Source organism: Tripterygium wilfordii, chromosome 5, assembly GCF_013401445.1.
Source record: "Tripterygium wilfordii isolate XIE 37 chromosome 5, ASM1340144v1, whole genome shotgun sequence".
In the NCBI taxonomy this organism is placed as follows: domain Eukaryota; kingdom Viridiplantae; phylum Streptophyta; class Magnoliopsida; order Celastrales; family Celastraceae; genus Tripterygium; species Tripterygium wilfordii.
Window position 1 is genome coordinate 4,722,928 of NC_052236.1, and position 72,089 is coordinate 4,795,016.

The 72,089-nt window shown below is 37.2% G+C and overlaps 2 protein-coding genes, 1 non-coding gene and 1 pseudogene across 3 annotated transcripts; all 4 read left to right on the forward strand.

The window, feature by feature from the left end:
• Positions 1-4,319: 4,319 nt before the first annotated feature.
• LOC119998554 (protein FAR-RED ELONGATED HYPOCOTYL 3-like) lies at positions 4,320-6,691 on the forward strand. Its single transcript, XM_038845903.1, has 5 exons — positions 4,320-4,369; positions 4,720-4,948; positions 5,024-5,120; positions 5,410-5,840; positions 5,933-6,691. The coding sequence occupies exons 1-5, from the start codon at positions 4,320-4,322 to the stop codon at positions 6,689-6,691; spliced, it is 1,566 nt and encodes a 521-aa protein (XP_038701831.1).
• An 8,645-nt stretch (positions 6,692-15,336) lies between these two features.
• LOC119999176 lies at positions 15,337-15,436 on the forward strand (annotated as a pseudogene).
• A 14,388-nt stretch (positions 15,437-29,824) lies between these two features.
• On the forward strand, positions 29,825-29,930 carry LOC119999179. The gene has a single exon (XR_005468354.1). It is a non-coding gene; the product is annotated as a small nucleolar RNA R71 (small nucleolar RNA).
• Positions 29,931-54,723: 24,793 nt separating this feature from the next.
• LOC119998983 lies at positions 54,724-58,205 on the forward strand. The gene is made up of 7 exons (XM_038846470.1): positions 54,724-54,751; positions 55,527-55,621; positions 56,447-56,755; positions 56,836-57,042; positions 57,132-57,221; positions 57,522-57,851; positions 57,958-58,205. Exons 4-6 carry the CDS (start codon positions 56,893-56,895, stop codon positions 57,825-57,827), a joined length of 546 nt encoding a protein of 181 aa, XP_038702398.1. The 5' UTR covers positions 54,724-54,751; positions 55,527-55,621; positions 56,447-56,755; positions 56,836-56,892; the 3' UTR covers positions 57,828-57,851; positions 57,958-58,205.
• Positions 58,206-72,089: the final 13,884 nt, after the last annotated feature.

A 72,089-nucleotide genomic window follows, 5' to 3' on the forward strand; every position in this document is an offset into this window, starting at 1 on the left:
TTGTTTTCTTTTAAGGCCCCCAGTGCCCCCAACAATTGCTCAGCGGTCAGCTAACTTCGCATCGCATATCACCTCTTCAAAACTTCAATCCAGCATTGACTTGTTATTAATTTATAGCCTAACTTGGCAGTCCATCCCACAATTATAAAGTTACAAACTATCAAACTCAATTCAACTCATATAATTTGATTTATGTTGATAGAACTTACATAAAAAAAGAGAGTGGTGATGATTTATGTTCAATGACTCAATGTTCTCATACATCATTTTAATTTTCACCTTGTTTGCATAGCAATACTAAGACGGAAAATAGATATAGAAACTCTCCAAAAAGGCTCTCTCTCTAGAGAAGGATTAGTATGCATTTGATCTTGGAAAGTTGTTAACTTTGGATTTTGTTCATATTTGATGCTTAGATCATCTTACAAAAAGAAAATTTCAAGAAGAAATCAAAAGTGGTGGAAGTAACAATAATCCTCAAGAATGCCGTCATATAAACAATCAAATAAAAATTTTTGGGGAGTTCGAATCCTGAATCTGCGTACGAAAATAAAGTATTTCTTGTCTGCATCAATAAAATTATAAGGATCTACTTATCCATTAATATATGACCATGTTTTTGGGATTTTGTTGATTCTAATGAATTAAAAGGAGATGAAAAATATAAAAAATTCTACACTAGGGAAAAAAAATTCTTTACTCGAGAAACTTCATGCACCGAATTTACTATAGAGACAGTATTTGTTAGGTGACTAACATTTGCTTACTTCCTCAACAATGAACTAATAGTTTACTACTAATAGTGACCTAAAATTCATAATTGGGGAAGGCAGTCAGTTGTTGGGAATTAGACAAGCCAAAACTGAACTCATAAAGGCTGCCGACTTATGGTTTGGATGTAGTTATAAGGAATACAAAGAGTGTGTCGGAGTAAACAAACTAATTACAAAGAACACCCAAAGAATCTCGTTCTTTAATCTTTGTGGCATTCAAACCACCGCATATAATGCAATTTGGTTTAGTGTTCAAGGCACCATTGTTAACAGGCAAAGTTGCAGTAATAACTGGTGGTACAAGAGGAATTGGAGCAGCCACAGCAAAACCTTTTGCGCAAAATGGGGCTCATGTTGTCATTGCTGACATACTCGACGATCTAGGGGTGAACCTCGCTGAGTCCATAAGAGGCCGATACATACACTGCGATGTTATGAATGAAGCAGATGTTGAAGCAGCGGTGCAGCTAGCATTAGAATGGAAAGACAGACTAGACATCATGTTCAACAATGCAGGAATTCCTGGCTATGGAGGGAGCATCACCAATATAGACATCGAGAAATTCAAGCATCTCTTCTCAGTCAATGTGAATGGGATTGTACATGGAATCAAGCGCGCAGCGAGGGCTATGATTCAATATGAGCAATCATAATCAATCTGGTATCGATGCTTTATTTAATTAATCAAAATAAATATTGATGATACCCAAAAGAACCTCCAATGAGAGCATCACATGTGTCCATACATGTAGCGTCAACCGAGCACCTATGCTTGGTACGAAGAGAACGCCCACGTTCATGGGCTCAGAAAGAGGTCAGTTACGAGTGGAGTAAATGCTAGGTCCATCAACCCTCGTTCTCATCCACGATCTCAACATTTAATGTGCAGAGATCCATGATCTCCCCATAACCAACGTCTTCAAACTACTATAAAAGGGGACCCTTAACATTTTTTATTAATTTTACTTAAAAAATATATATTATTATTTTACTTAACAAATTTTTAACATAACATTTCTTTATTAATTGTACTTAAAAAAATTTATATTAGTATTCTACTTAACATTTTTATCTCATATTACATAATAAATTATAATTTTAAAATATTATATTTATAATTCAAATTATTTTCAATAACAAAATCATTAAATAATGATTGTAATATTTTAAAAGTTTAAATTGAAATATGAGCATTTTTATTTATTAATGTTAAGAAAATATTGAAAATCAATCCATCCGCTCTACCAAACAAATCTATATATTTTTCTCTGAAGAATATATGACTGATTTGATCGTCGAAACTTCATTGACTAAAACCCCTTTAGTCAGGGAACTTCTAACAACTCATGTGGGTTTTGTAGAATTATTGGTGGCCCCCCTATCCTGAATTATTAATTGTGGGAATTTTCCCCCATAGGGGCATAATTACATAATCAATAATGTATAATCCCACTAACAATCCTAGAAAACTCACAAAAGATGTTAGAGGTTCATTGGCTAGAGTGGTTCCGACTATAAGGAAGCTCTGACGATCAAGTCAATTATGTGTTTCTCTCTAGTAATCTTGTGAATGTTTAGGCAGTAAGTTTTTCTTCCTCGCCTTATCCAGTTTGGGGGGTCGCCTTAGACAATGGGGATGATTCGTCTCTTTCCTGAGATACGGATCTCAGAATTGATTGGCTTTAGAGAATTTTAGGCATGTATCAGAGATAATCCCTAAGACATTGTCTTTTCCCAAAGAGATGTGAAATGTTTCAAATTTGTTGTCATAAATGGGTATGTGTCTCGAGGAGATTACGAAATGATTGATGGGATGTATACTACAAAGAGTATTGACCAAGGATTCCTATGACGATGGATTGCATGAGATACAAATAAAGTTGAGGTCGGAGTTCAGATATAAGTGCTTAGACGGCTATATCCGAGTAGGAGTGGGTCCGACATTTTAGGTCATTGGTTCAATGTCATAGACACGATGGGTTGATGTCGTCGATATGAGGTAATTATGTCGACAAAATGGGATCGTCTTTGTTTATGGTTGGTTGAATTGATATTGGGATGACTTAGAATTATGGATCGACGTCTCTGAGGAGGTGTATTTTATGACAATGTTTAGTCATTACACTATATTTTATTAAAATGGATACATTGTTGGACCATGATGGTTTGGTTATCTTGGAGAGTAATTTATGTTAAGAAAAAAGTTAGTCATTTAGAAGAGAGCCATCGTAGGAGTCTGGTAGTTGGAATTGACATCAGCTTAAAGAAAACCTTGATAGCATGTGGAAGCTAAATTTGACATTAACTTTAAGATAGTGAGTCACAAAGGCGTATGAAAGTTAGAATTGACATCAGATTTAAGGAGAGCCATGAAAGCATATGGAAGTTAAAATTGACATCAGCTTAAAGGAGCCTTAAAGGGGTATGAAAGCCAGAATTGACATCAATTTTAAGAGAGAAGGTCGTAAAGACATATGGAAGTTGGAATTAACATCAGCTTTAAAGGGAGTCCTGAAGACATATGCAAGTTGGAATTGACATCAACTTAAAGGATCCTTCAAGGCATATAGAAGCTTGAATTGACATCAACTTTAAGAGAGATGGTTGTAAAGGCGTATGGAAGCTGGAATTTGCATCAGCTTTAAAAGAGCCCTAAAGACGTGTGAAAGCTAGAATTGACATCAGCTTTTAGAGAGCTTTGAAGACGTATGGAAGCTGAAATTGACATCAACTTTTTTAAATGAGCCCCGAAGACATGTGGAAACTGGAATTGACATAAGCTTTTAGAGAGCTTTGTAGGCTTGTGGAAAACTAGGGACTGTAATGCGTTCAATTAATTGTAATAGTAGAGATATTCCTATCTACAAAAGACATAATGCTAGGAAACTATTATTCAATGCAAAAATGAGAAGGATATATTTTTTAATATCAAGGTACTTTGGTGAATTTTAAAGGCGACCAAAGAAAAATATTTTTTTACATACCGTCTGTTTGGCAAGGTGGGTGGCACAGCATTTCCGCTGTGCAAATGCTCGGCATCCACCGGCTTGCCAAACAGTAAGGCATTTGCAGCGGAACCACTATGTAAATGACAACAGTTCTGCTAGCTTTTCAGAAGCTCTAGATTGAAGCTTCTCAAAAGGGGAGAAGCCTTTTTTTTTAAATACGAAAATGTTAATCTTCCATAGAAAATTTTGTCCATAAAGATCCATAATCTACCTGGCTGTACACATCAACTGCCAAGTAGATATTTTGTCAAAGAAAACCCTAGATGCTTCTTTTATCTCCCGTTTGTTCCTCCCGCATGTTCCGTTCATCCCGCTTCTTTTGTGAGACTTTTTCGTTTTCCTTTTCTCTATTTTATTCTACTTTCTCTCTCTTATGTAGAGGAGTAGACTGCTATAGATAACTTTGGGTTTCCCACATCAGAGCAGCAAGTCGCGCGACATCGTAGTTTACACAAAGTCGATTGACGCCACTTTCGTTATCGCATCGTCCTCAACTTGTTCTGGAAGGGCAGTTCAAGAAGATCTGGGTTCTGTCTCGATGTTGAGTGATTTCGAGGTTGCAATGCAGAGCTCAAGTGATTCATCTAGGTGGGTTACTTCATATATAATTGCAAGCTGATTTCCTTTCACCATCCTTTATGCAGTTATTACATATTGATATCTTTGTGTGTATTTATTCCTTTAGAATGTCTATTTGAATGGTTGGAGAATTAGGTATTGATATGTGTTGAAGATATTTGTTTAGGGTGATATATTATTTATTACTTGAAAGGTGTTATAATTACACTTATTCTTCAGCGTTTCACACTATTTCTGAAATAAACATTTGATATAGGGCACACTACATTATGTTTAATTACTTGAAATAATCGATAATTACACTTTGTTGGTCATGTTTCACAGTAGACTAGTAATGTGCATTTCTTATTGTTTTGCAGTCATAATATGGTGGCCGCCACTGAAGTGGAATATGAGAATAATCCACTTAACTTTGATGATATAAAGTTCGGTACAAAGTCTGATACATCTAATGTGCCTATGGTGGGAATGTTGTTTAATTCTCCAAATGACATTTTCGAGTTTTACAAGGCCTATGGACAAGTAAAAGGTTTTTCTATTAAGAGGAGATCTATATCAAAGGACAATGATGGACAAACCAGATATTTGGTATATACTTGAGGACGTTTTGACAAATATATTAGTCGATCAAATACTCTCATTCATCGTCGTGGTCATTCTAAGAACGAGTGCAAAGCTAGGATTTTTGGTCGTATATCTATAGATGGAAAGTGGGAGATAACTATGTTTGAAGAAAAGAATAACCATGAGCTGATCCCCGGTCATTCAAGATTCTTTACTTGCAATAGGCAATTTAATCCAAATGTGAAGCGATAGTTGGAGATCAATGATATTGTGGGAATTAGGCCAAACAAGAGTACAATGCTTTTGTCATTGGAGCTGGTGGACATGATAACTTAACTTTTTTGGAGAGAGATGCTCGCAATCATATTTCCAAGGTAAGGCGTATGCGACTTGGTGTTGGTGATGCAGATGTGGTGCAAAATTATTTTTTAAAAATGCAAGCTAATAATCAAGGGTTTCTTGGTTGATTAATTGGGATGATAAAGGTCGTTTGAGGAATCTTTTTTGGACTGATCCACGAACTAGTGCAGCATATGAAGAATTCGATGATGTTGTTACGTTTGATACTACTTATCTCACGAACAAGTACGATATGCCATTTGCTCCTTTTGTTGGGGTCAATCACCATGGTCATTCTATCCTACTAGGTTGTGGTTTAATTTCTAGTGAAGATACAAAAACTTTTGTATGGTTGTTTAAAATATGGCTTGCTTGTATGGGTGGTGTGGCTCCTCAAGGTATTATAACTGACCAAGATAGGGCGATGAAGAATGCTATACAAGTTGTCTTTCCAAATACGAGGCATCGATGGTATTTGTGGCATATAATGAAAAAGGTTCCTGAAAAACTAGGTTCTTACAGAGATTACAACGACATAAAGAAATTGTCGACAAAAGCAGTTTATGATTCTCGAAGTGTAGATGAGTTCGAAGGTATGTAATTGCGTCCTTCACAGTGTAATTATATATTATAAGTGTGTAATTAAGTTGTTTGTTTACATTATTAAAGTCTACTTTTTTTGATGGTTATGTGCACTCAAAGACAACCTTGAAGCAGTTTGTTGAACAGTATGAGAATGCATTACGTAAGAAAGTGGAGAAGGAGAGACAAGCTGATTTCGAATCATTTAACAAGCAATTGGCATGTTCCACCTTTTATGATGTGAAAAAACAAATGCGTGATTTGTACACAGCACAAAAGTTCTTTGAGTTCCAAAAAGAGATGACTGGAATGATGTATTGTAGAATCAAATCAATTTCTAGAGATGAGTTTTCGACCCAATATATTATATATGAAGATATTGTGTATGGAGAAGGTGCCAAGAAGAAAGTTACATTCTCGGTTACATATAATGAAGTTGCTGTTAGTTGTTCTTGTTTGAGGTTCGAGTTCAGGGGTATTATGTGCAGGCATGCTCTGAGTGTGCTCATATATAATGATCATTCTTCACTCCCCAATCACTATGTTTTTAGGAGGTGGAGGAAGGATGTTAGAAGAAGTCATTCATGTGTCAAACTCAATTTTGATGGTTGTGCAGTTTCAACCGAACAACATAGGTACGATGAAATGTGCAAATCATTTACAAGCTTGGCAGAATTGGCTTCTGAGAATGAGGTTTACTATCCCAATGTGATGCAATGGATTGATGTATCATTGAAAAATACTACAGTGACGCCAACTACATCTTTGCTGATAGGTTGTTCCAATTCAAATGATCCAATAGCCAAAAGAGGAAAGGGACGCCCACCAAGTGTCATGAAGAAGTGAGTTTTCAAGAAAAAACGCAATGTAGGTGCCAGCACCTCCGATGGTGCATCGCATTCAGAAGAAGATGATTTACTTTCTCAAGGGATTTGAGCTTATGTTCAATTTAAATTAAGACATTATCTATGTTTTTGTTTTATGATTTAAACTGTGCGATATTTTATATTTGTGCTCTTACTAATAATACAATTTGTCTGTCGATGATGGACAAATTGTATATAAGTAAGTCACGATTAGGGTTTACGGTTTTTAGGGTTTTTAGGGTTTGGGGTTTTAGGGTTTAGGGTTACTCGGGAAAAAGTGTTATTCCATATAGATATTGTGTAATTATGAGCTTATTGAATGTAATTGTGTGGTCAATGTCTATGGTTTAGGGTACTAGCTTAGTGAATGTAATTGTTTTCTATCATAGTCATGAAAAAAAGCTTTTAGACAACCAATATCGTAGTAACAGCACTGAAACATGTAATAACAGGGTTTAGACGTGTAATTACCACCAAAATATGCGTTTTTATCTACAGGCCAAACTATCATGACTGTTTAGATATTACATTAGCAACTTAGTATCTTGACCAAAATATACATATGTTGCGCATGACAAAAATGACTAATTTCTAACAAGTTGGAATGCTCTGTACAAATTGATGTCCCATGAGTTGTTTTTGTCAGTCAGAAATTGATTAACCATACTAGCCTAGTACATGAATATGTCATCTTTGGTGAGTGATTTTGCAATGCTCCTGTGGTTGATAATCTGCTCAATGATGTACATACAAATCATGCCACAATCAACCCTGCATAATAAACAGTAAATGTAAATTTGTGAAAGATACACATGTAGTATACATGAAATATTTTAGTGTATCTTACGAATGATCTGCTTGTTGTGTGGTTTCCCATATTGTTTCAATCTTTAGTGGGTCATTGTCGCTTGAATTTGGTAGTAGAGCATTGTAGTAATTTATCTGTCAAATACACAATTGCTTTAAATTTATGAATATGAAAACATTAATGGCAAATAAGACGCAAACTATATAAAGTTTTACCAATTGTTCAACATCCTTGAGGTAAGGGTCCTTCAGTTTCTATTCTATCTTAAATACGAAATTACGAATCCTCTTCGTAGTCTCGTATCATCTTGGTATCGAAGCTGCTCAGGTTGTTTATGTGGAGACGAGAAGCTAATAGTAAGAGAATTGTTCGCATAGAACTAAAAACCATGGCCGAAGACAAGAAGGATGATCCAGCTGCTAATCGAAGGAATGTTAGTACCCGAGGCACAAGGCAATAACGAAGCCGCCTTGAGAGTTGAGATTGAAGAATTACGGAGCGAGTTGGCTGCATTAAGAACAGCCTGCGAGTCGGCTCCAAACCAATGGGACGAGTGAACCAACAACCCCAATTTGAGGAGGAGCGACTGGCTAGGTTTAGGCCTAGGGGGCCACGAAGGGGGTTTGAAAATTCTTCTACTGAAGAAGAGGATTTTGACGAACCCGATCTTGATTTTGAGTATGACCGTAGGCGGAAGGATTTTGCTAACGTAAAAATTGAGCTTCCCGAATTTGGTGGAAGGCTTGACTGTGATTCCTTCCTTCATTGGTTGCATACGGTAGAGCGCATATTTGACTATAAAGAATATGTCGAAGAGAAGAAAGTAAAAATTATGGCCATCCGATTGAAAGGTTATGTGTCATATCCTGACCTGATTTTTACACTATTCATAGTTTTTTTTGACGCGTTGATCGAGGTAGAGTGAACCTCGATTATCACGAACCGGGATTTGGGGAGAATAAAAATTAAATTAAGATAAAAATCTGGAAATATTTTTCATAAGTGGGGGATTTAAAAAGAAAATTTTTGGGACAAGAATCACCTTAATTGGAGTTAAATGGAATTAGTTATGATTTTTTCAAGTTTAATACGTGTATATGTCTTATAAAGGTACAATGGCATTTCGGTAAAAAACTATAGGGACTACAGTGAAAAGATTAATTAATTAATTAAATACCAAAACTTTTTAAATTTTTCAAAAACACCCTCTTGTTTTCACGATTTTCACTCTCTCTCTCTCCTCTTTCTCTCTCATAAACGGGTTTGATAGTGATTTTGTGATTCCAGCGACAATGACGGTCAGGGCTGGTACCAAAAGAAGCGTAGGAGTGAGACGAGTATAACCCAAGTGGAACCACGTCGATCGGAGCTGTGGTTAGGGAGATATCGGAGTTTGAAGTTTCCGGCCATCGTGGGTTTCTTTGGTCGATCCGGCCGATTCCGGCGACGGTTTGGCTTGATTCAGGTACCTATGAGTTCATCTCTTCGAGCTCTTCAATTTAGTGTGTGGTTTGGTCGGTTTTGGTGGCCGTATCGCTGGTGGTAGTGTTGAATGGGTTTCGGTCGAGTTGACCGAGTCAGGCCGAGTTGACTCGGTTGATTGGTGTGTTGACCGGTCTGACCCGGTTTCACACTGTTTGACCCGGTTCGATATTGTTTGAATGTTGACTTTGATAGTTGACCGAACGTATTTTCACTGGATTTTCGTATTTTATGTTTTCCGGTGTAGACGGTGACCCCGATTGAGATTCGGAGCGAGTTGACTTTCGGAGTCAGGGGTTAATCAGTGACGCGTGCGTGGTATTTGCTTTCCGATTTCCAGGTAGGGGTTTCCTTACTCTTACTTGTGATTCTGGAGTTCGGGTTTCACGGACTCTTATTATATGGTGGTTTCGTCGGTTTCTGGGGGTGGAAATACGGCTTGTTATGTTTATTTATATTCCTAGTTGATTATGATTATTGGATTGTTTTTAGGAGTGGGGTGGTTGACCGACACCAAAGTGTGTGTGTGTACTTACCCCAAGTGTAGGGTATCGTCAAGTAATAAACCGGTGAGTCCAGTATCGATCCACGAGGAAGCAATGCAAATTTGAAGTGAATGATATGCAAATGACTAGCTAACACTAATAAACACAATGAATATCAAATAAAAGCAAGTAAAAGAAATGGGCCGAATGACTCGGTAGCATGAGCGATTTTGGAATCAAAGTAAGCACAAAGTGGATTTAAAACAATTAATTAAAAAAACCTAGTCTCTAGTCCGTCCCGGTGGCTACTCGGTTCTCATACTCAAGGTATCATTGCAAACACACACAACCATACACAATGCATTGTGTGATACTATCAATCATGCATATGCAAAGAGAATTGGGATATAAGACTTCAATTCATACATGTAGGCCATCGGGTCTCTTAATCTACAATGAACGCAAAGGGATAAGCACCTAATATTATGGATTAATGTTCCCCCTTGGGGCTCGGCTTGGCTAACACCCTAGTTTCACACTCAAAGATCAATTAACCATAACTCTCCCATGCACATTCCTAAATTAACCCAAAACCCCATCATCAATACACATAATTAATAGCTATGCAATGAAAAACTCAATTAATTAAGGAAATCATGCAATGGGTTTAACAATTCTCAATCGAACACATTAGATGCAATCCCTAGACTAGACAATCCAAGAATACAATCAAATTTGTCATTCCCATAGATCCAATCACACAACTATCACGAAATTAAAAGAGAGAAATCGAAGCTACGATTCTTTGAGCATACCTTGAGTAATCGAAACCTTGTACCCACCGTTCGGGACTAGAAACTAGAGAGGGAACTTAGCCACTCATTATAATGAGAATAAACATCAATTTTATAGATAAAAACCAATGTTTACAATCAAGATCACAAGAACTAAGTAAAACCCTAGAGGGAGAAAGAGAGAGAAAAAACAATGGAGGCAAGAAGTTGGAGGAGATGAATTATGTGAAGGAAGACTCAATCTTAGGGTTTTCTCCTCTTTTTGCAATAGAAATTACCTATCTACCCTTATAAAGTCGTTCCCCATTGGTTACAAGCATGAGTTACCCCAAATACCCTTAAAATTCTAGTGCAGAAAATTGCAGATCCGCGGTAGGTGTCCGGACGGCTTCGGAAGGTGTCCGGACACCTGGGCTTCATCAAGTCTTCGTTATAGGCTCTGTCTCATTTTTCAAAGGAAGTGTCCGGACACCTAATGTGGGTGTCCGGACATTAAGTGTCCGGACACCTTGAGAGGTGTCCCGACACCTCACAGCAAAAAGTGCCCAAAACGTGCTCCAACTTGCCCGAACAAGGTCCGATTCCTACAAAACCAAGGGGAAACATTCGTAAGTGTAAAACTAAGCTAAAATGCAATCAAATACATTAGCTAAGTGCTAGAACATCCTAATTAAAAGACATTGGAACCTCAAAATAGAGGTCCAATCACACCCTCCAACTTAGACGTTGCTAGTCCCTAGCAATGCAATCACTACATAAAACTAAAATCTACTAAATAAAATCCTAACTCACTGACGTAGGCATCACGGTTGCATTTAGCGCATGCAACAAGCCTTTAAACCCCTAGGTCACCCTAGTGGACGAGTTGTAGTCTCGTGAGGGCTTATCAGAGCGATACCCACAAACACTTGCCAAGGGATCCACTATTACTTTGAAAGTGCCATAATGATTCTTAAATTCTCACATGCAAGAAATAGAGCTAATCCCCTAATTCCCCCGCTAGTCGAAAACATGCAAAATCTTTGGACAACCAATCTCAATCTCCTCAAAGATGACTAAGAACATTTTATACTATGTAAAATATATGTGCAATCACGCAAGACAACTCAACACATTCACACAAATAAAACCTTGTTATGGAACCTTTTGGTGTTCATAAATCCCCAATCCCGAATGTACACAAAAACATAAAAGCATTGTGCTAAGTGAATGACTTACACAATTGAATTAAATGTATGTGCTTATAAAAGATAATTTGGATGGGCATAGCTTTGAGAAAGAAATCACCTACAAGAGCAATTAATGCATTCACCAACTCACTTGCTTACCTTGGATCAAATTCATCAAAAGGTTAAATGGGTTGTAATGTGGTCATGGGACAAGGTAGGAAGAATTTGGATCTAGGTAACAAGTTGCAAGGTTAAGTTCAACATGTGAGCTAAACTCTCATTTTTGTCACCCCTTCCATTGTACCACAATTTCAAACACTTCTCATCCTTTACACACAAAGGATTAACTTTATTGCATACACCTTCTTTTTCTTTTTTTTTCTTTTTTTTTTCTTTTTTTTTTATTTTTCTTCTCTTTTCTATGCATTTTTTTTCCTTTTCTTTTGTTTTCTTTTGTTTTTTTTTTAATATAACATCATTTATACAACAACCCTCATAATTTTTTTCTCATAATAAGGAGGGGTAATATCACTACCGATTTATTTTTCAAGCTCCTACTCAACCTTGCAACCAAAGGTGGGAAATATTTGGGAAAATAGCTCACACAAGGCTTGTAAGTGAAATCAAGAAGCTTAAAGAAATTTTGGCTTATAATCACTCACAAATGAATAGGTTAGGCTCAAATCTCTCAACCTAATGAATCCTTCAATCCTAAGTTCACAAGCAAGTGGCAAAATACAAAAATCACACTTCTTAGTAATCAAATGTAATGTTTACAAAGCTATTGAAGAACACGCGCTAAGATGGCAAATGAATATCAATGAAAAACATCACCTGAAACCCAATGTGTATCAATGAAGAATGGCTCAAAAGAATGAGAAGGGATAAAAGGTAGTTTTTCAGGCAAAAGAATCCAAAAACGCAGTCATACAAATGCTTCAATGTCAAGATGTCTGCTTAACTACACAATTTTATATCAAACTAGGTCCCAATCATCCCAAGAAAGATTGATTACAATTATCCCACTCAATTGCATGTATCAACTTTACAAAAGAAATCAAGAAACCTACTCTACACTTGCACGTTTGAACAAGAATAAGAAATTAACATTCAAATTGGTAGTGAATCCCAAAGGCCTCTACCATTCCCCTCCTAAAGTCCATCTAGCATGTAAGAACAACAAAGCACAACACAATAGGATAAAGGGTAGGAAGTCATACCATACTCTTCAAAAGTGGTTGGAATCATGAGAAACGAAGCATGTCCTGAAAAAATTAATACCAACCACACTATCCAAGCATGACACAACAAGACTTTTTTTTTTTTCAAAATTTTCAAATTTTTGATATTCACAAAAGCACACCAAAATAAAGCAAGTTTCACAATGGATTCACAATTCCCTCACCCCCCAACTTAAATGAGACATTGTCCCCAATGTCAAGAATGGAAAACAAGGCAAGAACAAATTGTGAAATGCATTGTGAACATACAAAAACACACCAAAATTAAGGGTAAGAAAATCACAACATAACACACAACCATTTCACAATTCTCACCCCCCAACCTCAATGAGTGCACAAGGCGCGAAAATTGTGAAATGGATTGTGAGCATACAAAACACACACAAAAATTGAAATCAAACCAAAACTAATCACAACCATACTATGGTACAAGGGTGGAGTCTCCCACAACTAGGTGGGGGTGGGATCCTTTAGATCCCGGGGAACAACCAAAGCATCAAAGTTCTCCATGAATGGTATCAAACATTGGTCATTCACCTTAAACACTCTTCCTCCACTAGTGTCCTCAAAATCACTACTTCCATGTTGAGGAACATGACGAACATCTAAAGGTCCATTCTCCTTGGTCCTCAAATCTTCGGGAAAAAATTGTACCCGAGATTTGGGCCGCCACACCCTCCTAACTTTTTCAAGGACTTTTGGAACAAAGTGGCGTTTTGGAGACTTTGTCACTCCACTTACTAAAGGTTTTCTTTCCGGTCTTGGTGGATACACTTGGGATGATTCAACTCTAAGTGTATGAGGCTCTAATTCCTCAATGTCATCTTTCTCACACAAAGGTTGACTAAGTTTCGCACCCAATGCTAGCACACCTTCAACCGAATCCTTTGCAAGGGTTAACTCCAAATTATCCTCAACATGGGCATGAATAAAATCTACATCCCTTATATCCTCACACGCACACCTTCAACCGAATCCTTTCTCACACTCACCCAAAAGAAAGTTGTAGCACCCCACTCCTACAATTGATTAAGGCATTGGAAGTTGCTAAGAATGGGCGACCTAAAATGACCGGAATGGAAGTGCTAAAGCTAGTGGGAGGTTGAGTATCTAACACAATGAAATCCACGGGATAGTAAAAATTGTCCACTTGTACTAACACATCTTCAACAATACCCCTAGGAACCCTAACGGATCTATCGGCTAATTGTAGGGTAATCCTAGTGGGTTTCAATTCACCTAACCCCAATTTTTGATAGATTGTGTACGGAAGGAGATTCACACTTGCTCCCAAGTCTAACAATGCTTGCTCTACCCTATGGTTCCCTATGACACATGAGATAGTAGGGCAACCGGGGTCTTTGTACTTAGGGAGGGTGTTGGTTTGAATAATAGAGCTTGCTTGCTCCGCTAGAAAAGCTTTCTCTTTAACATTTAATTTCCTCTTTACCGTACATAAATCCTTAAGAAACTTGGCATAAGAGGGTATTTGCTTAATTGCATCTAAGAGAGGTATATTGATCTTAACTTGTTTAAATAGCTCAAACATCTCCTTATGCAATGCCTCATTGGTGTTATTTCTTAGCCTTTGGGAAAAGGGTATCTTGGGGATGTACTCACTCTCCTTGGTAGGCTCTACTTTATCCTCGCGGTCTCTTTGTTGCTTAACTCTTTTTTCACCAAACAAAATTTTCTCAGTATCACTTTTCTCTTCCTCTTGCTCTTTCACACCATCACCAAAGTCTTGCACCACATCATTTTCATCACTATTCTCAAAGGGTATAGGTCTATCCATAACTCTTCCACTCCTTAAAGTAAGAATGGATTGCACTTGCTCATGTCCACTAACCTCCCTACTCCCACTAGGTGAATTTATCAAATTGGCTTGCTTTGAAGGATTGGGGTAAGGTTGAGCCGAAAATTTTCCCTTTTCATAGGTTGTGAGAGCTTGCGTAACCTTAGTGATTTGACTCTTAATATCCTCAATGGCCCTATTGGTTTGTTCTTGAAATTTGTTGGCCTTTTGATTCTCCCCTATTTGGGCTTGCATGAAAATGTTAAGAGTGTCTTCATTGTTGTTGGGGTGGATTGGGGAGTGATGGAGATTGAGCATTCCCATCATTCCTCCACCCAAAGTTTGGATGATTCCTCCAAGAGTAATTCTCATTGTAGGAATTGTTGCCTTGGTGATTGGTAGGGTAGGGCTTTCTAAAGTTTTGAGAATTGTTCCCATTGTAACCTTGCCCAAATAGGACTTCCTTACAAGCCGGTAGAGCATTACACTCATCCGTCCTATGATCCCTACTTTCACACAAAGTACAATCAACTTGTTCATCAACACCAACCACATTTATAGGGGCCTTTTGTGACTCTAAGGACTCCAATTTCTTGGACAACAAAGCAAGCTTAGCATGCACATCATCATTTTCATTCAAAACAAACTTGCCACTAGAGTTTGGCACAACATCATGTCGGGTTAGTGGAGGAGCTTCCCAAGATCGGGATTCCTCCGCTAACCCATCAAAGAAAGTAAAGGCCTCATTAGCATCCTTATTCAAAAAGTCACCTTGAGTCATTGTGGAAACCAATTTCTTCAAAGATGGAGTCAAAGATTTATGGAAAAAATTCACAATTTGAAATTTTTGAAATCCATGGTGAGGACACATAAACAACAAATCCTTAAACCTCTCCCAAGCTTGGAAGAAGGTTTCATGTTCTTTACAATGAAAGTTCATGATTTGTGTTTGGTAAGAGATGGTACGGTGGGAAGGAAAATATTTGTTGAGAAATTCTTCTTGCATTGCCACCCAAGTCGCAATGGATTGGGGGCGCAAGTTCTCAAACCATTGTTTTGCATGATCCTTCAAAGAGAATGGAAAAAGTTTGAGTCTCAAAATTTCTTGTGAGCATGTGACATCACCAAAAGTAGTACACACCGATTCAAAATCACGCACATGTGAATATGGTCGTTCCGATTCCATTCCATGGAATTTGGGAATCATTTGGAACATGGATGGTTTAAGGCTCACATTTTGTTGGTTCGGTGGCATGATGATGCAAGAAGGTTGAGTTTGCCTTGCGGGATGTGTAAGCTCCCTCAAAGTGCGATGCTCTTGGGCTTGGGCATGAAGGTACTCCATAAGAGGAGGTGCATGAAGGTTTTGCCCAAAAGGAGCATATTGTGGCACTTGTGGCATTTGAGGCATATTGTAATACATGGGATGCACATAGTTATATGGAGGAGGCATATGGTATGCGGGAGGCATATTGGGAGGTTGGTAGACATTTTGTGGGGCAAATTGCACCGCATTGTCGTGTTGAAGTGGTTGAGGTGCATTTTGCAAAGCATGCTCAACTGGAACATTTGGCAAATTTTGGGCATCTTGCCCTTGCACAGGATTCATTAATTCATCAATGTTCACATGTTGCAAAAGACGACGCAATGCATCAAGATTCATATCACCCCCACGTACACTCCCCGCATCACTCACATTTATATCACCACCTATCCCATCTCTATTAGACCCATGCCCACTAACATTATCTCTAGGTTGAGACATGATGGCAAAGAACAATAGCAAGTAGCACACAAAAGTAGCAATCAACCACGTCAAGTAACACAAGATTTTCAATCAAGGAACTACCAAGAACGAGAGCAAAAATAGGAATAGAACAACGATCAACCTTAGGAACAATAACACACCAAGATGTAGCAAGTAGTGATAGAAAGAAAAATGCGCAAAGCTCTCTCAAACAACGTATCACTACCAAGCAGCAAACAAGGTGGCATCCATCGCCCACAGGAATCTAAGTTAGCCCCATCCGCCAAGTTCTCCTCACACATTTTTTTTTTCCGCTCTTTTCAGCAACTACACTAAATCAACTACACTAGAAAGCAAGTAAAAGGGAGGAACGAAGTTACCCTTGAAGCGTGACCGTGCTCCTTCCTTATTTGATGGTGTTTAATAGCATAAAGCTAGCGTCTACAAGCCACCCAGCTCCTTCTTTGACACTCGCTTCCCCGGCAACGGCGCCAAAAACTTGACCGACACCAAAGTGTGTGTGTGTACTTACCCCAAGTGTAGGGTATCGTCAAGTAATAAACTGGTGAGTCCGGTATCGATCCACGAGGAAGCAATGCAAATTTGAAGTGAATGATATGCAAATGACTAGCTAACACTAATAAACACAATGAATATCAAATAAAAGCAAGTAAAAGAAATGGGCCGAATGACTCGGTAGCATGAGCGATTTTGGAATCAAAGTAAGCACAAAGTGGATTTAAAACAATTAATTAAAAAACCTAGTCTCTAGTCCGTCCCGGTGGCTACTCGGTTCTCATACTCAAGGTATCATTGCAAACACACACAACCATACACAATGCATTGTGTGATACTATCAATCATGCATATGCAAAGAGAATTGGGATATAAGACTTCAATTCATACATGTAGGCCATCGGGTCTCTTAATCTACGATGAACGCAAAGGGATAAGCACCTAATATTATGGATTAATGTTCCCCCTTGGGGCTCGGCTTGGCTAACACCCTAGTTTCACACTCAAAGATCAATTAACCATAACTCTCCCATGCACATTCCTAAATTAACCCAAAACCCCATCATCAATACACATAATTAATAGCTATGCAATGAAAAACTCAATTAATTAAGGAAATCATGCAATGGGTTTAACAATTCTCAATCGAACACATTAGATGCAATCCCTAGACTAGACAATCCAAGAATACAATCAAATTTGTCATTCCCATAGATCCAATCACACAACTATCACGAAATTAAAAGAGAGAAATCGAAGCTACGATTCTTTGAGCATACCTTGAGTAATCGAAACCTTGTACCCACCGTTCGGGACTAGAAACTAGAGAGGGAACTTAGCCACTCATTATAATGAGAATAAACATCAATTTTATAGATAAAAACCAATGTTTACAATCAAGATCACAAGAACTAAGTAAAACCCTAGAGGGAGAAAGAGAGAGAAAAAACAATGGAGGCAAGAAGTTGGAGGAGATGAATTATGTGAAGGAAGACTCAATCTTAGGGTTTTCTCCTCTTTTTGCAATAGAAATTACCTATCTACCCTTATAAAGTCGTTCCCCATTGGTTACAAGCATGAGTTACCCCAAATACCCTTAAAATTCTAGTGCAGAAAATTGCAGATCCGCGGTAGGTGTCCGGACGGCTTCGGAAGGTGTCCGGACACCTGGGCTTCATCAAGTCTTCGTTATAGGCTCTGTCTCATTTTTCAAAGGAAGTGTCCGGACACCTAATGTGGGTGTCCGGACATTAAGTGTCCGGACACCTTGAGAGGTGTCCCGACACCTCACAGCAAAAAGTGCCCAAAACGTGCTCCAACTTGCCCGAACAAGGTCCGATTCCTACAAAACCAAGGGGAAACATTCGTAAGTGTAAAACTAAGCTAAAATGCAATCAAATACATTAGCTAAGTGCTAGAACATCCTAATTAAAAGACATTGGAACCTCAAAATAGAGGTCCAATCAGTGGTTGGAGGTGATTGGAGGTGGTTGATGTAGACTGCGGGGCCCATATAGGAGCCCAATTTATTGGATATGGATTTACGATGGATGATATATATATATAGACCGGGTACGTACCTGTAGACCGTCTGAGATGAGGTGCATCAGAGGGGACGCTCTCTGGTGTAGGCTATGCTATCGGGATATCCGATCCTCATCCAGTTTCGGTGTGGACCTCGACTGGGAGACACCCTACGGGGATTAGGGTGGGTCCAGGGGTGGATTATGGATTACGGATTATGAATTATGGATTTTGGAGTGGATTATGGATTTCTGGTGGTCGGGGTTCGTGGTTACAGTGTTATATAGCCTTATCGGCTACTATATTACCTGATTGGATTGTCGATGATTGCTTATTTATTGTATTGCTTATTCTACATCATATTCCTGGATTTCTTATATATTTTTTGATATCGGTGTTTTCTTTCTACGCCCTACTGAGCTTTGTAGCTCACCCCTCTTCTTTATTCCCTTTCAGGTGAGTTAGGTACGAGAGATGGTGGTCAATGACGGGGTTGCGTGAGCTGATGTGTAGCCTCGAGCCGACTATTCTAGCAGGGCGTGGATTTTGGTATTGTATTTTGTGTATATTACACGGTTTGGTATCGAGTGGATATATTTTACTGATCCGCTGTTGTATATTTACTCCGGTGGTTTAGGTGGTTATCATTATTATTATTACATATGTTTATTGTGTTTAATTATCGGTATAGGAATTGGTTCGGGGGATGGGGTGTCCCATGTCGGTCACGTCTTTGTGGGTATAGGTACACTTCGGTATACCTTAGGAGAGAGGGGCGTGACATTATGCCTCAATTTGGTGGGAGAATGTGAGAAGAGATCGTCATAGGCAAGGCAAGGAGCGAATCCAGACATGGGAAAAGATGAAGAGTGTTATGAAACGGATGTTCTTGAGTGAAGATTACATGCACAACAATTATTTGTAGCTGTATGACTTGAGGCAAAGGGAGAAGTCTGTGGCGGAGTTTACAAGCGAGTTTGATCATCTCATGCTCAAATGTGACATATCTGAACCGGATGAGCAAACTATTGCGAGATATTTGAAGGGGTTGAGGGTTGAGATTGTGGATTGCGGTGGTACTTCAACCTTATTGGACATACACCGAGGTGAAGAGGTTGGCTATTAAGGTAGAAAAACAAAGGGGTCACAAACCCGGATATCAAACACCGTATAAACCATCCAATCCTAGATCGACAACGAGTTCTTCTAGCAACACTACACCTCCAAGTAATTCTAAAAAGGTGGAGGTACCAAGAGAACAAGTTAATTCCTCTAAGACTTTTCAAAGGTCTATCAATAAGCCGGAGGGAAGAAAGTGTTTCAAGTGCCAAGGGTTTGGGCATATTGCATCGGATTGCCCAAATCGACGAGTAGTTACTATCCTAGGGGGAGGAGACGGCTTATACAGAGTATTCGAAAAAAGAGGTAGAACAATCAGCCAGAGTGGAGGAGATTTTACATGCGGATGAGGGAGAGAGTTTAGTAATTCAGCGTTGTTTGCAAACGACTGTTGGGAATGAAGATAGTTGGGTGCGAGAGTGTATTTTCTTCACTAAGTGCACGACCCAAGGCAAGGTGTGCAAGGTAACATTGATGGAGGAAGTTGCACTAATGTTGTGGCCATGACTATGGTTCAAAAGTTGGGATTACCAACCAAGACCCATCCTCATCCTTAAATCTTCAATGGTTCCAAAAGGGAAAGAGCACAAGAGCGGAGAAGCGGTGTTTAGTGGAATTTTCTATTGGCAAAACATATAGTGATGCCGTTTGGTGTGATGTCGTTCCCATGGATGCTTGCCATATTCTACTTGGGCGACCTTGGCAATATGATCGAAAGGTTAGTCATGATGGTTTTCACAATACTTATTCTTTTAGTAACGATGGAAGAAAAATTGTCTTAGCACCAATGAAACCCGACGTTGAAAAAGAAAACGAAAAGGGGAATGGTGGGGTATTTTTGATGGGCTCCCAAATTGTGAGGGAAGCCGAAGTAGAACAAAATTTATATGCTTTAGTAGTGGTGGAGCGTGGGAGTGAGAAGAATGATGGAGACGGTATTCCTTTGCATCCTTTGTTGAGCCCTATCTTAGAGAAATTTTTCGATGTTATTCCTAGTGAGATTCCATCGGGATTACCACCCAAGAGATCCATTCAACATTGTATTGATCTTGTGCCGGGTGCCTCTTTACCTAACAAAGCAGTATATCGCACGAATCCCTCCCAAAGTGCGGAATTACAAAGGCAAGTTGAAGAGTTGTTAGCAAAAGGGGTTGTGAGGGAAAGCATGAGTCCTTATGTTGTACCGACGCTTCTTGTACCAAAGAAGGATGGATCTTGGAGAATGTGTGTTGATAGTAAAGCCATCAACAAAATTACTATCAAATACCGTTTTCCAATTCCTAGGTTGGATGATATGTTGGACCAACTTTATGGAGCTAGTGTATTTTCAAAGATTGATTTGTGAAGTGGGTACCATCAAATTCGAGTGAGAGAAGGGGATGAATGGAAGACGGCATTCAAAATCGGCCAAGGGTTATGTGAATGGTTAGTAATGCCATTCAGGTTATCCAATGCTCCAAGTACTTTCATGCGATTGATGAATGAGATCTTTAGACCTTTCATGGGTAAGTTTCTTGTTGTTTATTTTGATGATATCTTGATTTATTCCAATTATGAAAAGGAGCATGTTTCACACTAGAGTGAAATGTTTAATTTGTTAACGTGTGAGCTTTTTTATGTCAACTTGAAGAAGTGTGATTTCTTTCAAAAGCGTGTGATCTTTTTGGGGTATGTGTTAGCGGGTGATGCCTTCGCATGGATTATGGAAAAGTGGAGGCCATCCAAACTTTGCCTATTCCTAAAAACAGTCATGATGTGCAGAGCGTTCATGGCATGGTTTCTTTCTATAGAAGATTCATCAAGGGTTTTAGCACTATCATGGCACCTATTACGGAATGCATGAAGGGAGGAAATTTCAGGTGGAGTGATGAAGCTCAAACTAGTTTTGAGTTAGTGAAGAAGAAGATGACCGAAGCCCCCGTTCTCGCATTGTCGGATTTCAAAAAATTATGTGAAGTTGATTGTGATGCCCCCGGAGTTGTGATTGGAGCTGTTATGAGTCAAGAAGGCCGACCTATAGCTTACTTTAGTGAGAAATTGAGTGATGTAAAGCGATGGTTTTCTACTTATGACAAGGGCTATTGTGCGAGCTTTGTGTCATTGGAGCCATTACTTGCTGCCGCAGGAGTTTGTTTTGTATTCCGACCATGAGGCATTGAAATATTTGAGTAGTCAACAAAAATTGAGTTCAACGCATGCTAAGTGGGTAGAGTTTTTACAATCTTTTTCTTTTGTTCTAAAACACACAACGGGAAACATGAATCAAGTAGCCGATGCGTTGAGCCGAAGATATGCACTTCTTACTAGTCTCCAAAGTCGTTTGATTGGTTTTGATCATATTAAGACTTTATATGTGGACGATATTGATCTTGGAACTATTTGGGCTGCTTGTTCATAGGGTCCTATGCCTCCTTACCTGTTGATTGATAGGTTCTTATTTAAAGGTAACCAATTGTGTGTACCCAAGTGTTCCTTGAGGGAGAAAATTATGCGTGAGGCACATGGTGGAGGATTGGCGGGTCACTTTGGAAGAGACAAAACGTTGGCCTTGGTTCAAGAATCTTTCTTTTGGCCTAGGATGATCAAGGATGTTGTTCGTACTGTTGAGAGGTGTGTGACTTGCGTCAAGGCTAAGACACATGGGCAAAATTATGGATTATATACGCCTTTACCTATTCTCAATTCTCCGTGGGAAGATGTGACGATGGACTTTGTGTTGGGTTTGCCAAGAACTCAATGGGGAAAATATTCCGTTATGGTGGCTGTGAATAGATTGTCCAAAATGGCACACATTATTCCGTGTAGCAAAACCAATGATGCTACTCAAGTAGCAGACCTTTATTTTTGGGAGGTGGTGAAGCTTCATGAAATTCCTCAAACTATCACATCCAATAGAGATGTGAAGTTCTTAAGCCACTTTTGGCGTACTTTATGGCTAAAGCTTGGTACACAATTGCAATTTAGTATGGCCTGTCATCCGCAAACTGACGGTCAAACGGAAGTTGTGAATCGTATTCTTGGCAATCTTTTGAGGAGTTTGGTGTGGAAGAAGATTAAATAATGGGATTTGATGCTGCCCCATACGGAGTTTGCTTACAATAAATCAAAAAGTCAATCAACGGGTGTTAGTCCTTTTGAAGCGGTGTATGGACAAAATCCCCATGGTCCTCCAGATTTGGTTCCTATACCTACTCGACATAAAATTAGCGGGGAAGCAACTGATCTTATTTCTCAAATTAAACGGATTCATGAGCAAGTCCGTGATCACTTGAGTAAACAAGTTAACAGATATGCTTCTCGTGCTAACAAGCATAGAAAGTTTGTTTCTTTTAATGTAGGTGACTTGGTGTGGATTCACTAGAGGAAGGAGCAATTCCCAAATCACAAGTTTGCTAAATTGCAGTCGCGAGTTGATGGTCCATTTCGTGTTCTTGCGAAGATCAATGACAATGCATATAAGATAGAGTTGCTGGGCGAATATAGAGTTTCTGTTACTTTTAATGTTGTCGACCTGTCTCCTTATAAAGAAGATACAGAGGAGGTTGTTGAAGAGTTGCTAACCTCAAGGTCAAGTCCTCTCCAACCCTGGAAGAATGACGTGGACGTCGGAACTATAACAAAGTTTTGCATCAGTAGCAGCTCATGTGAGAATTGCGTGCTTTAGCTCAAGGCAAACTTTGGTAGCTCGAGCCAAATCAGCCAACTATTTTATTTCAAGTTTGTTTCCTTTTTTTTAGCTAGCACGAATTTTGGTATTTTTGTTGTTCTCTTTTTAATAGGTTTTCCTAAACCTAATGTATGGGGGATTTATTTCGCAACTATTTGAAAGCCCTAGTTTGTATGGGATAATTATTCTGGTGCTTAGTAAAAATTGAGAGGCTTTCTCTTCCTTGGTTGTGAAAACTTCCAAAAACCTAGCTTTTATTGTTGTGGTGCTTTTGTATCAACGATTAGGCTAGATAGTGAGCGTGGACTCGTGGTGTTTATGTATCGAATCCATTCATCACTAGATCCTTGACTTTGTGTTGAATCATTCGGTGGTGAGTTCTGTATCCGGAGGGCTTCTTCGACAAAATCAAATTATTTTTCCTGTCGATCCAACTGTTCATAGTTTCTATTTTATCTTAAATACGAGATTGCGAATGCTTTTCGTAGTCCTGTTGATATGGATTTAATTCCAAGCGCACAAATCGTACAAGTAATATAAAGATGAGTAAATTATCGTTTCCACTAGGGATGTGTTGGCAAAAGAAATCAATGTCAAACAAGCTACAATTATGTAAATTGGAGAAAATGATTAGCGATTGATTTTTGATTTTTACTAAACTAATTAAAAAGAACAAAAACAAATCAAACACAAATATGAAATAAAGGATGGAAAGCACTAGGGTACTTAACTTCACCTCACCTATCCAATTCAATTCCCTTGATTCCTTAATCCCTAATTCATCTCTCAATAATGACAATCGATTTCTCAACCTATTCAATGTTCTATTCCTAGATACATCAAACGTATTTTCAATATAAATCCCTGTTATTCCTAACAATTGGATTAATATATCAAAAACTCATTACGAACTATGGAAATCATTTAGCAATTGCATAAGTCACAAACCTATATTCCTATGGTTCATGTATCCTATGTCATCTATGGCTTGAGGCAAACCCTAGATATCTCCTTCCGGTCTCAATCTAGGCAGCAAATCAATTGAATGATGGCCAAACACTCAAAAGCATTAATCACACCCACAGACAATCAAGAGAGAAAGAGAAATCAAGAAATAAGGAAATCAAGTTTATTGAATCTTCAAGGTTTGGTTACATTAAGACCCTAGTAGGAAATCTAGCCACTCATGGAAGCAGAATACATCATTAAACAAAGGAGATCAACCATAGAAACTAGGATAGAAAAGGAGAGAGGAAACCCCCTTATAGATCCTCTTCTTCTCCAAGCTCCAAGGTGGCCTCCAAGCTCCCCAATGGAGGTAGCACGAAATCCAGCTCCCCAGCCTCCAAAAAAAACTCCTCCAAAACCCTATCTTATGTCCTTTTATACTTCTCCAAACTCTTATGTCGTTTCCAAAACAAGTTGGGGTCGTTTTGGCTTAGAAACACGTGAATTCGGGTCTTTTCCGCGAAACTGCGCAGTGCTGTGAATAGTACTCCGATCGATCGTGAATAGTCCGATCGATCGGAAATACAATCTGTCTCGATGATATTTTTAGGTGTTTTGGCAGGTCCGATCGATCAGGAATATTGCCGATCGATCGGAAATCAGTACTGGGCTCCAAATCTTCATTTTGCACTCTTTTCCTCCCTTTCTTGCCTTGACACCTATAATATGCAAATAGAGCTTTCTTAGGCAATATTAACTCTTAATCAACTCAAAATGCAATGAACTTATGCGTAAATGATGCACAAATGTATGTATATATTTGACACATCAAACACCCCCACACTTAACCTTTGCTCATCCTCGAGCAAGAAGAGAATGAATAAAGGAGGGAAAGAGTATTTTCTGTTAAGCTCAAATGAAAAATAAAACAACAAAGACCTACTCCAAATAAGCAACTAATCTATGCCACTTTCGTAGGGCTCACGATGACACTTAGCATGTGCCACAAGCCTTTAAAACCCCTAGGTGCCCCTAGTAGGAGGAGTTGTGTCTCCTGAGGGTTTACCAGAATGATACCCACAAACATTAAACAAATTCAATGCCAAAATTCATGTCATCAACAAGAGTATAAAACGGATTCACAATTGCAACCCTATCCACATTAACAAACCAAACATTAGGGCATTCAAACCAATAAAGACATTCCTTCAAGAATCTTATCTCATCCACTTTGCTTATAAATTCTAGAATTGATGCACATAATGGATTTCACTTGATATTTGGCTTCAAAGTGACCTAAACAATGGCCATGTAGTCTTCCAAGAACAATAAGAATCCAAAAGCAAATAGAATGAGCATTTATTCAAACTTCATTCTTATTCACATTTTTTTTTCTTTTTCTTCTCAAAGGTGACTTGTGCAATGTTCAACCTCCTTAAGCTTTCTAAATGACTCATGTAACGAGCTTTCGACCAATGACTCCCAATCCAGTTGGCTTAGGGCACTAGGTGTTAAGACACCCCAACGGATCTAATTACCCAAGTCAAAAAGGCTACGAGGTTAAACTAGTCACCAAGGTACTCTAACATTCATTTCCTACCTTTTTACGCGAAACTCATTGCTTGCTAGGCAAGAGGCCCGGTTACTTGTTGGGTCTAAATTAACCTTACTAGCAAGTGTACTAGTCGGCGACTACAGCACAATGATAAGCAAGGGTCGAATCCACAGGGACGGTGTTATGTTTAATCCAAATGTATATTTGCATGTATATATGGACAATGCAATCAAAAGTAAAATTCAACTCAAGATTGTTTGGTTTGGTAATTCAACTAAAACAAGCAAATAGTAAAGTATTTTTGGTATTTTCTTAGAATTAGGATGCAACTAATACAAATGAGATGATTTAACAAATATGAGATGAACACCAAGGCTTCGGAATCCCCCTTGGGAAATGACTTGGAATGACATAAATTTACACACATATTTGCTAATTCGGGCATAACGAATCCGTACCTAAGTCGGTTTTAGCGCACCTAAGCCAAATCTCCCTAAAATCGATTACTAGCCATCTTATTGGTCTAGGTCGGATATTCCTAAATACATTCTAGCCATCTTATTGGTCTAAACATGCATAGGAATTCATGGAGTTCTATGGAGATTAGGATTCATACAAATTGTCACCTAATTAAAGGGAGACACATTCATAATCAAGTGTTTCAAGAAGCATAATCTACTTGACATATTATTGTCTAAGCAAATTCTCCAAACAATTTCATCCAAAAACCTAAAGTGTTGGCCAAACACCACAAGCATGAATAAATTGCAATCAAACATAGAAACACAAGATTTATACCCAAATCAACTCATATGTATGTAAATCAAGTCATAAACAAAGTCATCAAACCCAAGGCTTCAACCTAGCCTTGGCACAAGAGATTTAGTTACACATAATGAGAGAAAAACACAAAAGGAGAGATGAGAAAATCATGAATAAACCCAATTAGTTGAGTAGATCCAAGTTGAGCTGCAGAATCTCTCCTCCTAGCTCCAAGAATCGCCTTCCCCCTCTGGTTTCCTCCCCAGAAAATCAGTTCTAGGTTAAAAAGTCCCGCAGCTCGGACAAATCGCGACTTAAAACACCCCAGAAAATTGTTTTTCATGCCTAGGCGCGTTGTTTTCACGCCTAGGCGCACCACGCCTAGGCACACGCCTAGGCGCACGCCTAGGCGCAATCCTAGGCGTGCACAACTTAAAATTCAAGTCCAACTCTCTGGACTGGGCGTGCAGGAGTGATCCTGGGCGTGCACAATTTGTGCGCCTAGGCGCGCGCCTAGGCGCGTTACCCCTAGGCACATTATTCAAATGACCATAACTTCTCCATATGACCTCCGATTTGCATGATTTTAGATTCTACGGAAAGCTTGCGATGTCTAGTTTCCAATGCCTTTTGTTGCGCTCAATTCCAATAATGTGACAGAAAGTTATGACTATTTGAACACACGAAGGTCGGTGGACATTTTCTTCAATTCAGCCCTTTTTCCGTCGCTTTTCATCCAAACCGCAATCAACCTATCAAAATACAAATCAACACATAAATACACTCATTATTTATCAAAAGAAAGCTTAAGAGGGGGATATTTCTACCAAAAACAATAGGTATTATCATACCTATCATTACTCGGCAAAAAATTTATGAAAGAAACCATTTATTCATAAACACAATTGTTTTTCTCTTTTCTATTTTTTTTTTCATTTTTCATTGCTCAAGTAATGCTATTTAGAATCAAATTGATCTCAAACAACCACAAATGCCAAAGTCAAGTCGTATTTCATACCCCACAATCAAGTGTTCCATATTCACAAAAGCACAATGGACAAAACAATTTTCAAGCTAGGAAAACTCAATTGGAAAGAATGTCCATAGCAAGATCCATCAATGCTTCAAAGATCACAAAATTCATCCAAATACACTCAAGAGTGACATGGCATAAGGCATTTGAAGTCAAAAATTTTATTTTTTACAAAAACTAGAAACCTAAATTCTCACCCCCACACTTAAAATATGCAATGTCCTTAATGCATGGAATAGGTGAAAATAGAAATAAAAAGATAGAGATAGAACAATAAAACCTGGGTTGCCTCCCGAAAGCGCTTGGTTTAAAGTCTTCAGCCCGACTCCCCTTTGTGAATTCAACCGGGATCCTTGAGGGTTGTGGTGTAGACTCCCCTTGATGGCTTCTTAGGATTGACATTTGATTGCTTAGGTGCCATGCAAGGAGCATAAGCTTTCATCACCACCATTTCCTTAGGATAGGCATTTTTCTTCATTTTCTTGGTCTTCCTCTTCTTCTTTTTCTTCCTCTTCTTTTTCTTCTCCTTGGGATCTTCAACTTGAGACTTTTGAACTTCAATTTCAGCTTGGGAGGCTGCCTTGAGAACTTCATGCTCAACCTTGGAATTTTTACCTAGAAGAACTTCCACCGGAATATATGGAGCTTCTTTTTCAAGAGTGTCAGGGATGACCATGTCAATATGCTCCACTTGGAGGCATTGTTGAGAAACCTCCTCTTGCCTTCTATTGCCAAATACTTTAAAAGTGATTTGATCACCTCCCGCACCTCTCAAAGTAAGCTTCCCTTTTTCAACATCTATTAAAGCTCTCCCGGTGCTCAAGAATGGCCTTCCCAAGATTATGGGAGTAGTAGGGTTGGCCTCCATATCTAAAATAAGAAAATCAACCGGGAACATGAGCTCACCCACCTTTACTAACACATCCTCCACTATGCCAAGAGGGTACTTTATAGATCTATCTGCCATTTGTAAAGACACCGTGGTTGGACTAATCTCTTTCACTCCAATTTGCTTCGCAACCGATAATGGCATCAAATTGATGCTAGCTCCAAGATCACATAAAGATCTTTCAATCAAGGTGTTACCTATAGTGCACGGGATTGTGAAACTTCCTGGATCATCTTGCTTAATTGGGAGCTTCCTTTGCACAATGGCACTACACTCTTCGGTTAATTGTATCTTTTCATGCTCCTTCAATCTTCGCTTCTTGGATAAGATCTCTTTCATAAACTTGGCATAGCAAGGAATTTGCTCTAAAGCTTCGGCAAAGGGGATGTTCACTTGAAGCTTCTTGAATACCTCCAAAAATTTAGAGAATTGATCATCATGCTTCTTGTTGCTCTTTAACCTTTGAGGAAATGGAATTGGAGGCACATAAGCCTTGACTGGAGGTGCGGGGAGAGAACTATCAGGCCAATCCAACTCAACTGCATATCGTGTTTGTACATTCGGATCATTTTCTGACTTTTCAACTTTTTCTGGGATTGGCCGATCGATCGGGATGGGGTCCGATCGATCGAAAATGCCCCCTGGACACTTTTCAGCTTCCTTTTCCCTTGTTTTGCTGCACTCCCCCTTTTCCTGCAAAATTTTCGCCTTTTCGGCATCAAGATCAGCAGCATTTTGAACTACCTTACCAGTCCGAAGAGTGATTGCCATGCATTGCTCTTTGTCCTTCCCTTTTGGATTCACCTCCGATTGGCTAGGCAAGATACCTCTTTCTCTAGATGACAAAATGTTAGCCATTTGCCCCATTTGAACTTCAAGATTCCGAATGGAAGCACCATAATTTTGCATTAAAGTTGCATGGGCTTGAAGAGTAACATCGGTTTTGCTCATGAATTGCTCCGTCTTTGTCATAAATTGGGAGGTATGCGTTGTAAGCGTATCAAGACCTCCCGCAAGCTTTGAGAACATGTCATCAATATCCCTCTTCTTCTCTTGGGGCTGCACTAGATGTTGAGGATTTTGTACATTTTGAGTATTGTTCCAAGAGAAGTTGGGGTGATTCCTAAATTCCGGATTGTAGAAGTTGGAATAAGGATCATTTCGGGGTTGATTGAAATTACCTCCACCAATGGCATTCACTTGCTCACTAGGATTAGAGGAAGAAGCAATGAGACACTCCCCCGTAGGATGGCGTCCACAACAATAATCACAAGAAATGTAGGAAGGTGTGTTTTGCATAGCATGTACCCCTTGAGCTTGATTTAGTTTCAATGCATCAATCTTCTTTGCCATAATAGCCAAGGTAGACATAACTTCATCATCTCTACAACTTCCCCGTTGCTTTGGATTCCCCCTCACCGAGGACCAAGAGTTAGTGGTCTTGGCCACTTTATCAAGTAATTCCCGAGCCTCCTCTTGATTTTTGGTCATAAAAGAACCTCCCGTAGCCGCATCAATAGTCTCCTTAGTATGCATGCACAACCCATTATAGAAAGCTTGGTACATCACCCATTCCGGAAGACCATGATTTGGGCAACTTCGAATAATTCCTTTAAAGCGCTCCCAAGCCTCATAAAATGATTCAATATCCTTTTGGGCAAAGGACATGATATCCGTCCTAATTTGCACCGCCTTGCCAGGAGGAAAGAATTTCGTCAAGAATTGCTCCGCCATCTCATCCCAAGTGGTGATAGAATTGGGAGGCAAGGACATCAACCATCCTTTAGCCTTGTCCCTCAAAGAAAATGGGAATAACCTCAACAAGATAGCATCCTTAGAATCTCCGTTAATCCCAAAAGTAGTACACACATGCAAGAAAGAGCGAAGATGGACATTGGGCTCTTCATTAGGAAGACCATAGAAAACCACCGAATTAGAGATAATGTTGATGATAGCCGGCTTGATCTCAAAATTAGTAGCATTGATAGGAGGATAGCGGATGCTTGAAGGATTTGTATCCCAAGTAGGCCTAGCACAATCCTCAAGAGAGCGAGAATCAAATTGCCTAGGAGGGTTTTCAACCGCTTCACCACCATTTCTTCCATTAGCACCTCCACCATTACCATTACCATCATTCACATTTAAAGCTCCACCAAGATCACCAACATTCCCCCTTCCTTGATTGTCTCCCATGCCTTCCATTTGATTATTAATAAGCTCCCGTCTAAGATTGTGAAAAGTCCTTTCAATCTCCAAATCAATAGCAATTAATTCCGGATTAATAGAACGTCTTCCCAAGCTCATACAAGAGAAAGAATTTCTGTAGAAAAATAAAAACCAATTAACACAATTGAAAACCTAATTTGACACAAAAAACAACTGCCTCAATCCCCGGCAACGGAGCCAAAAACTTGATATGGATTTAATTACAAGCGCACAAATCGTACAAGTAATATAAAGATGAGTAAATTATCGTTTCCACTAGGGATGTGTTGGCAAAAGAAATCAATGTCAAACAAGCTACAATTATGTAAATTGGAGAAAATGATTAGCGATTGGTTTTTGATTTTTACTAAACTAATTAAAAAGAACAAAAACAAATCAAACACAAATATGAAATAAAGGATGGAAAGCACTAGGGTACTTAACTTCACCTCGCCTATCCAATTCAATTCCCTTGATTCCTTAATCCCTAATTCATCTCTCAATAATGACAATCGATTTCTCAACCTATTCAATGTTCTATTCCTAGATACATCAAACGTATTTTCAATATAAATCCCTGTTATTCCTAACAATTGGATTAATATATCAAAAACTCATTACGAACTATGGAAATCATTTAGCAATTGCATAAGTCACAAACCTATATTCCTATGGTTCATGTACCCTATGTCATCTATGACTTGAGGCAAACCCTAGATATCTCCTTCCGGTCTCAATCTAGGCAGCAAATCAATTGAATGATGGCCAAACACTCAAAAGCATTAATCACACCCACAGACAATCAAGAGAGAAAGAGAAATCAAGAAATAAGGAAATCAAGTTTATTGAATCTTCAAGGTTTGGTTACATTAAGACCCTAGTAGGAAATCTAGCCACTCATGGAAGCAGAATACATCATTAAACAAAGGAGATCAACCATAGAAACTAGGATAGAAAAGGAGAGGGGAAACCCCCTTGTAGATCCTCTTCTTCTCCAAGCTCCAAGGTGGCCTCCAAGCTCCCCAATGGAGGTAGCACGAAATCCAGCTCCCCAGCCTCCAAAAAAAACTCCTCCAAAACCCTATCTTATGTCCTTTTATACTTCTCCAAACTCTTATGTCGTTTCCAAAACAAGTTGGGATCGTTTTGGCTTAGAAACACGTGAATTCGGGTCTTTTCCGCGAAACTGCGCAGTGCTATGAATAGTACTCCGATCGATCGGGAATAGTCCGATCGATCGGAAATACAATCTGTCTCGATGATATTTTTAGGTGTTTTGGCAGGTCCGATCGATCGGGAATATTGCCGATCGATCTGAAATCAGTACTGGGCTCCAAATCTTCATTTTGCACTCTTTTCCTCCCTTTCTTGCCTTGACACCTATAATATGCAAATAGAGCTTTCTTAGGCAATATTAACTCTTAATCAACTCAAAATGCAATGAACTTATGCGTAAATGATGCACAAATGTATGTATATATTTGACACATCACCTGTATCAATGTAGTTACTTCCATTCCAGATCATAGTACTGAACAATAATAGTGTAGCTTATTTGTCAAGAAAAATACATAAATGCAGGAAATGTTAAAATGTTTTTAAGGAATATAACTTACTCATCATTTCCAATTGCACCAATTTCATCCAATCTCTGCTTGTTTTCCTTGGAAAGGTGTTTGTAAGTCCCAGAGTTTTTTTTCAACACCTTAATTGTTCGAAGTTTCTTCGTTGATGGTATTTCATCAACATTGCACACATGGACTTTTTCCTGCTTGACATCTCTCTTTCTGACATAGGGTTCTGATACGAAAACGCCTTTGCATTGATTCACAGAAACACAATACAAGGAAACACTAGACAAACAAGGAAAATTACAGAAGAAAATACTTTCAAGGTTTTTTTTGATAGATGCCTTAGACAACTAGCAAGATACTATATACCCACTATGGGCCCAACCTTAACCACAAAACACACACCAACCAGGCCCAAAGCTTGACTTCACTTAGAACCATATGGGCTTCCTATCATTCCCGCCTCCTTGGAAGGACAATCTTGTCCCAAGATTGTGTGTGGGGAAAGAGATCAAATATTTTCTTAACTTCTTCCCAGGTGGCCTCTTCCATAGGTAGACCAGTCCACTGAACTAAGAATTCAATTTGCTCTCTTCCCCTTTTCTTAACCCTTTGTTGCTCCAAGAAACAAAAAGGCTCAAGCTGTAACTCACCTTCATCACTGAACTTAGGAAGGTTTTGCAGTTTTATCGCCTGTTGGCCCATTTCCTTCTTAAGACATGAGACATGAAACACCGGGTGCACTCTCGAATCAACAGGCAATTTGAGTTGGTAAGCTACTGTACCAATTTTTTTCAGGACTTCATAAGGACCGTAGAACTTGGGTGCCAGCTTCATATTACCTCGGCGATGCACCGTTTGTTATCGATAGGGCTGTAGCTTAAGAAACACCATATCACCTATTTCAAAGCTTCTTTCAGTACGATGTTGATCAGTCAATTGTTTCATCCGGTTTTGAGCTTCCACCATATTAGACTTCAGTTGGCGTAGCAGCTGATCTCGACTCTGCAGTTCAGTAGCCGCTGCCTCCACCTTCATAGCTCCATGCTCGTACGATAGTAAGGTCGGTGGGGGTTTGCCATACATGGCCTCATAAAGGGTCATTTTGATGCCACTATGAAAAGAGGTATTAAACCAATATTCAGCCCAAGCCAACCAACGAGTCCATTTTTTTGGGTATTGTCCAAAAAAACACCGCAAGTACGTTTCAAGGTAGTTGTTCACGACTTCGGATTGACCATTGGTTTGCAGATGATAGCCCGAACTGAGCTTCAACTTGGTACCCTGCAGCTTAAACATCTCCAACCAAAACTTGCTCACAAACACTTTGTCTCGATTGCTAACGATGGATTTAGGCACTCCATGTAATTTAATGACATTCTCAGTGAAAGAAAGTGCCACAGAAATTGCTGTAAAAGGATGTCTTAAGGCTGCAAAATGAACTCCCTTCGAAAGTCTGTCCACTACCACCATAATTACAGTATATCCCTGAGAGTTTGGCAAGGCTTCTACAAAATCCATGGTGAGATCTACCCAAATTTCCTTAGGAACTGGCAGAGGTTGCAATAGACCATGCGTACTGACTGTTTCATATTTCTGTCTCTGACAGGTATCACACTCAGCAATATACTCCTTGACAAACTTGCGAACTCCTGGCCAATAAAAAGTATGCAACACCCTTTGAATGGTTTTATTATACCCCTCATGACCCGCCAAAGGAGTATCATGTAACTCATAAAGAAGTCTCTGCCGCCATGGAAAGTGAGGGCTCAATGCCATACGACCATTATACTTTAAACATCCATCCTTCACTGCATAATTTTTTTCCAAAAAGGTTGAATTTTGTAACTTTTCATTCATGTCTATAACCCACGGGTCCTCATTCAAATCTTTCTTCATGTCTTCTAACCAGGCAGGTGTGACACTAGAAAATGCACAAGCTGATCCTTCCAACAGTACTAGGCGAGACAAGACATCCGCTACTATATTTTCAGTTCCCTTTCGATAAACAATTTCAAAGTCATACCCTAAGAGCTTTGTAATCCACTTTTGTTGCAGTGGGGTGTGAGCTCGGGACCCTAACAAATGCTTAATACTCTCATGATCAGTTTTGATAACGAATTTGTGCCCAATTAAATAAGATCATCATTTGTTCACAGCAAAAACTACGGCCATAAGCTCTTTCTCGTACGTGGACAAACCCAAATGCTTTGGAGCTAAGTGCTTGCTAGCAAAGGCAATTGGTCTACCCTCTTGTGTCAACACAGCTCCTAACCCAACTCCACTGGCATCCATTTCCAAACCAAATGGTTTACTAAAATCTGGAAGACACAAAACTGGAGTAGTACTCACTGCTCTCTTTAAATCATTGAAAGCACGGCCACCTCTTTAGACCAGTGAAAGTTTCCCTTCTTCAAAAGGGCAGAAAGTGGTGCACTAAGTTTGCCATAATTCCGCACGAACTTTCGATAATATCCCATGAGGCCCAAGAAACCACGTTAAGCCTTTATAGATGTTGGAATGGGCCACTCCAGCATACTCTGAATTTTGTTTGGATCCGCAGCCATGCCCTCAGCTGTGAGATACCATGCCCTAAATAGTCCACACTAGCCACCCCGAAGCTACACTTTGAGGCATTGACAAACAATTGATGTTCCTGCAACTTCACAAAAACCAGCTCCAGATGATGTAAATGTTGTTCCAAACTGGAACTATAAATCAATATATCATCCAGAAACACCACCACAAACCATAGAAGATATGGTTGAAAAATAGCATTCATGAGTTGTTGAAATGTACCTGGAGCGTTGGTTAAGCCAAACGGAATTACCAGGAACTCAAATTGGCCATCATGCGTGTGAAATGCAGTCTTTTGTATGTCTGAATCAGCAACTCTGATTTGATGATAACCTGCTAGCAAGTCCAGTTCTGAGAACACTGACGCCTCAACTCGTCTAATAACTCGTCGATCACAGGAAAGGGGTACTTATCCTTGATGGTAATGCTGTTAAGGGCTTGGTAATCAACACATAGTCTCCATGAACCATCTTTTTTAAGCAACTAACAAGGTTGGAGAAGAAAAATGACTGCTAGATGGACGAATAGTTCCCGCCTTTAGCATTTCGCTAACTAATCTCTGTATCTTCGCTTTCTGAAAATGAGCATACCAATAAGGGTGCATATTAACATGTGAGCTCCCTGGCACGGTAGGAATCTGGTGGTTCTGATTCCTCATTAGAGGCAACTCAGTAGGCTCTTCGAAAATGTTCCTGAAGCGTTGAATAAAGGCTATAATTAAAGAGACTAATTCACTAGACACCTCTTGCATTTGGTTTGTCTCTACAGGAGTCACCAAGAACCCCAATGGCTCAGGCCCCTTCAAAATTCTCTCCATCCTTTGTGCGTCAATTACCACAATCTGACTTGAGTTTGACCCTAAAATAGTTACACCTTTTCCTTCACTAGTGAACTGCATTTGTAAATTATCAAAGTCCCTCAAGACCGTTCCAAGAGTCCTCAACCATGCCATTCTTAATATCGCATCACATCCTCCTAACTTAAGGATAAAGAAATCAGCCTTCCCAGAATATTGTTGAATGCGAACTGGAATTGACGGACAGAACCCCGAACTATGCATACTCCCACCGTCTGCAATTCTCACCTCCAAATCCGTGCAATTTTCTAGTTTACACCCAAGTCTCGTCACCAAACGTGGATGCAAGAAGTTTTGTGTGCTTCCTGATTCAATTAGAGCAGTGAAATGTTGATTCTTGATGTATAAGGTAACTCGCATCGTTTGGGGGGTGGTAGATCTTCCTAAAGCCGCCAAAGAGATATGGAGAGCTTCAGGAACACTAACTTCTGTGGAGAATTCAGGTATTGGTGATACTTGTTCAGTTTCTTCACACTCCACTTCACATTCTTCAAGTAAAAACAAAGCCTTCTGTTTACACCTATGGCCCAGTATCCGTTCCTTATCGCAATTGTAACAAAGTTGCTTCTTCTTACGTTCCGCCATCTCTCCTAGAGACAACATCTTAACAGGAGGTAAACTGGGAGTATTCTTCATTTCCTGTGTTTTAGGATTGGGAAGCAGCACACTTTTAGGCGTGAAGACCCTTCCCCGTTTCGAACTCAGCTTATCCTCAATCAGCCTAGCCAACCCCATGGTCGAAATTTAAGTAGAAGGTTGTAAGATCTTGACTTCCAGTCGAATTTCATCAATCAATCCACCAATGAAACAACTTATGAGGAACGCCTCCGGAAGTCCATCTACTCTGTTCAACTATTTCTCAAATTCTTTTTGGTACTCTCTCAACGAGCCTGTTTGTCTTAGTTTGGCCAAGATCTCAGCAAAATCCTCAAACTGACTTGGACCAAAACGTGTTGATATTGCTTGAACAAAATGCTCCCAATCCTTCCAACCCACAACTCTATTCATCCATTTAAACCATTGCAAGGCCTCACCCCTGAGGTGAAAGGAACCAAGGCGGATCCTTAATTCTGATGGAGTTGCGTTCAGCTCAAAAAATCGTTTAGCACAATACACCCATTCGGCGGGGTCACTAGAATCAAATTTCGAGAAGTACATACGGGTACCTTTTGGAAGTGTAACCACCTCAGAACGTCGATTCATCTCTGCTGAAGAAGCTTGTGGACCTTTTTAGATGAACTTCTAATCTTCATCACTTCATTCTCCCCTGAACCGACAACAAGTTTTTCAATTTTGGACCCAAGCCCAGCCACCAGATCCACTACCCTCTGGATTTGTTGCTCATTTTTTTGAAACCGAAGGTCTAACTGTTGTTCCAAAACTTGAAAACGCTGCTCTATCTTCTCCGTCGACTTGACCCATCCCTTTTCCATTTCTTGTTTCTGTTTGCGAGTAAGAACTATAAGCAGCACAACCTGTCTCTGATACCAGATGATACGAAAACGCCTTTGTATTGATTCACAAAAACACAATACAAGGAAACACTAGACAAACAAGGAAAATTACAGAAGAAAATACTTTAAAGTTTTTTTTGATAGACGCCCTAGACAACCAGCAAGATACTATATACCCACTATGGGCCTAACCTTAACCACAAAACACACACCAACCAGGCCCAAAGCTCGACTTCACTTAGAACCATGGGCTTCCTATCAGGTTCATACTCAAAATTGAGTCTTCTTTTGCTGTTTGAGTCTTAGTCTTGATCCGGGCCATCGTGGATGGAGGGGTTGGGTTCTTTTGCTTATATTTTCTACTTATTCGCCTTCTTTGTCAGGCATTTCTATTGTGTGTATGTCTCCTTTTATCCCTGCATCCTCAAATGGATCACCAGAAAGTATGTCACACAATAGGAGCACTTATTCTATAATCCCATTATTCTCATCTACAAGTTTTTCTTTTGAAGTAACCTCTTTTAGCAAGTCCTCACTGAGAATCTCATTTTCAATCTACAGTTTCAGTTTCTCTTTCTCTTTCATTTTATCTACTCCATCTCTCTTCAAAATATCAACCTCATTCAAAGCATCAGCTTTCTCTTCTTACAATAATCTAATTTTCTGCCATGCTTCATCTAATTTCTTTTTCGTTTCTTGAACCTCAACTGCCATCTTTTTGTAAGGAGTGGTCATTTCAACCAGAAGCACATTATCTTTCATTATTGTTGGTGAAGCAGGCGATATGTAATTCTCATTGGGAAAAATAGAACCTCCACTCCTAGAATTGGTACTACTAGATGCACTTGGTACTGAACTAATAGATGGGGTATCTAGATCAATGTCTGAGTCAGATATTTTAGACGTGCATGGTCTAGTAACATTTTCTCAATCTCGTGCATAATCAATTCATTTTCTTGGACCTGTAAATGCATAATCAGTTTGTTGAATGTGCGATAACAATCATTTATAGAATAATACCGAATGTAAAAAATGTATTTAACATACTATTTAGTGTATTTGTATACCTTGTCAGTCTTAATCTTTTTAATATACTGGATGTTGAATTCTTTTGGCCATCGCTTAAGATCCCACTTAAGCAACCTAGGGAAAATGGTAGAGGGGATGGGGTCGATTACCCTACAATGCTCGCAAAACCAATACTGCAATATGTACAATTACATTATCAATTGTGGTGACAAAAATAGGGAAACAAAATGGATTAAGGATAACAATTTAAAATTAATTTCTTATCGACAGTATTGTGACACAACCAGTCACTTTCTCAGGATTTTTGTGGTACTTTTTGATAGAGTACATGAGGTTGTCCAAGATTGCCTTTGCCCAGTTATAATTCTTGACATTGTCCAAGTCTTCCACCAATTTGACGAAAGCCCACGGAATGTGATCTGCTCATGTTGAGAAAAAAAAGTCAAACATGTGTACAAAATCACCAATCTAGCAACATCATCAGCATCTTCATCTGTATCTCCATGCATTGCTTCTTCAATGGCATTCTTTATATAAACAGATTTCATATTTTCAACATCTTCACTGAATCTCGTCTTTACAAATTTAGAATCTACATGTTCTTCTTTCTACCTATCTTCATGTGTCTATCGCCAGAAATGAAACTCAACTTTCTTTTTTCCAAGCATGAATCCACCCTTGTTTTCATTATATGTGATAATAATAGTGCATATTTTTTGCTCTTCGTTCCTAGTCTTGACATCGAGGTTATCGAATTTGATGAACTTCTTGTACATTAGCCAGAAAGGAGTCTTCTGGAGTGACCTTTTATGCCTATTTCTCAATTTCGGACTATTTATTAGGGAAGTTATCCCTAATAAATTTGATTTAAATTGTACCTTTGTCATCCTAAAACGGTAAATATAATAACATAGTATCTAAACATAAACTAACTAACCAGTTTGTAATATATCGTCTTCAAATAATAGTGTAATAAACATGTATGATAATGTTATTAGACCTAAAATCAATTTTACTCAGAAATGCACAATAAACGGTTCTTTGAAGCGCGAATCCTTAACTAACAAGACAAAAAGTTATAGATTCATAATAATTACATGAAACACACAACCCCAAAATTTCAAATAAATCATTCTAAATACAATAACAAATGGGTTTTAAAAAATCCTTAACTAAAGCGACACAATGAGTGAAAGATACTATCAGAATCAGCAATTGTAAAGTGAATCATCCACAAATGAAGCATTCCAGTCAACGAAAATCCGAATATTTCAGATTAATCCATTAAAAATAAAGAGTGTGACAAATGGGTCTTAGAAAACACTTACCGGAAAAGATCCAAATGAGAAAGAGAGAGGAACGGATGCCGTGAAATGCCAGAATATGTATCAGATGTGAGAGAGGCAAAAAGAGAGAGAACGGCTACTATGAAATGCCACAATCCATCTTGTTGGGTTTCATTTTTAGGGTTTGGCACGGAGAGTTTCAAGAGCGAAAGAAAGAGAGAGTGAGAACGATAGTGAGAGAGTTACGGTGTGGATAGTTTTTTAGGGATTTCACACCGCCTAATTTTTTATTCAAAAATTTTCAATTTTGACTTTACCATGTCATCTTGCTTATGAGGCATGCCATGTGTATTAGGGATATTTAGGGATGTTTGCTTATGTTCATCTAGCACTATCATTTTAAATATAAATGGCGTGCGTCCCATTTTGACTTAAAAGGTTTTTGTGTAAAAGAAGATGGAGCCCACGTTGTAACAATTTCTCAATTAACAATTTTTAATTGTTTTATTTAAAATTATTCAGTTTACATTTTAAAATTTTTTTAATTAATTTTATCGACATTCCTTTTTCTTTTTCTTTTTTAAAAAATTAATGTGGGGCCACAAAATTAATTGATAAAATGAAAATTTGTAATTTCTTTTTAAATCCAGTGGAGCCACGTTTTGACTTAATATTTTTTAACTTAACACATTATTATAATTTCATTTTAAATATTTAAAATTTGTACTTAAAATTAAATTTAGTAATAAATTAAATTAATTAAATTAAATCTAAGATTAAATAAATAACAAATTATTATAAAATCATAAAATTTAATTTTTAATAAAATTAATTATTTATTAATAAAATCTAATATTATAATACTTTAATTCAACCGTTTTTCCGCTAGCGTAAGTTTTTAGCTTGTCAAACACCTCACAATTTTATACTCAATTTTTTTCCACAGCTTTTCCGCTAACATTGAAAATCAATCCAACCGCTCTACCAAACGGACCCATAATGCTGATTTTTAGCATCTAGAGTCTTGATATATGGCAAGTGTATTAGATACCTTAAGCATACAATTGTCTAATTTTGGCCTTGCTTTAAGTGTGTATTAAATGATAGGTTTCCTAGAGTGTCACTCTTTTTCGAAGTTTACATCTTGTTTGATTTAAATAGGACTGAGAGACGGACACTTGTTTCTACTTGCTATTTTAGAGAGAGGATTCATATATCTGTTCCTGGTTCGAAAAGATTTTTGCAGAGGTAAAATATCATCTTCCTTGCAAAAATGGTGGATATAAGTGAGGTTTCTAGAAGTGAGAGTGAAGCGAATAGTGGTAGGCCTTTTGCTTTTGAGTCTGAGTCTCTAGCAGAAGCATCTGATTCTTTGTCTATGTCCTATATATGAAGAAGAAGAAGTAGTTGAGAAGGAAAGTGACAACATAGTTACAGTGCCATTACTGCCAAGGGGGTTGAATATGAAGTCGGTGATGACTGAAGAGGATATGGGTCTCCTAAGGAAGCTGTACAAGATTTCGGAATCAGTGGAGATTAGGCCTCCTATAAGTAACGAAGGGGCAAACCATGTTGTTCCTGGATGGTCGGTCTTCTATGAGATTATGTTTAAAGTAGGGCTTAGATTTTTAGTGTCAGATTTGCTGGCTGAAGTCTGTCGGTTTTACAAAATTACTCCTAGTCAATGGATGCTAAATAGTTTAAGGATCATTCTAGGGATTCAATGTTTTGAGGGAGAGAGAAAACAAGGAATTTGGGTTAAGAGAACTCCTGGATGTATATTATGCCAAGATGGGGGATCCTGGGGCGATACACTTACATGTTAGTTACGAAAATTAATTTTACATATTAGCGAAAGCGTTTTAGGATCGGTTTAACATAGGTACCAATAAAAAATTTAACAAACGACACCCTACAATCCCTATATATTCCACGACCCAAATATGTTTGCCTAGCATGTGTCTAAAAATTTATTTGGTTACGAATAATATTTTTAACATGACATACAAACATACAAGATCAAGTTTTAATATTTTGTTAATAATACTAGCATGCTTCTAGGTTTATATCTAAACAATATTGAAACTATATCATACAAGCAAACAAAGCACGACATCAAGGATGTTTAGAAAGTAACCAACCTCTTCAATATCGAGGTCCTTCGATTTTTTCTTTTCTTGAACGCACAAACCACCGTTCTTGAATGCCTACGTTGTTTCTTTGGTATTCTCCATAGGTGAACCAAAAACACATGGATAATTTGGGAACTCCATACATGGAAACTGGCATACACCAAAATGTGTGTGGTGAATTAATGAATTTACCTCAAGTGCAAGGTAGTCGATAAGTAATAATCCGGTGAGACCTGTATCGAATTCACAAAGAAATAAATACAATTTTTAGTGGATGAATGCAAACAACTATCAAGTAAAGCTAAATGCAAAGAATAATGAATAAGATGCAAAATAGTAAAAGGCATCGAATGATTTGATAAGCATGCGGATTTTGTAACCAACAAAAGCAAGAATAAAAAAAGCGATCAAGTAAATACTCTAACCTCTAATCTATCATGGTAGATATTCAATTCTCATATTCAAGGTATTTAGTACGTAAGCACACAATCATGCATAATAAAATTGTGTGCGATCAAACAATCATACAAATGTAAGGGAAATAGGGCATAACTACTTCAATACAAGTATGGAGGCTACGGGTTCATTGGTCTACGATGAAAGCTTAGGGGTAGTCATCTAATTTTACGTATTAATGTTCCTAACAAGGCTCGGCTTTGCTAACACCCTAGTTTCACACTTAAAGACCAAATCACCATAACTCTACCATACCTATTCCATAAATTTCACAAAATTCACAGGGCCAATTAATTCATTGAATGATCATGCAACTAATTGATATTTTGGGTTTCGAAGACGTCCATTGAAACACATCAAGCAATCGGATTACCGAATTTACGATGAAAGCCAAGTAATCATAACTTTGAAATGCTCATTCTAGGGTGTTTACCCCTTTCTTACCTCTAAAAATATCTATCTACCTTTACAAAAGTGATTCCCAATGGTTACATTTGAGAAATACCCAAAAAGCCTATGAAAAATCTATGTTGAAATTGCAGATCCGTGACAGCTGTCCGGACGACTACTCAAGGTATCTGGACAACTAATCTTCATCAAATTTTCTCGAAGGCTCTACGTTGATTTTCTTAGGAGGTGTCGAATGGTAGGATAGATGTCCGGACAATTGATCTTCATCAAATTTTCTTGAAGGCTCTGTGTTGATTTTCTAAGGAGGTGTTCGGACAACAAAATAGGTGTCCAGACAATAGCATTGGTGTCTAGATGCATCCCCTTTTAATTGCACAGAAGCTCAATTTTTTTTGAAATTACCCAACTATCTGGATGGCACTATTCACCTATAGAAATTCTTCAAAATGTCCATTTTTACGTTCGATTCTTGTAAAATCGAGGGGAAACAAATGTAAGTGAATAATTAAACAAAGCCACTTAGAATAACTTTAAGTAATTACTAGAGCAACCTAATTAAAGGATATTGGAACTTTAATTTAGAGGTCCAATCACACCCTCAACTTAGACGTTGCTAACCACTTTTGTAGGCTTCATAGTTGCATTTAGCTCATGCAATAAGCCTTTAAACCCTTAGGTCACCCTAGGTGACGAGTTGTAGTCGCATGAGCGTTTATCAGAGTGATATCCACAAACACTTGTCAAGGGATCCACATTTACTTTGAAAGCACAGTTAAAAATTCTTAAGTTCTCGTATGCAAGATGTAAAGCTAATTCCCCAATTTGCCACTAGTCAATACATGCAATATAGTTGGATGACTAGTCTTAATCCTCTCAAAGATGATCAAGAACATTTTATAATATGAAAAATATAGGTGCAACCAAACAAGTCAACTTATCAAATTCACACAAGTACAACCTTGTCATGGACCCCATTAGTGTTCATAAGTCCCAACCCCAATTGTAAACACAAAATATGAAAATATGATGGTCAGTGAATAAGTTACACAATTGAATTGAATGTAGAAATTTATGAAGGACAATGTAGGATTGTCATAGCTTTGTGAAAGAAATCAATTAAAAGAGCAACTAAAGCATCGACCAACTTACTTGCTTATCTTGAATTAAATTCACCACTAGGTTTAGTGGGTTGTAATGTGGTAATGGGACAAGGTAGAAAGAATTTGGATCTAGGTAACAAGTCATAATGTTAAGTCTAAGACATGAGCTTCAATCTCATTTTGTCACCTCTTCCATGTATACCACAAATTCATACAACTTCTCTTTGTTTCAACACATAGGGTCTAGCTATATTGCATTTTTCTTCGTTTTCTTTTCTTTTGTTCACCTAAACAACATAGCTCAATCCCGCTCTTTTTTTCAAAATATAGAGAGGTAATATCACAAACAACTCATTTTCAAGCTCCTACTCAACCTTGCGACTAAAAATGAGAAAAATTCGGGAAAGATGTCTCACACAAGGTTAACAAATGATTTAAAATAATTTAAAGATTCAAGGCATATAATCACTCATAAATGAATAGGGTAGGCTCAAAATCTCTCAACCTAGTGAATCATTCAATCCTAAATTCAGAAACAAGTGGCGAATGCTAATATTTACACTTTTCAATAATCAGATGTAATGAGTGCAAAGCTATTGAAAGAATATGCTTAAATGATATGGCAATGAAGAACATAGAAAATTCACCCATATCCCAAAAATATGTCAATAACAAATGGCTCAAATAAAGCATAGGATAAATGACGATTTTTAAGCAAAAGGGAACACAACTCAATAATGCAAGTTCTTCAATGCCAAGGAACTTGCCTAATCACAGCATGTTATCAAAATGTGTCTCAACTATCCCAAGAAAGATCAATCAAAATCATCATATTTAATCACATACATCGCTTCGAGAAAGAAATAAAAAAACCTACTTTTACACTTGTAAATTTGAATAAGAATGAGAAATTGAAGTTCTAGAAGGTTGTGAATCCCTTAGCATCTACCATTCCCTTTCTTGGGGTCAAACTAATATTTATGCATGAGAAATGAACGTGGTCCTTTGTAATCTATTTATTGTTCTTAAATGTCTAACTTGCTAGTTCAGCTTTTGTAGGATGTTTCGTACCAAAAGGATGCCAAAATACCAAGTTTTATTCAAAATTGGATAAAAAAGTGAAAAGTTCAACCATGGAGAAAGTTGAGCAATTCCAAACCTTCAAAATAGACCATTGTGCTCTATTTATTATTCTTAAATGTCTAAATTCCTAATTTAGCTTCCATAAAACTCTTCGTGCCAAAATGATGCCAAAAAACAAGTTTTGTTCAAAACTGGACAAAAACATGAAAGTTCATCTATGAAAAGAGTTGAGCAATTCAAAATCATCAAAGTGGACAATTGTGCTCTATTTTTTTCTTAGATATCTACCTTGCTAGTTTAGCTTCCTGAAAACTTTTCGTACCGAAAGGATGCCAAAAGACCAATTTTTGTTTTAAATTTGACCAAAAAGTCAAAGGTTCGTCCATGGAGAGAGTTGAGCAATTTCAGACCTTCAAAATTGACTATTGTACTCTATTTTTTTTTTTTTTAGATGTCTGAGTTTTTAGTTTATCTTCTATAGAACTTTTCGTACCAAAAGGATGCTAAAAGACCACGTTTTGTTCAAAATCGGACAAAAACGTCAAAAGTTCATCCACGGAGAGAGTTGAGCAATTCCAAACCATCAAAGTGGACTATTGTATTCTATTTTTTCTTAGATGTCTAACTTGATAGTTTCACTTCCGTAGAAAGTTTCCTACCAAATGGATTTCAAACGACCTATTTTTTTTTTCGAAATTGGACAACAACGTGAAAAGGTCATCCATTGAGAGAGTTGAGGAATTCCAAACCTTTAAAATTGATTGTTGTACTCTATTCAATGTTCTTGGATGTCTAAATTCCTAGTTTAGTTTTCATAGTACTTGTTGTCATACCAAAAGGATGCCGAAAGACCTAGTTGTGTTCAAAATTGGATAAAAACGTGAAAAGTTTGTCTATGTAGATATTTGAGAAATTCAAAACATTCAAAGTTGACTGTTATATTCTATTTATTGTTCTTAGACGTCTAACTTGCTAGTTTAGCTTCTGTACTACATTTCACACCTAAAAGATGCCAAAAGACCAAATTTGATTGAAATAGCACAAAAAAGTGAAAAGTTCATGTATGGTGAGAGTTGTGCAATTCCAAAGCATGAAATTGACCGTTGTATAGTTCTTGTTCTTAGATGTTTCACTTTCTAATTTTTCCTCCATAAAATTTTTCGTACAAAAATGATGTTAGAAGACAAAGTTTTGTTCAAAACTGTACAAAAAAGTGACAACTTCATTTATGGAGATGGTTGAGTAATTCAAAACCATGAAAGTGGACCTTTGTAATCTAATTAGTTTTATTTGATGTCTAACTCTCTAATTTAGGCTTTGTAAAATGTTTTGTACGAGAATGATGTCAAAAGAACAAGTTTTGTTCAAATTTGGACAAAAAAGTGAAAAGTTCGTCGATGGAGGGAGTTGAACAATTTCATACCATCAAAGTAAACCATTGTACTCTATTTAATTTTATTAGATGTCTAACTTGCTAGTTTAGCTCTCGTATAACTTTTCCTACCAAAAGGATACCAAAAGAACAAGTCTTGTTTGAAATTGGACAAAAACATGGCAAGTTCTTTAATGGAGAGAGTTGAGCAATTCTAAATTCTCAAAGTGGACCGTTGTAATATATTTTTTATTCTTAAATGTCTAACTTGCTAGTTTAGGTTTTGTACAATATTTTGTAAAAAACAGATGCCAAATGACTAAGTTTTGCTCGAAATTGGACAAAAACATGAAAAAAAGTTCCTTCATGGAGAGAATTGAGCAATTCCAAACCATCAACGTAGACTATTGTACTCTATTTATTGTTCTTAGATATCTAAATTGCTCATTTAGCTACCGTAAAATGTTTCATACTGAAAAGATGCCAAAAGAAAATGTTTTGTTCGAAGTTGGACAAAAATTTGAAAATTTTATCCATAGAGAGAGTTGAGCAAGTCCAAACCATCAAAGTCGACCATTGTAGTCGATTTATTGTTCTTAGATGTCTAACTTTCTGGTATAGGTTCTGTAGAATGTTTCATACAAAAATGATGCCAAGAGATATAGTTTTGTTCAAAGTTGGACAAAAACGTGAAAAATCCATCCATTGAGAGAGTAGAGCAATTCCAAACAATCAAACTTGGTCGTTGTACTCTTTTTATTGTTCTTATATGTTTAACATTCTATTTTAGGCTCCGTAAAATGTTTCGTACAAAAATAATGTTAAAAGACAATTTTGTTCAAAACTGGATAATATAAAAAGTGAAAAAGTTTTGTTCAAAATTGGACAAAAACGTAAAAGTTCAACCATGGAGAGAGTTGAGAAATTTCAAACCTTCAAAATAGACCATTGCACTCTATTTATTATTCTTAGATGTCTAAATTCCTAGTTTAGCTTCCATAGAACTTTTCATGCCAAAATGATGCCAAAAGACCAAGTTTTGTTCAAAATTGGACAAAAACATGAAAACTTCGTCTAGGGAATGAGTTGAGCAATTCAAAGCTATCAACGTGGACAATTACACTCTATTGTTTGTTCTTAGATGTCTACATTTCTAGTTTAGCTTTTCATAGAATCTTTTGCATCAAAAAATATCAAAAGACCAAATATTGTTTGAAATTGGAAAAAAAATGAAATATACGACAATAGAGTGAGTGTAGTAATTCTAAAACATCAAAGTAGACCATTATACTCTATTTATTCTTCTCTGATGTCCTAGTTTAGTTTCCGTACAACATTTTGTACCAAAAGATTGCCAAAGATCAAGTTTTGTTCGAAATTGGGCAAAAAGGAGAAAAGTTCGTTCATAGAGAGAGTTGAACAAGTCCAAAGCATCAAACTAAACTGTTGTACTCTAATTGTTTTTCTTAGATGTGTAACTTTCTACTTTAGGCATCATAGAACGTTTTGTACCATAAGAGTGCCAAAAGACCAAGTTTTGGTCGAAATTGGATAAAAACGTGAAAAGCTCATCCACAAAGAGAGTTGAGCAATCCCAAATCATCGAAGTGGATTGTTGTACTCCATTTATTGTTCTTAGATGTATAACTTTGCAGCTTAGCTCCGTAGAACATTCCATACAAAAATATGTCAAACATTCCAAGTTTTGTTCAAATTTGGACAAAAAAAGTGAAAAGTTCTTCCATGGAGGGAGTTGAACAATTTCAAATCATGAAATTGGATCATTATACTCTATTTATTGTTTTTAGATTTGCACAATTTCAAACCATTAAAGTGGACTGCTACACTCTATTTATTTTTTTTTGGATGTGTAACTTCGAGTTTAGGCACCACAAAATGTTTCCTACAAAAATTATGTCAAAAGACAAAGTTTTGTTCAAAATTGGACAAAACCATGAAAAGTTCGTCCATGAAGAGTGTTGAGCAATTCGAAACCATCAAAATGGATTGTTGTACTCTATTAACAGATTTTAGATGTCTAACTTACTAGTTTAGCTTTCGTTGAATGTTTGGTAACAAAAAGATGCCAAAATAATAGGTTATGTTCGAAATTTGAGAAACAAAACATGAAAGGTTCGTCCATTGAGAGAGTACAACAATTCAAAACTATCAAAATAAATTATTGTACTCTTTTTGTTTCTCTTAAATGTCTAATTTTTTAGTTTAGGCTCCCTAGAACATTTTATACAAAAAAAGATTTCAAAACACGAAGTTTTGCTCTAAATTGGACAAAAACGTGAGAAGTTTGTCAATGGTTAGAGTTGAGCACTTGCAAACCATCAAAATGGACCGTTATACTCTATTTATTGTTCTTAGATGTCTAATTTGATAGTTTAACTTTCATTGAACATTTCGTAACAAAATGATACCAAACAACTAAGTTTTGTTTGAAATTAGACAAAAACATGAAAAGTTCATCCATGAAGAGAGTGAAGCAATTCCAAATCTTCAAAGTGGACCACTTTACTCTATTTACTGTTCTCAAATGTCTAACTCACTAGTTTAGATTTTGTAGAACTTTTCGTAACAAAAGATGCCAAAAGATCATGTTTTTGTTCAAAAATGGACAAAAACGTGAAAAATACATCCATGGAAGGAGTTGAATAATTTCAAATCATCAAAGTAGACCGTTGTTCTCGTTTTGTGTTCATTAGATGTCTAACTTTCAACTTTAGGCTCAGAGGAACTATTCACAAAATAATGATGTCGAAAGACCAAATTTTGTTTAACAATGGACAAAAAGTAAAATGTTCGTTAATGGAGACATGAAGTAATTTCAAACCATTAAAGTGACTCGTTGTACTCTACTTATTGTTCTTCGATGTCTAGCTTTCTATTTAGCTTTCGTAGAAAAATTTGTCTATGGAAAGAGTTGAGCAATTTCAAACCATCAAAGTGGATCATTGTACTCTATTTGTTGTTTTCAATTTGTCTAATTTATTAGTTTAGCTTTCTTATAACATTTGATAACGAAAAGATACCAAAAGATCAAATTTTGTTCTGAATTAGACACAAACATGAAAAGTTCATCCATAGAGGGAGTTGAGCAATTGCAAACCATCTACGTGTACTGTTGTACTCTATTTATTGTTCTGAAATGTCTAACTTTCTAGTTTAACTTCTATAGAATGTTTCATACAAAAAGCATGCCAAAAGACCAACTTTTGTTCGAAATTAGACAAGACGTGAAAATTTTGTCCATGAAGAGAGTTGAGCAATTTTTAACCATTAATGTGAACTGTTGTACTCTATTTATTTTTTGTAGATGTCTAACCTACTAGTTTAGCTTTTGTATAACATTTCATAACAAAAAAGATACCAAAAGATCAACTTTTGTTCAGAATTGGACAAAAAGGGGAAAAGTTAATTCGTAGAGCGAGTTGAGCAATTCCAAACCATAAAATTTGATTGTTGTACTCTTTCTATTGTTCTTAGATGTCTAGCTCAGTAGTTCAACTTCCGTAGAATGTTTTGTATCAAAAAGATACCAAAAGACCAATTTTTGCTCGAAATTGGATAAAAACATGAAAAGTTCGTGTCACGCCCCTCCTCCTAAGGCACACGTTAGTTGCATTGTCACACACACATTTGTGACACATGCACTCATATGATACAACACATGCACTTATTTAACTACATCTATCAGCTTGATTTAATGTTGAAAGAAAGTGGAAATATCATGATAAATAAAATTACATACTTATCCTAATTAAAGAGGTGAGTGCATCATCAAAAGCTCTTTTAATATTGGTACTAATCTCTTTTCTATTGATGAGACGTTTGACAGGTACCAAAGTAAACGCATAACTACACTCCAGGACAAAAGACGCTCGACTTTGAGTGGAGCAACAAGCGCCCAAATCAAGTTGTCAAATCATCTAATGGAATAAAAGCCACAATGTCCAACAAACCCCCAACATCGACAATATCATAGAATAAAAACAAGAAGGAGTCAGTATGCACCGAATATTACGTCGACCGCTCACCAACTATGAGGCTCCCAAGCATACGACATCAACATTATTACGGAAAACTAGATACTTGACTTCTAGTGCTTAGGCATCGTGTGATTATTGATTAATATATCTATGTCTTACGTATTTTTTTGTTTATTTTTGTGCAATGATGTATCCTAAAATAGGCTATCCAACTAGACAATTTCAAGTGATTTGATGTCGGCTTTAGTAACAGTGCTCGTGTAACGACCCGTCCCGGAAGGGGTCTGTGGAATTACCAATTTATCCAAAACATAAACTATCTATGCAAATCCTCCAAAAATCATTTAATATAATCTCAAAAATAATAAAATGTATTTAGAAATACATTAAGACATAATTAATCTGTCTTTAAAATTTACAAAGCGAAAGTATTTAATAATCAAACCCTACGCTACCCATAAACCACAACTGTATCCATGGGAAACCGCGCATACCTAAAAAACTGACCGTCATCTCTGTACCTGCCTGAAAAGGAAGGAAAAAAATAGTGGTTGAGCTAAATAGCCCAGTAGGGGTAAAATACTCGATAAGGACTCGGATATCCATGATGCGAATATCGAGAGAGAGAATCACAACGATAATCGCATATGATATGCCAAAGAGTAGAACTAGTCTACAATTACAACAATCAGCTCAAGAGTAATGCAAGAATAGGCAGGAACAATAGGAACATGCTCATACCACAATCACAACCCAATATGCATATAAATAAGCATGCAAATTATATATGCAGAACACACATCTCCTCCCAATGCGTGTTGCGCCACAAATCATCCACATCCAAACATTGGCACACGGCAGTCTGGGTTCCCCCTCGAAGGCCGCGACAATCAAATCCCCGTATAATCACGTGGGTAACAGATAAAGGGGAATAAATCCCAGACAATGATCACGTCTCATGATGGTGTGTCGCGAACACAACCATCGCACAAAACCAACCAACCACAATAGTACCACCATATCCTCCAATACAACTATCAGTCACAATCCAATCCATCTAAACACACAATCAACCATATTTCATGATGCATGTATATGGCGATTCAATGAATAGAAATCAAGTAACAATGAAATGAAACGAGTATTTAACGCGCTAGGAACATAATACACAATCAAAACTCATAACTTCACAATCAAGCTCTAGAGAAATCCAGACAGAGACAACAAAATATCGATAATTCTCAATGTAAATGACATTAAGGAATTTAACGGAGAAGCAAATAACGAGGGGAGTAATATCAAAGAATTTATAACAAACTGAAAGACCGGGTATAGGAGGCCAAGAGATCAAAACCCCTACATGCCATGATAGTGATCAAACCAACAATACAAGGAACGAGCTCTACACAAATCCAAATCAGATATAGCAGAATACACATAATTCCTAATGTATATGACACTAAGGAATTTATCAAGCAAGCAGAAAATAAGGGAGCTAGCAATATCTCAGAATTTATAATAATATGAAAGGTCGGGTACTAAAAGCTAAAGAATCAGAACCCCTAACTCGAAAGCAGTGCTCAATCAAGCTATGTGTCTACCACGTCTCCAACGTCTCGTCGAATATCGGCGTACTACTAATTATTAATAATCAAATTCTAATAACATATTCTCCTAAGCGATATACCCAATTTTCCAAAGATCTCCAAATACATGTAAGGGCGTTTACCGAGGTCCATTCGATAACAATTTCTCCTAGAACAAATTTAAAGACTTGTTCCCGTTTCCCCCATTTTCTTAGTAATCACTGATCAAACAAAACACAGCCAAGCTTTTCAAGAAAGCATTGCACTATTTACTCTGGAACAATTTGCTTCCATTTTATTGTTTCATTATTATCTTTTTTTTAAGCAATCCCAAAAGTCAACAGTTATCTTATAGATATAAATTTCACAATTTAAGGCAAAAAAAGGAAACTTTCAATCTCTGCATAAACTAAACATTTATTGTATATAGATTAACCTATAATGATTTCTTTCTACAATGTTTTGTAGTCACAATAACCACCCACTATCGTTCCATCTATCTATTCAATAAAACATGTAATTCATCAACTTCTTGTCCACTCAAACACTAGAACTACTTGCCTTGTAAAAAGAAATTACCTGTCGAAACTTCATGGGTTTCAGAATTGAGATCCCTATTTTTGTTATCCTCAATGAAGACGTGTAGGGGAAATCCTCCAATGGGCGTAGGTAGCCAGTCTAGCAAGAGGGGACTGAGCAAGTTTCAACCCCGTTGCGGTGATGGTAGTGGCACACTCATCTCGATCATGTTTAGTGTCATGGACCTCAACATGAGCACCACTATCTTGCCTTATACTTTCAATGGTACCCCCCCTTTGCCAAAGGTGGACAAAACTTCTATAGTCAATTCCTCTGATCGTGAGGGACCACAAAAACCAAGAGCGGCAGGTAGGACAAATGAATAATCAGGCCATCAATTCCCTATGTCTCCAAAACCTTGAAGATCAGAAAAGGGTGCGGCACCGAAAATCAAATAAAGTCATCTAGAAGCAAGCGGATGCCATTAGGGTTTTTCTTTCTTTGTTTTTTTAGAGAGTGAGTTTTGTGAAGGAATGATATATATATATACACTATTTTTTTTTAGGAATTTCTGGTTTTTACTCCATGCTTCTATCAACTTCTTCTTTTACCCTCAAGAATCTCATTTGCGTTCAATTATACCCCCATAAAAAAAATTTGGGGTTTTACCGCTCAGACTCTAGGGCAAACATGCATGGTCTAAGTATTACAACTCAGCATTGACATGGATCAGAAGACTTATGGGCTATTTTGACTTTTGTAAAATACTAGAGTACAGTCATCCTTAATTAGAAACACTCTGTCTAGGTTTTAATTAAAGGAATACTTGTATTGTAAGTTACCTAGTTTCGGTTTTAAAGAAAGTCCTTAAAATCTGGTTATTTGATTGAAGTCAACTTACGAAACTTGGATTGAAAATTATTTCAAGTCTAAGGCAACTAAGGTTTCTGGTTAGTTATATATGCATGTCGTCCAAGACTTTCAAGACCACCGAAGACAGTGTACAAATACAAAGCAGTTTCTTTGAAGCTTTGGATTTACTTGTTTCATGTGCTTTTACCATTGAAGAAGAATTCTGGCATGAGACAGTCTTGGTAGAGTGGATCATTTATTGGTGGAGTATCAGACAACTTCTTCTCAACGTCTGTACTTTCGTTGAGGCTAGAGTTTCTGCAGCTAACGTAATTGTTGTGTCTTAGGAAACATACGATGGATAGTTGATGTACTAAGGTATCTTAGGTTAGATCCTTTGTAATCTTTATTCATACAATGGATGACTTTAAATAATGTGGTTGGGTTTCAGGGTTCTTGTCTTTACAAACATGGAAAAGTTTCTTTATATCAATCGAAATTGATGAAATCATCTGGAGGGCTCATTGGTTCAAACAAGAAACCTTGTTGTACAAATGCAGATCATACAATTGGGTACCTCTATTGGGACTGTGCGGAGCTATCAGTCATGCACCTGCTATGTTCTTTCTATAAGTAGGAGGAACTCAGTGCATTTCCATAATGCACAACTTGCCTATAATGGAATTTTCCTATGATGAAAAACATGATTCGCAAAGCAATTATAAAAAAGTTGAAAGAAGCACAAAGGGCGTGGGGAGACATCAGGAAAGCATCTCATGGGGGATGTTTTAGGCCAGACTCAGAATATTTGAAGTGGCACCAGAATAAGGGAAAGAGCATATCAAAACATAAGGGACATGACAGAACCAGAGATACTAGTAAGAGAACTGAGGAGCAAGTGAATATAGTGGAGGAAAAACAATGTAGGGGTCATAGCACAAGAGCTGCAACAGAGACAACTGAAATCAATGTGGAAGCCTCAGCTACCACTGAAAAGCAGGAGAGTGTGGATGACCAAAAATCTAATGAAAACTAGACTTAAAAATGCAACACTTCCGAAAATGATTGAGATTCATATGGAAATTATATCCGCTATTGATGATAGAGCAAAGAAAGGGAAGTCCACAGAACAAGAGAAAGAGGACACCAGCTTCAACTATTTGTTTAAGGTCTCAAATCGATACTATTTCGAAGAATATGAAAGAGAGGATTATGGGGAATATGTGTGTACAATCGAATAAGTGGGGATGGGCCTTGAATCACTACAAGAATAATGACCAATTGCTTCATCATCTTGGCCACTGGTTCAGATTTCGAAGCAAATAATCAATCATTTGCTTCAGTAATTGATCTCGTGGTAATAGTTATTATATGCTTCACTATATTTGCCACTACACTAAAACCTGAAGCCAATACATCTATTTTATCACGGAAAATAACTCTCTTGTGGCAAAAAAAACAAAAAAAAAATTGTGGCAAACATATCCCCGAAATAAAATTTTTTGCCTCTCTCTTCATTCACTCTTTCACCCTAATCGCCTCTATGAGCTCTCTCTTTCCCCCCTCTCTTTGTCCCTAAACCCACACAAAAGCATGAGAGAAATCTGTGTAGAGGCATGTTCTTCTTCACATATGCTTACTAAATTGTGATTTCGACAGATTTTTATCGTCTAATTTGTTGTCTAAATCTTGATTTTGGCAGGTATAATCTACTCACGATTTTGACAAGTTCAACCGCATAATTTCTTCTTTTCGTCTCCCTCAGTTCCCCTCCGTCTCAGACCCCACTTTCGGCTCCCTCAGTTTCAGACTTACTGGTTTTCTATCGTCATCTTGAAATTGATTCGACAACATCTTGAAATCATATACGTGTAAGTGTTCTCCACATTTCATTCCTTTAATCATTACTGCCACAACTTGAAATCCTTCAATTTCCTGGCGTTGGAATGTAGGGTTATGAACCAGTCAATTGCTACTTAACGGAATCGTGATTAAGCTTTGTCGTGTTTGCTCTTACCTGTAAGTATTCATCTAATTTCTAATTGAGGTCTTATATTTAGTAATTCAGGACTTAACAGCAAGGAGTTCTTGGTCAGGCTTGTGTTTCAATTTTATGGTCGACCTATTGGGCTGTGTAGGTTTCATTACTTTTTGTTTGGTTCTTCTATTTGGCTGCTGTGGGTGTTTCTAGGTTTGGGATTGTGTTTTTGGTTGCTGTAGGTGTTACTTAGTTTGGGATTGTATCTGTTAGTGTGGGTTTGGGGTTGTTTCTGCTATATGGGGTATTATGTGGATTTGAGGTTGTTTCTGCTGTCTGGGTTATTATGTAGGGAGAGGGGTTTGCTTATTCATGTTTATGCTTGTTCTTCTTATCTTCATATTTTAATAAAATCCTGTAGATTTATTCATGTTTCCACAATTTCACAAAAATGGTTGGATAAGCATTAAGTCCAAGAATGCCAACTGGTTTGGCAATTAGCATTTGTCATACAAGGCATATGGTAACTGGATTTTAGATTATTGCCTTAATAGCATAAAAATTAAAGAGACAGTTTTCTCACACAGTAACAATTCCGATAACTTCAAAACCTATTGTGACAAACACAATTTAGCTCTATAACACATCAAGCTATAGCTTTGCTTCAAGTTATTTGGCAGAGCATTAGTACAAAATTTTCTTAAGTACTATAATGGTAATCTCTCTCTATCTCTTGATTTCTTGATCTCTTTCATTTAGTCATTTTATATATTTAATTTCGGTAAATTTTTATATTATTTTTGTTTACTTTGACAGGCGTTTGCTTTGCACTATATTTTGCCTATACACTTAGCAGAAGAAGCTTTGATTGTCGGGACTGCACAATTTCGGTGGATGTATCCGATAGAGAGGTATCTTCTTACTTTGAAGCAATATGTGCGCAATCGTGCTCGACCTGAGGCTTCGATGGCTAAGGGTTACTTGATGGAAGAGTGCATGAATTTTTGTACACAATACCTTCAAGATGTTGAAACCAATTCCAATCGTCCAGAAAGGAATTATGAAGGTAGTGAGAACATGGGCCACGCAATTTGGGGGGGGGGGGGGGGGCAATACTTTTATACTTGATGATAACACATGGGTACAAGCTCATCGGTACATTTTGTTCAACACTGAATCAATAGAAGATTTCAAAGAGAAAGCTTCTTTAATAAGATTAATGATTAAATTCATGTTTCTTTTTCTGTTTTAATTTAATAGGAAACTAACATAAGTCTTTCACCCTAAGCAGCCAGCACATTGAGGTTGTTAAGAATAGAATGCCTCGTGCAGATGCTCACCATTAATCTTTTACTTGAGAATTAGTGGTCTTTACATTATATATGACATTACTTGAAGCATGTAAAGTCTTAACTTTTTCATTCTCTTTTGTAGTTTTGTTCTTGTATGAAATACGTGTTATTCAAGTGTGATTGTGCCAGCTGATATGTTACATTATTTTTACCTTATTACTAAAGCATTCTATATGCATTGTTTTGAGAATATCAAAGAAAACTATTGTGACTAGTACTAATAAATTAAAGCATGTTGTATGCATTGTTTTGAGAATATCAAAGCCCACGATTCCGGAGAGTAGGGCTGTCTGTCCAAAGACTATGTTTGAGTTACTTCGTGTTCGTACATCTCAATCGAACAATACAAACACCTTCTCACCACTAACCCTGCCACAATAACAGCAGCCGCCATCTTCTTCAAGGTCCACATCTCAATCGATAAACGAATCACAATCGACTGATGAGTTTGGACTAGCATTGTCGAACTCGACAAATGCACGAGGTACTGCAAAGGGCATAAAGAAGTGGGGTACTGGTGTACAAATTAAGGTTGATTTTGATGACAAATTTCAACCAGTGGGTAAGAACGCTGCAGCATTAAAGGGGCAGCTAGGACAAATAGTAGGAAATGGGAGAAAATTTTCTCTTACGTATGCTGATTGGCCCGCCGTGTCGGATAATGTCAAGGAAGATATTTGGAATGAGGTTAAGGTATTACATATAAATTGACCCAAATTATTTTTAAATTTATTTAATGACATATAAGCTAATATGATTCATGATTTTTGTAGGATAACTTGGTTGATGTTCCTGATGGTTATAAGGAAGCATGCTTACAGTCATGTAATATGTTGTGGAAGGATCGAAAGTCTAAGCTAAAGAGAAAATGGTTTACACCTCATATGGATGAGCCAGACCTTAGTTCTAAAGTTCCAAAGAACATTGTGCTTGAACAATGGAGAGAGTTAGTGGAGTATTTTAGAAGTGATTATGCATATGTACCAATTTAATAATCATGTACATTATTAATATTTATTTTTTACTACATTATATTAAGGTTGAATTTACTGTCAATTAATTGATGTAGGAAGTAGCTGCTCGAAACGCATCCAGTAGGGAAATGAGAGGGTCGACCCATACAACTGGAAGAACACATTTTGCCCAAATACGAGATAGGGTAATGGCTTAAATATAGAGTGCATAAAAATTAAGTTTACATTTGATATATATATATGTTGTGGCAAAATTATTATGTTTTTCTGTGAGATATGTGTTTTAGATGGCAAAGGAAAGCACACTGACAAGTTTAGTGTAATCATAGAAACACGTGACAAGACTGATTCAGATGTGAAAGAGCTAATTGTATGGTTATATTATCGTGTTTAATTAGTACATTTTTATCTTATTGGTCGTAGATGCTTAATTTCCATGAATTGTTTGTTCTTCAAAAATTTTAATTTATTTTTTTAAAATGTAGAAGGAATATGAACAACGGCTTTCTGAGTATGCTGAATCTGAACGGACTGTAGGTATTCGAGATCAAATCTTCCACGAACTAATGGGAGAGGATGGGCACGGATATTGTCAGACATATGGTTCTGGAATTCATCGCAGTGCTGTATATGATCGGCATAAGCAATCATCATCCATTTCAACTAATGATATGATATCTATCGAAATTGCTAGACAAGTCAACGAGGCATTAGAGAAGGTGAACGTGGAGTTCAACAAACAAGTGGAGGAGATGCGTGTCAGGATTATATATTTGGAATCTGAGAGGTGACATCACGTAGATGCATCTGGACAGGTAAAATTAACACAAATAGCTGAACTTATACTTTATATTTGTCGATTCTTTAATGATTTTGACCCATTAGTTGATTTCTTATATATATGCATGTCATGTATTGCAGGCTCAAGATGCAACTAGTGTAAGAGAGTCTGTAGGAGATGGCAGTACTCCAGGATCATGAGAGTGAACTTGCAACACTAGTTATATCTTGATTGAGGATTATATATATGTTATGTTGGTTAAACAATTTCTAGATACATAGAGATACTAGTCGATGAGGATTTTAGTATGACTTATTTTGATATGAACATAATGATTTCATGTTGTTTTGTGTTTGTGTTTGTATGACTTAATGGATATTGTTAGTTTCATGTGTTTTGAGTGTAGATGGATATTTGTGACTGAGAACATTGTTGAAAAATACCTACAGGTGATATTGATTATATATATATATGGCATTTTTTAAAACCTTTTGCTTTGGCAGAATATCTGCAACAAATATTAGAATATAAGAATGTGAACATTATTTGTCACGACAATATAGGTGAGGCAAACGCAACTGATTACTTTTTCTAATTCTATTTGCTTCGGCCACATTAATGTGCAAACTTTGGTACATAGTCAAACGTCACTCCTTCATTGTCGTGGCAGTGCCGAAGCAAAAAATTGTTAGCCATGGCAAATTCATTTTTTGCCTCGGTATCCTATGGAGGCAAAAACTATGTATTCGAGTAGTGAATATCAAATGATATTGAATTTCTTTGACAAAAAATATATGAATGATCCGTCGAAAACTTGAGAAAACTGTGAAAATTCTTTCACCCAATGCTTAACCACCAATCAAGAACCAAAACTTCCAACATCATCCAAAATAATGCCACAACAAGAACTTATCACTTGGGAGAAGCGGGTGTTCAAGAGGACTACCAAGAAAGTCATAGCAGTAAGAAAGAGGACTCATGCATCGGATGATCATTGAAGAAGTTCCAAGATAAAACTATAATACAGAAGATCTCAGTAAAGAAGCTCTTTGTTTTTTTCATGAAAAAGAAGAAGATTGTACTTAAACGTTGATGTTAAATGAAAATATGTTTTGTTATAATACTTTTTTCCAAACAACAAAGTCACAAATAGGAAATTCATACCATATGCATATACATACTCACATACATGTCATAAAAAGTAAAAAGTAAAAAATAACAAGATGATGAATAACTAATTGATGGATTATTTTTGTTCTCATCGCAGAAAGTTCATGCACCATTGAGCATCACAACCCTCATCACCTACACCATACATGCTTGAGAACTAGATTCATGGAAGAAATGAATTAGAAAATGACGTAGATGAAAGAACAAATGAAGCATAGTGAATTGGCCCATGAGCAAAGGGCAGCCAAAATGCGAAATAAGATAGAAACTTTGATGAAACAATTAGATTTAAAAGGGAAAGAACCAATGGAAGAACCTAATTCTCTAAAGAAACCAATGACTCAAGAAATACCCTCGGGTCTTCCTGGAGATACCATTAAGCAGTTCCAACAATCAGTAGGTATGGCACTTGTATATCCATAGGTTCATCAAAACCCCATGCCAACTCCTTCAGCTAACCCTATTGGCACTATGCTTGTGCAATCATTCTCATATGATGATGTGTACCACTCCGGACCATCTTTTCCAGGTTCGGGGTTGACCTTCAGAAACAAAAAGGTTGAAAAGAAGAAAATAACACTACTATAGTAGAAGATCCATTGGAGGTAGTCAAAAAATTAGAGGGCAAGTTGCAATTCGGTTGGGGGTTTGAGGCATACAAAGTGCTTGACTCTCAAAGCTTGAGTTTGGTGAAAGACTTAGAAATGCCTTCAAAATTCAAGCAGTCGGATTTTTAGTAATTCGATGGGAAGGGGATGCCATTGGATCATCTCACTATGTATTGTCGTCGCATGCATCCCTATCTCCATAATGTGAAGCTGTTTATTCGTTGTTTCCAATATAGCCTTGACCACACAAGTAGGAAATGGTTTAATGGTTTAGATCCTACAAATGTCAGTACATTGAAAGATCTAGCAAAATCTTTCATGGCTAAATATAAGCATAATCAGGACATCGCACCTACTAGGTTTGATTTGCAAAGCACCATTTTGAAAGAAAGGGAAGGATTTAGAGAATACACCCTGAGATGGGGGGAGCAGGCGGCACAAGTAGTCCCTCCAATACTTGAAAAAGAACTTGTCAGATTATTTCGGGATACACTCCTAGATCCCTACCCTCTTTGGGCATTTGAGGTAGGAAGGATTGGTAGAATCGGAGGAAGGGGATAATGAGAATTATGAAGAAGTTGGGAGTTGTCGGTACCATGGTGGGGAGCTGGGACACTATTGAAAACTGTGTGTTGTTCAAGGACAAAGTGCAAAAGCTGATGAATAAGAGAAAAATAATCTTTGAAATAAGGAATCGGAGAAAAGATGAGGTAAACATCATAGAAAAGGGCTTCCCAAGCCCCTTTTCGGAGGACAGTTGGGGCCTATTACACTATGGTATTACATTGAAGATGATGACGTTCCACAGCCGGCTCTGTATAATTGTATAGCTATCCCTTGGAAATATGGTGAAGAAGGAAAGAAAGATGTTGATAATATTTCTGGGGTTGGCGGAATGACACACTCTAGAAGGTATTACGCCCCATATGCTTTAAGAGACTTGGAAGCAGAAAGAATGAGAAAAGGAAAACAACCAATGATAATTGACACGAAGGCTAGGAAGCCTAAAAAATAAATCAAGAAGCTAGTAACGGAGGATGAAGTGTAGGAATTCTTAAAGATTATCAAGTAGAGTGAGTACATGGTGGTGGAACAGTAGAAGAAAACGTCGACAAAAGTTTCTATCTTTGAATTAATAATGAGTTCTTAACCCCATCAAATAACTTTGAGGAAAATTTTGAACCAAGCTTATGTACCAGAGAAAATCCCAACTGAATCATTTGAGGGACTAGTAGGCAACATATTGGCCACTCATCTTCTGTCCCTCACTAATGCGAAACTACCAGTGGAGGGCAGAAAGCATAATAAACCCCTTCATATCACAGCTATGGGCATGGAAAAAGAGTTAACTAGTATCCTGATCGATAATGGGTCTACCCTGAACGTGATGCCAAAAGAAACTTTGATAAATCTTTCAGTACACTTGTTAAACATGAAGGCTAGCTCAATATCGGTAAGAGCTTTTGATAGGACCCGTAGGGCGGTTGAGGGAGAGATTGAGATTTTAGGGCAAAAAGATACTTTTCATCCCTCAACTACGAGGTGAGTTTCATTTTTGTCCCTAAGCTTTTTTTTTCCTCTCATTTACGTCCCTCAACTATTGAAAAGTATCATTTTCGTCCTTTCAAGTTAGATTGAGGTTGGGAAAAACCTGATCTGACAAACAATATGATGCTACGTAAGATTTTTTAATGGCCGGATTTATTCGAGGGATAAACATGGTACTTTCCCATAGTTGGGGGACAAAAAAGGAAAAAAAAGAAGCTAAGGGATGAAAATGAAACTCAACCAATAGTTGAGGGATGAAAAGTACTCTTTTGCCGAGATTTTAGTAATGATCGGAGATGTGATTTTTTAAGATTCTGTTTATTGTTATAGATATTGTACCATCTTATAGTTGCTTGTTAGGAAGTCCTTGGATTCATGCGACGGGCGCAGTCCCCTTATCTATGGGCCATAAACTCAAGTTTGTGCACAAAGAAAGGGTTTATACCATTAATGGCCAATCGGAGTGGATGGTAGCCAGCCTAACAAGTAACTTTTATATGGATGCCTCGGAAGAAGGGATCAAAAGTTTATTCCAGTCCTTTGAGATTGTTAGCACCATATCTATACCCGAAGGAACCTCTTTTTGACACCTTGAGTCTCTAGGGAAGTAAGGGCAGCTGGAAGAGCAATGCTGAGGATGGGAAAAAATCAACAAGGAATCAAAAATGCAATTGAACTAGTGCTACACAAAGAAATGAGGGGCCTAGGTTTGGGCCGAGTAAGGGAGCAAGAGAGAGGTTCAATTGTGGCAGGATGGTGATTCCTTGGCTCTATGATACCTTCATACCAAGTGGGATGCTTGAACCCTTTTTTTTGGAGATATATATGAGTATCTCAATGACCTTCAGATAGCTATACTCAAAAGTGGGGAGAGTTCACTTGTCAAATCCTCTTTTGTGATGCAGCGTCTGCCAGGATTTAAAATGAGCAATTGAATTGTGCAAGAGCTGATTGACCGACACAAAAATTTACGTGTGTGTACTTACCCCAAGTGTAGGGTAGTCGACAAGTAATAAAATCCAGGAGTCTGAAGTCGAATCCACTTTGATGCTTTGGAATTGCTCAACTCTCTCCATAGACGTGCTTTTCACGTTTTTGTGCAACTTGAAACATAACATAGTCTATTCGCATCTTTATCTAATGAAACGTCGTACGAAAGCCAAACTAGCAAGATAGAGTTCTAAGAACACTAAATAGAGTACAATGATCCACATTGATGCTTCGGAGTTGCTCAACTATATCGATAGACGAGCATTTTATGTCTTTGTGCAATTGCAAACATAACTTGATCTATTCGCATCTTTAGCTTACAAAACATTGTATGAAAACAAAACTAGCAAGCTAGACTTCTAGTAACAGTAAATAAACTACAAAAGTCCACTTTGATGCTTGGGAATTGCTCAACGCTCATGATAGATGAGCTTTTGACGTTTTTATACAATTTCAATCATAACTTGGTCTATTCGCGTCCTTAGCGTACGAAACGTTGAACGAAAGCTAAAATAGCAAGTTAGACTTCTAAGAACACTAAATCGAGCACTACGGTCCACTTTGATGCTTTGGAATTGCTTAACTCTGTCCATAGACGGGCTTTTCACGATTTCATGCAATTAGAAACATTACTTGGTCTATTCGCATCATTAGCTTACGAATCGTTGAACGAAAGCTAACTAGCTAGTTACACTTCTAAGAACACTAAATTGAGTACAACGGTCCACTTTGATGCTTTAGAATTGCTCAACTATCTCCATAGACGGGCTTTCAACGTTTTTGTGTAATTACAAACATAACTTGGTCTTTTAGAATCTTTATCTAACGAAACGTTGTACGAAAGCTAAACCAGCAAGTTAGACTTCTACGATCACTAAATAGAGTACAATACAACGGTCCTCTTTGATGCTTTGGAATTGCTCAACTCTCTCCATAGATGTGCTTTTGACCTTTTTGTGCAATTTGAAACAGAACATGGTCTATTCACATCTTTATCTAATGAACCGTCGTACGAAAGCCAAACTAGAAAGATAGACTTCTAAGAACACTAACTAGAGTGCAATGGTCCACTTTGATGCTTTAGAATTGCTCAACTACATTGATAGACGAGCTTTTGATGTTTTTGTGCAATTTCAAACATAACTTGGTCTATTCGCACCTTTAGCCTACGAAACTTTGAACGAAAGCTAAACTAGCAATTTAGACTTCTAAGAACACTAAATTGATTACAACGGTCCACTTTGATGCTTTGGAATTGCTTAACTCTCTACATAGACATGCTTTTCACGTTTTTATGCATTTAGAAACATAACTTTGTCTATTCGCATCTTTAGCTTACGAAACGTTGGACGAAAGCTAACTAGGAAGTTAGACTTCTAAGAAAACTAAACTGAGTACAATCGTCCACTTTGATGCATTGGAATTGCTTAGCTCTCTCCATAGACGTGCTTTTCACGTTTTTGTGTAGTTAGAAACATAACATGGTCTATTCGCATCTTTATCTAATGAAACGTCGTACGAAAGCCAAACTAGCAAGATAGACTTCTAAGAAAACTAAATAGTGTACAATGGTCCACTTTGATGCTTACGAAACATTGTACGAAAACAAAACTAGTAAACTAGCATTCTAACAACAGTAAATAGACTACAAAAGTCCACTTTGACGCTTTGGAATTGCTCAACGCTCTTGATAGACGAGATTTTGAAGTTTTTGTGCTATTTCAAGCATAACTTGGTCTATTCGCATCTTTAGCGTGGGAAACGTTGAACGAAAGCTAAACTAGAAAGTTCTAAGAACACTAAATGCAGTACTATGGTCCACTGTGATGCTTTGGAATTGCTTAACTTTGTCCATAGACGTGTTTTTCATGATTTTGTGCAATTAGAACAGAACTTGGTCTATTCGCATCTTTGGCTTACGAAACATTGAACGAAAGCTAACCAGCTAGTTACACTTCTATGAACACTAAATTGAGTACAACGGTCCACATCGATGCTTTCAAATTGGTCAAATCTCTCCATAGACGAGATTTTAACTTTTTTGTGCAATCACAAACATAAGTTGGTCTTTTAGCATATTTACCTAACGAAACGTTGTACGCAAGCTAAACCAGCAAGTTAGACTTCTAAGAGCACTAAACAGAGCACAACGGTCAACTTTGATGCTTCAGAATTGCTCAACTCTCTCCATAGATGAGCTTTTGATGTTTTTCTGTAATTTCAAACAAAACTTGGTTTATTCGCATCTTTAGCGTACGAAACGTTGAACGAAAGTGAAACTAAGAAGTTAGACTTCTCAGAGCACTAAATTGAGTACAACGGTCGACTTTGATGCTTTGGAATTGCTCAACTCTGTCCGTAGATGTGCTTTTCACGTTTCTATGCAATTTGAAACATAACATGGTCTATTTACATCTTTATCTAATGATACATCGTACGAAAGCCAAACTAGCAAGATAGACTTCTAAGAACATTAAATAGAGTACAATGGTCCACTTTGATGCTTTAAAATTGCTCAACTATATTGGTAGACGAGCTTTTGATGTTTTTGTGCAATTTCAAACATAACTTCGTCTATTCGCACTTTAGCGTACGAAACGTTGAACGAAAGCTAAACTTGCAAGTTAGACTTCCAAGAATGCTAAATTGACTGCAATGGTCCACTTTGATGCTTTGGAATTGCTTAACTCTCTCGATAGACGTGTTTTTCACATTTTCGTCCAACTAGAAACATAACTTGGTTTATTCGCATCTTTAGCTTACGAAATGTTGAACGAAAGCTAACTGGAAGTTAGACTTCTAAGAACGCTAAATTGAGTACAATAGTCTACTTTGATACTTTGGAATTGCTCAACTCTCTCTATAGACGTGCGGTTCAAGTTTTTATGCAATTTCAAACATAACATGGTATGTTCGCATCTTTATCTAATGAAATGTCGTACGAAACGTTGAACGAAAGCTAAACTAGCAAGTTAGACTTCTAAGAACACTAAATTGAGTACAACGGTCAACTTTGATGCTTTAGAATTGCTTAACTCTCTACATAGACGTGCTTTTCATGTTTTTATTCAATTAGAAACAGAACTTGGTCTATTCGCATATTTAGCTTACGAAACGTTGAACAAAAGTTAACTATGAAGTTAGACTTCTAAGAACACTAAATTGAGTACAACGGTTCATTTTGATGCTTTGGAATTGCTTAACTCTCTCGATAGACGTGTTTTTCACATTTTTGTCCAACTAGAAACATAACTTGATCTATTCACATCTTTAGCTTACGAAATGTTGAACGAAAGCTAACTAGGAAGTTAGACTTCTAAGAACGCTAAATTGAGTACAACTGTCCATTTTGATGCTTTGGAATTGCTCAACTCTCTCCATAGACGTGCTTTTCAAGTTTTTGTGCAATTTCAAAATAACATGGTCTGTTCGCATCTTTATCTAATGAAACGTCGTACGAAACGTTGAACGAAAGCTAAACTAGCAAGTTAGAATTCTAAGAACACTAAATTGAGTATAACGGTCAACTTTGATGCTTTAGAATTGCTTAACGCTCTACATAGACGTGCTTTTCATGTTTTTATTCAATTAGAAACATAACTTGGTCTATTCGCATATTTAGCTTACGAAACGTTGAACGAAAGTTAACTAGGAAGTTAGACTTCTAAGAACACTAAATTGAGTACAACCGTCCACTTTGATGCTTTGGAATTGCTCAACTCTCTCCATAGACGTGCTTTTCACGTTTTTGTGCAACTTGAAACATAACATAGTCTATTCGCATCTTTATCTAATGAAACGTCGTACGAAAGCCAAACTAGCAAGATAGAGTTCTAAGAACACTAAATAGAGTACAATGATCCATATTGATGCTTCGGAGTTGCTCAACTATATCGATAGACGAGCTTTTGATGTCTTTGTGCAATTGCAAACATAACTTGATCTATTCGCATCTTTAGCTTACGAAACATTGTATGAAAACAAAAATAGAAAGCTAGACTTCTAGTAACAGTAAATACACTACAAAAGTCCACTTTGATGCTTGGGAATTGCTCAACGCTCATGATAGACGAGCTTTTGACATTTTTATGCAATTTCAAGCATAACTTGGTCTATTCGCGTCTTTAGCGTACGAAACGTTGAACGAAAGCTAAAATAGCAAGTTATACTTCTAAGAACACTAAATCGAGCACTACGGTCCACTTTGATGCTTTGGAATTGCTTAACTCTGTCCATATACGTGCTTTTCCCGATTTCATGCAATTAGAAACATTACTTGGTCTATTCGCATCATTAGCTTACGAATCGTTGAACGAAAGCTAACTAGCTAGTTACACTTCTAAGAACACTAAATTGAGTACAACGGTCCACTTTGATGCTTTAGAATTGCTCAACTATCTCCATAGACGGGCTTTCAACGTTTTTGTGCAATTACAAACATAACTTGGTCTTTTAGAATCTTTATCTAACGAAACGTTGTACGAAAGCTAAACCAGCAAGTTAGACTTCTACGATCACTAAATAGAGTACAATACAACGGTCCTCTTTGATGCTTTGGAATTGCTCAACTCTCTCCATAGATGTGCTTTTGACGTTTTTGTGCAATTTGAAACAGAACATGGTCTATTCACATCTTTATCTAATGAACCGTCGTACGAAAGCCAAACTAGAAAGATAGATTTCTAAGAACACTAACTAGAGTGCAATGTGTTGGACCTATGGTCCTATATGTCTAATTTTGATGATATTAAATCATTTATAAATGATAATGAAACATTAAAGCAATATTTGATTTATATGAATTGAATTTAAATGACTATATATTTTTGAGATAGTGCTGGAAATTAAGTTTTGAAAACAAACATACATGAACTAAGTTAGAGCATTAATTTTCCAATTATTATATCTTAACCAACTTAGGTCGAAATGACTTGAAACTTGAACCACATGCACATGAAGGCTTAATATATGTTCTAGGACTATAATCATGAGAAATTAAGTGCATCACATATATATTTGGTCATATGCTTAAATTCCGCCAAAACTAGGTTTTACCTAATTTTGTGCATATGTGTTCTTTGTGAACGTGATGAACCAAATGAACTCCGATTTAAATGAAATTTCGTGTGCATCTTAGTTTCATCACTATGAACATATTTGATTTAGTAAAGTTCAAGAGAAAAGGTCATTTACACTGAGTTTGCAAAATGACTTTGAATTTACACTTAGAATTTATCGGTTTTACTATTAGTGATCTAATTGCTTGGTTGAGTGACCAAACGATTTCCAATTGTTATGAAATTTTACATGGACATTCTAATACATATAAAATGATTTATCATGCAGTAATATGAATTTTCTGGGTTGTTTTTCTAATGTAATTAATCTATGCGCTCTATATGAAGCTCTTTGAGCTTACATGCAATTGGGGAGTTCTACCTCCTATTTCCTTGTAGGTTAATCATCATTGTGGTCTCATATGGCTCAGAATTCAGTATGTTCAAGAGTGGTCGAAGTCCAGTTTCTAAGAATGAGCTTGGAGCTCTAGGAAACTATGAAAAATCCTATATTTGCCAACTTTCCACTAAGGCACTTAATCAAGTTGAATGAATCAAACATTGAGGCTATTGGTTATGGTCTTCATGGAGATACAACTCTTTTCAATCATATGAGACAAACCTTGTCCTCTCTATCATTAGTGATATATTCTTGTTTGACATTTTCACTCAAGACATGTGCTACCAAGAAAGTTAGGTTGGTGCAATCAAACAAGATCCTTGACTAAGGGATCACTTTTGAAGTCTTTGATTCAAAATGAAGGGACAAGATGACATAGTACAATCTACATCCATGGTTGAGAATTAAAGAGAGTTTGAATGGTCAAGATTTGAAGACATACATTGATCAAATGGTTGTGCATAAGACAACTTTCTTGCTTGCAATTTTTGACTTAAAAAAAGGAGCATGTGCAACGTCTATATGCTCTATGGTGGAGATTTGTTTGCTCAAATCATCAATGACTAAGATTAGGAGCTGCAATGGATGGTAGAGATCAACTCTTGAAGTTTGATCCAATGGCTGCAAGCATAGGAGAGAATTGCCTTTAAAAGAAGATCTTCCCTTTCATACAACTTGGAGAAGCAAATTGAAAAATTATCCTTGAGAGAAACCTCTTGCTATCAAGTTCATCAATCATCAAGCCTTCTTGCTATTTGCTACAACAATCTTCTCCAATACAAGCCTCTACAATCAAGGACTTCTCACTACTCTTGCTTTTGCAAAAGGGAAGTTCCTATATCCTTTAGGCTTTGTTTACTTACAATCTAAACCTCTCTTGTTCTTAAAATCCTATCTTTGAGAGTGTTGCTGTAATCTTGAGAGTTCCATACCAAATACCTTTGAGGTAACCTGTGAGAACCTTGGCTGAAAATCCCATTGAGAAATTCCCTTTGTTAGGGGAAATTGTAAACATTGAAGTTTGAGGGAGTTCTTAGAAACCCTTGGTGTAAGGAGTTTTGTGGGTCTCTTAAAACCACACCTTAGTGGAGTTGGGAAAATCCTAGGTTGGTGAATCTAGGTAGTAGACGTAGGAGAAGGGTCTCCGAACTACTATAAATCGCTGTGTTGATTTCTTTGTTTACTTGTTTATATTTACTACTTGTTTCAAACTGTAGGATTTTCAAAACCCTAATCTGTCCGAGATTAGCAGACTGCCTTAAACTTTGAATTTTGATCTGAAATTTTGATATAGTGTTTATTAAGGTGTTGTGACATTGCATATAAAATTTCGTTGCATTTTGACATCATTTGATACGTAAACTCTGAGTTGAAAAATCTGTGTGCAGTGTGTTGCTTGAAAATCTGTTTTGTGCAATTCTTGATTATTTGATATTTGGTCATTCACTATATTGTATCACATCTTGCATTGGATTGAATATTGATTAGGAAAATCATTAGAGTCCAAATTTGTGTGCTACTTGTTAATTGCCATTAATTTGTTTAAATTGAAAAAGGGATTCCAATTAGAATTTGGGGACACAATTCACCCCCCCTCTTGTGTTAAACTCGATCCGTCACAATGGTCCACTTTGATGCTTTAGAATTGCTCAACTACATTGATAGACGAGCTTTTGATGTTTTTGTGCAATTTCAAACATAACTTGGTCTATTCGCACCTCTAGCCTACGAAACTTTGAACGAAAGCTAAACTAGCAAGTTAGACTTCTAAGAACACTAAATTGATTACAACGGTCCACTTTGATGCTTTGGAATTGCTTAACTCTCTACATAGACATGCTTTTCACGTTTTTATGCATTTAGAAACATAACTTTGTCTATTCGCATCTTTAGCTTACGAAACGTTGGACGAAAGCTAACTAGGAAGTTAGACTTCTAAGAAAACTAAACTGAGTACAATCGTCCACTTTGATGCATTGGAATTGCTCAGCTCTCTCCATAGACGTGCTTTTCACGTTTTTGTGTAGTTAGAAACATAACATGGTCCATTCGCATCTTTATCTAATGAAACGTCGTACGAAAGCCAAACTAGCAAGATAGACTTCTAAGAAAACTAAATAGTGTACAATGGTCCACTTTGATGCTTTGAAATTGTTCAACTATATCGATAGACAAGCTCTTGATGTTTTTGTGCAATTTCAAACATAACTTGGTCTATTCGCATCTTTAGCTTACGAAACATTGTACAAAAACAAAACTAGTAAACTAGCCTGCTAGCAACAGTAAATAGACTACAAAAGTCCACTTTAACGCTTTGGAATTGCTCAACGCTCTTGATAGACGACATTTTGAAGTTTTTGTGCTATTTCAAGCATAACTTGGTCTATTCGCATCTTTAGCGTGGGAAACGTTGAACGAAAGCTAAACTAGCAAGTTCTAAGAACACTAAATGCAGTAATATGGTCCACTGTGATGCTTTGGAATTGCTTAACTTTGTCCATATAAGTGTTTTTCATGATTTTGTGCAATTAGAACAGAACTTGGTCTATTCGCATCTTTGGCTTACGAAACGTTGAATGAAAGCTAACCAGCTAGTTACACTTCTATGAACACTAAATTGAGTACAACGGTCCACATCGATGCTTTCGAATTGCTCAACTCTCTCCATAGACAAGCTTTTAACTTTTTTGTGCAATCACAAACATAAGTTGGTCTTTTACCATCTTTACCTAACGAAACGTTGTACGCAATCTAAACCAGCAAGTTAGACTTCTAAGAGCACTAAATAGAGTACAACGGTCAACTTTGATGCTTCAGAATTGCTCAACTCTCTACATAGATGAGCTTTTGATGTTTTTCTGTAATTTCAAACATAACTTGGTTTATTCACATCTTTAGCGTACGAAACGTTGAACGAAAGTGAAACTAAGAAGTTAGACTTCTCAGAATGCTAAATTGACTACAACAGTCCACTTTGATGCTTTGCAATTGCTTAAATCTCTCGATAGATGTGGTTTTCACGTTTTTGTCCAATTAGAAACATAACTGGGTCTTTTCGCATCTTTATCTAATGAAACGTTGTACGAAAGCCAAACTAGCAAGCTACACTTCTAGTAACAGTAAATACACTACAAAAGTCCACTTTGACGATTCGGAATTCCTCAACGCTCTTGATAGACGATCTTTTGACGTTTCTCTACAATTTTGACCATAACTTGGTCTATTTGCATCTTTAGCGTACGAAACGTTCAACGAAAGCTAAACTAGCAAGTTAGACATCCAAGAATACTAAATTGACTGCAACAGTCCACTTTGATGCTTTGGAATTGCTTAACTCTCTCGATAGACGTGTTTTTCACATTTTTGTCGAACTAGAAACATAACTTGGTCTATTCGTATCTTAAGCTTACAAAATGTTGAACGAAAGCTAACCAGGAAGTTAGACTTCTAAGAACGCTAAATTGAGTACAACGGTCCACTTTGATGCTTTGGAATTGCTCAACTCTCTCCATAGGCGTGCTTTTCAAGTTTTTGTGCAATTTCAAAATAACATGGTCTGTTCGCATCTTTATCTAATGAAACGTCGTACGAAACATTGAACGAAAGCTAAACTAGCAAGTTAGACTTCTAAGAACATTAAATTGAGTACAACGGTCAACTTTGATGCTTTAGAATTGCTTAACTCTCTACATAGACGTACTTTTCATGTTTTTATTCAATTAGAAATATAACTTGGTCTATTCGCATATTTAGCTTACGAAACGTTGAACGAAAGTTAACTAGGAAGTTAGACTTCTAAGAACACTAAATTGAGTACAACGGTCCACTTTGATGCTTTGAAATTGCTCAACTCTGTCCGTAGATGTGCTTTTCACGTTTTTATGCAATTTGAAACATAACATGGTCTATTTGCATCTTTATCTAAAGAAACGTCGTACGAAAGCCAAACTAGCGAGATAGACTTCTAAGAACATTAAATAGAGTACAATGGACCACTTTGATGCTTTAAAATTGCTCAACTATATTGGTAGATGAGCTTTTGATGTTTTTGTGCAATTTCAAACATAACTTCGTTTATTCGCATCTTTGGCGTACGAAACGTTGAACGAAAGCTAAACTTGCAAGTTAGACTTCCAAGAATGCTAAATTCACTGCAATGGTCCACTTTGATGCTTTGGAATTGCTTAACTCTCTCGATAGACGTGTTTTTCACATTTTTGTCCAACTAGAAACATAACTTGGTCTCTTCACATCTTTAGCTTACGAAATGTTGAACGAAAGCTAACTAGGAAGTTAGACTTCTAAGAACGCTAAATTGAGAACAATGGTCCACTTTGATGCTTTGGAATTGCTCAACTCTCTCCATAGACGTGCGGTTCAAATTTTTGTGCAATTTCAAACATAACATGGTCTGTTCGCATCTTTATCTAATGAAACGTCGTACCAAACGTTGAACGAAAGCTAAACTAGCAAGTTAGACTTCTAAGAACACTAAATTG

What these genes read in the sequence shown, in the direction of transcription:
- LOC119998554 (XM_038845903.1), top strand. Translation starts at nt 4,320, where the DNA reads ATGTTGAGTGATTTCGAGGTTGCAATGCAGAGCTCAAGTGATTCATCT. An exon ending in TAACCATGAGCTGATCCCCG is followed by an intron (nt 5,121 to 5,409) that starts GTCATTCAAGAT and finishes GGGATGATAAAG; the next exon opens with GTCGTTTGAGGAATCTTTTT. An exon ending in CAGTTTATGATTCTCGAAGT is followed by an intron (nt 5,841 to 5,932) that starts GTAGATGAGTTC and finishes ACATTATTAAAG; the next exon opens with TCTACTTTTTTTGATGGTTA.
- LOC119998983 (XM_038846470.1), top strand. Translation starts at nt 56,893, where the DNA reads ATGTTGTGGAAGGATCGAAAGTCTAAGCTAAAGAGAAAATGGTTTACA. An exon ending in TTAGAAGTGATTATGCATAT is followed by an intron (nt 57,043 to 57,131) that starts GTACCAATTTAA and finishes TAATTGATGTAG; the next exon opens with GAAGTAGCTGCTCGAAACGC. An exon ending in TTGCCCAAATACGAGATAGG is followed by an intron (nt 57,222 to 57,521) that starts GTAATGGCTTAA and finishes TTTAAAATGTAG; the next exon opens with AAGGAATATGAACAACGGCT.